The 71,335-nt window shown below is 44.6% G+C and overlaps 4 protein-coding genes, 1 non-coding gene and 1 pseudogene across 6 annotated transcripts; 3 read left to right on the plus strand and 3 right to left on the minus strand.

Moving 5' to 3' along the window:
• Positions 1 to 19,362: 19,362 nt before the first annotated feature.
• LOC109776784 (uncharacterized) lies at positions 19,363 to 22,888 on the plus strand. Its single transcript, XM_020335447.4, has 4 exons — positions 19,363 to 20,003; positions 20,590 to 20,748; positions 21,166 to 22,374; positions 22,461 to 22,888. Exons 1-4 carry the CDS (start codon positions 19,918 to 19,920, stop codon positions 22,534 to 22,536), a joined length of 1,530 nt encoding a protein of 509 aa, XP_020191036.1. The 5' UTR covers positions 19,363 to 19,917; the 3' UTR covers positions 22,537 to 22,888.
• Positions 22,889 to 23,502: 614 nt separating this feature from the next.
• LOC109776781 (type IV inositol polyphosphate 5-phosphatase 3-like) lies at positions 23,503 to 24,895 on the minus strand (annotated as a pseudogene).
• A 559-nt stretch (positions 24,896 to 25,454) lies between these two features.
• On the plus strand, positions 25,455 to 25,525 carry TRNAG-GCC (transfer RNA glycine (anticodon GCC)). Its single transcript has one exon. It is a non-coding gene; the product is annotated as a tRNA-Gly (tRNA).
• A 750-nt stretch (positions 25,526 to 26,275) lies between these two features.
• LOC109776783 (probable choline kinase 2) lies at positions 26,276 to 31,616 on the minus strand. Its single transcript, XM_020335446.4, has 8 exons — positions 31,376 to 31,616; positions 28,005 to 28,411; positions 27,787 to 27,908; positions 27,505 to 27,700; positions 27,078 to 27,195; positions 26,917 to 26,964; positions 26,674 to 26,774; positions 26,276 to 26,572 (listed from the first exon to the last, which is right to left on the minus strand). Exons 1-8 carry the CDS (start codon positions 31,518 to 31,520, stop codon positions 26,459 to 26,461), a joined length of 1,251 nt encoding a protein of 416 aa, XP_020191035.1. The 5' UTR covers positions 31,521 to 31,616; the 3' UTR covers positions 26,276 to 26,458.
• A 513-nt stretch (positions 31,617 to 32,129) lies between these two features.
• LOC109776782 (uncharacterized) lies at positions 32,130 to 52,686 on the minus strand. Of its 2 annotated transcripts, none has more exons than XM_040403528.3 (27): positions 52,304 to 52,686; positions 51,474 to 51,668; positions 49,432 to 51,369; positions 48,689 to 48,764; positions 47,902 to 48,024; positions 46,562 to 46,632; positions 46,357 to 46,463; positions 45,572 to 46,054; positions 45,322 to 45,507; positions 44,873 to 45,166; positions 43,816 to 44,463; positions 42,707 to 43,103; positions 42,466 to 42,608; positions 41,626 to 41,796; positions 40,948 to 41,145; positions 39,898 to 40,458; positions 39,759 to 39,818; positions 39,347 to 39,666; positions 38,806 to 39,238; positions 38,262 to 38,723; positions 38,041 to 38,157; positions 37,822 to 37,943; positions 36,996 to 37,746; positions 35,596 to 35,850; positions 35,332 to 35,514; positions 33,804 to 34,142; positions 32,130 to 33,235 (listed from the first exon to the last, which is right to left on the minus strand). In XM_040403528.3, exons 2-27 carry the CDS (start codon positions 51,619 to 51,621, stop codon positions 32,483 to 32,485), a joined length of 9,339 nt encoding a protein of 3,112 aa, XP_040259462.1. In that variant the 5' UTR covers positions 51,622 to 51,668; positions 52,304 to 52,686; the 3' UTR covers positions 32,130 to 32,482. The 2 variants fall into 2 exon arrangements, with proteins under 2 accessions (XP_040259462.1, XP_040259463.1); XM_040403529.3 differs by having other exon boundaries at positions 52,556 to 52,666.
• A 5,249-nt stretch (positions 52,687 to 57,935) lies between these two features.
• Positions 57,936 to 58,760, plus strand: LOC109776780 (3'-5' exonuclease-like). The gene has a single exon (XM_020335442.3). The coding sequence runs from the start codon at positions 57,936 to 57,938 to the stop codon at positions 58,536 to 58,538; it is 603 nt and encodes a 200-aa protein (XP_020191031.1). The 3' UTR covers positions 58,539 to 58,760.
• Positions 58,761 to 71,335: the final 12,575 nt, after the last annotated feature.

Here is a 71,335-nt window from a genome sequence, read left to right on the forward strand (position 1 = left end):
AAGACTTACATCAGAACTAGCTACATATGCATCAGTATCAACAAAGGGGTGGTGGAGTTTGACTGCAGCAAGCCAGCTTTGACTGTGGCTACCCTGAACTACGACTGCAAGTAACTCTTTTGAGGTGGCGCACACGAGTCCACATATTCACCAATCAATACACCACTATGGATCCGCTCCCGTCTCCCTACGAGAACGCCATCCATAGCACTCACGATTATCTTGCGCATTTTAGAGTATCCACTTTCACTTGTCTATGAACTGTATAGGCAACCCAGAAGTCCTTTACCGCAGACGCAGCTATTTGAATAGATCTTTTATAACCCTGCAGGGGTGTACTTCTTCACACATGTTTCCACCACTTAGCGTCTGCACACGACATGTGCTCGGCAGACTTCAAGCGAAAGCCGACGTGGGTGTAGACCACGACCTGCCTAACCACACAAGTCCCTAGTCCAGGTTTATCGCCTATTCAGGTTCCATCCGTAGGGAGTCCGGCCGAGGTTTCCACTACGGCCCCGAACGATGTGTGCAGGGTTCCCGAGGCACCAAACGGGCGTCCCAGTACACCGTGCCACGTGCCTATCACATCACAGCCCACCGCTCGGGTCAGCGCTGCGCACGGCCTCCAGCATACTACAAACACCAGAAACTACTTGCAACTCCTGGACAAAGGACAAGGGGGGGTTAATAAGTCGAGCGGGGTCATATTTCATGGCCCAACGTGTGGTAGTAGCTGTTCATGGATCACAAACACAGAACTCAGTTCCTGAGGACGGTTTCAATGAGACAACCCACCATGTACTCCTACATGGCCTCTCACTGCTACCTTTACCAAATCGTGTTCACACACTTAGCTCTCAACAATAGGACATGTTCACCATATTCCAATTCATCCCCGATGAATCAGACCTGACTCAACTCTAAGCAGTAGCAGGCATGACAACAAGCATGAATGAGCACATCAGGGCTCAAACAACTCCTACTCATGCTAGTGGGTTTCATCTATTTACTGTGGCAAAGACAGGTCATGCAGAGGAAAGGGGTTCAACTACCGCAGCATGTAACAGTTGAATCGTTGTTGTCCTAATGCAGTAAAAGAGAGCAGAAGCGATAGAGTGGGATTGTATCAAAATGAACAAGGGGGTTTTGCTTGCCTGGCACTTCTGAAAATGATATAGCTCTTCATCGGTGTCATCGAACTCATTGTCGGAACATACGTCTACTGAGGGGGAACAACCACTAGCAAACAAGAGGGAACACAATCAATGCAATGCAACAATATGATGCATGAATGTGACATGGCAATATGCTGTGATTTGAGCTAATGTAGCTAGCAATGATTTAAATGGAGTTGGTTTGAACACTAAATTCAAATTCAAACTCCATATGTGATAATTCAAATATCATTTATTTGATTTGTCCAATTCAGCAGCTATAAGTTGTTCTAACATGCATGAAAATGGTATAGATGGATAGATTGGATTTTTCTGATCATTTTTCATATATAACTTATTTCATTTGGGGTTACGGTTTAATTTCTATGATTATTAGTAGTTTCAAACATTTTCTGAAATATGTAAATCATTTCTGATTTATTTAAAACTCCAGAAAACACTTACTACGTCAGCGGGTCAACTGGGCGGCCAGGGTCAAACCTGACACGTGGGACCTATCAGTCAATGACTCAGGGGTTAATTAAGGTTGAAACTAATCTTAACCAAAACTAATAATGGCCTGGGGCCCACTGGTCAGTGACCCAGGGGTGATTAGTTGGCTCATTAGCAGCTAATGGTGGTGCCACGTCAGCTGCGCCGGCGGTTAGACGACGGCGACGAACCAAAGCGGCGGTGGCTCACCGGAGTTGCGCTTGGGGCTGCCGCTTGCTGCGATGAGGGCATCAGAAAGGAGCCCTTGCTCGCCCGCATCCAGGGAAGCACGCGACTGGGCGTGGGGTGGCCTGGTTCACCGGCGGCGAGCTCATCCGCGATGGCCGGAGCACGGGGATGAGGCAGGCGAGGCTGCAAGCCATACGGACGCCAGATGAAGTGCTCCACAGGCTCCTGGGAACTCCAGGAGTTTGACTACGCACCCAGATGCGACTGGAACAAGCCCTGGCCGCGTCAGTGACATCGCCGACGGCAAGGATCTTACGGGTGCGACGGGGAGGTAAGCTAGGGGTTGAGCGCGAGGAGGGGAACGGGAGGGAAACGAAGAGAGGCTCACGGCGAGGAGGATGGTGCAGACTGCGGGGCCGGGACGCGTTGGTTGCCGCGAATCGACGGTGAGTTAGCCAGCAGGCGGAGGTTGAGGATGAGCTCCGGGACGATGCTACAGGGCTCCCGCGGTCAAATGGGTTGGTGCAGACGACGCAGAAGGCGATGGAGGTTCCTCTGGACGCGTTGGCAAGGCGAGGGGGAGGCAGTGGCTACGGCAACAGCGAGCGGCGGCGACGGCTATGCTCGGACGGCGCTCGGCTGCGAGAGAGAGAGTGGGGGCTAGAGGAGGGGACGAGGACGAGTGACGGGCGAGAGGGACCGGGGTGGCGTGTGGCGGCTTCTGGAGCCTCTCCTGCGTCGGCAGAAGCAGGAGGTGTCCTCGCGCATGGACGCGCGCGTCGAGCATGCACCCCTCATCCTCCTGGCGGGAGGTTGGGGATGACTGGCTGCTGCGGGTGGGTTGGGCCGCCAGGTGGCTGGACTGCCAGCTGAGCTGCATAGGAGGTAAGCCCAGGTAGGTTTCGTCTCTCTCTCTCTCTTTCTAATTCTTTCTATTTCTAATTATTTTGCTCTGTTTTGAATTAGTAAAAATACTAACCCATTTTGTAAAATCCTGAAAATAATTGTGGGCACTATTTGAATTATTTCCAAGAGCCCTCAATTATTTTCAGAATTATTTGGGCAATTAAAATATGTATAGAAATTAAATGCCCAAATGCAAATACATTATGGATTAATTCAAAAATCCAGAAAAATGTGCACCATTTTTGGCAGAGGTTCTGGACCAATTCAAAAATGATGAGCTTTTCAGAAGGGCATTTTGGGTTCATCGAAAAGATTTAATTTTGACCCTAGTTGAATTTCATTTGCTGCTAGGGTTTAACAGTCCCCATTTCAAATTCAAAGAAATGTAGACATGATGCATGGATGCAGTGCCACTATTTACTGACATTATTTTAGGGTTGTGACACACATGGCAGCCACTTCCTACAGAAAATACCTCCAAGCGACACCCGTCCTAAGACATGTCAAGCAAGCAAGCACGAACCTGGCAAAACAGCCCGGCAGGGCCTACCTGGCGAGCTGTGATGCGACGTTGAGCGGCGCATTTAATGCGCTCTGTTAGCATGCAGAGTTAGGTATGATAGCACTATTTGCTATCTAATCAGTGCATAATGACTAATTTTCCACTGTGGTGACCCCTTGATCTATAAAAGAGGCCCAAGGCAACTGGAGAAGGAGTTGGTTGGTTGGTTCGTTGGCTGATTCGGACCCTCACACACTCATACGCGCGTAGCCGCTCTCGCCCCAAGGCAACCCTGCCAGGAAAGCGTGCTGCGCTCACCACCATTTCCACCATCAATCCACCAAAGCAGGAGTAGGGTTTTACGCCTCACGCGGCCCGAACTTGGGTAAAACTGCCCGTGTGATCTCTGCCGTGTTGTTCCACGCTTCTATGCTCTTTGTACAACATGCTATCCCCCCGCCGAACCCGGAAGGGGCCCTTGATCCCATAGGTGGTCGTGGTTCCCCACGACACAAACTTTTTGGTAACTTGTTGCCAAAGGGGGAGAAAGTGTATAGATCATAGGCTTTGAGAGTGAGAGTCTTTTGCTTTTGTTGGTTTTATTTGTTTGGTACTTGCTACTTTGGTTGGTTGCTGCCATTTATGCTACTACTTATGTGTTATGCTCGTGAGATACTTTATGTGATCATGTGTTTGATCATACTACGCTTAATGTGTGCTTCCATGATTATCTCTATGATTGTTTGTGTGTGATCAATCACTTGTATCCTTGGTGATGAGTGCAATCTTATTCTTATCATTTTGTGCGCTCCACCAAGATGTATGTGACATGGAAGAGTGACCCATGATCCTAATCAATTGTGAATTTGCATTCAAACGCAAATTTTAAATAATGCACAAATTTAGGGGGAGCTCTTGGTTATCACGTACTTCTCAAAGCGACGATGTATTTCATTCATATTATCATTTGTCGAAGCTTTGATCTATATGTTGTCATCAATTACCAAAAAGGGGGATTGAAAGTGCAACTAATCCCCAGGTGGTTTTGGTAATTCATAACAACATATAGCTCACTGAACTAATATCCATTCAAGTTTAATATTTCAGAAAGTTCAATGAATGGCATGGCATGGACTAGAGATGTGCACCCCTCAAAATGCCAAGGACACACATTGGCAAGCTCAAGACTCTTCATTTCATTTTTAGTGGTCCAAGATCACATTGAGTCCATAGGAAAGCCAATACTTTTAAAAGGGAATGAGGTGTTGCTTAATGGCTTGCTTGCTCAGAGTACTTAGTGATATTGCTCCAAAGCCCTCGACCACTTTCTCATTCCAAATATGTCGAAAACCCAAAGTCAAACTCGGCCCCACCGAATCATCCTATCCAGAGCCACCGAGTTCATATGACATAGCCACTGCCAGAAACCCTAACAGTTCGGTCACACCGATACGGATCTTGATCTCACCGAGATGGCCTTGAAAACTCTATGTCGCCTGTTGTAATTGTTTTGGTCTCACCGAAATTATGATCGGTCACACCGAGTTGGCTTGAAATCTTCTCTGTTGCTTATTGCTTCACTTCGGTCTCACTGAGTTGATGCAATCGGCGCCACTGAGTTGATGTTTTCCCTAAGCCCTAGCACATTGGTCCCACCGAGATTTCTGACGTTCACATTTTGAACTAAATCGGTCTCACCGAGTTCTTCTATTCGGTCTCACCGAGTTCTTCTATTCGGTCTGACCGGGTTGGGTCAAATGTGTGTAATGGTTGGATTTTGTATGGAGGCTATATATACCCCTCCACCCACTTCTCCATATGGGAGAGAGCCATCAGAACGTGCCTACACTTCCAGCATACATTTTTTGAGACAGAACCACCTACTCATGTGTTGAGATCAAGATATACCAATCCTACCACAAGAATCTTGATTTCTAGCCTTCCCCAAGTTGCTTTCCACTCAAATCATATTTCCACCATATCCAAATCTGTGAGAGAGAGTTGAGTGTTGGGGGGACTATCATTTGAAGCACAAGAGCAAGGAGTTAATCATCAACACACCATCTATTACCTTTTGGAGAGTGGTGTCTCCTAGATTGGTTAGGTGTCGCTTGGGAGCCTCCGTCAAGATTGTGGAGTTAAACCAAGAAGTTTGTAAGGCCAAGGAGATCGCCTACTTCGTGAAGATCTACCCGAGTGAGGCAAGTCCTTCGTGGGCGATGGCCATGGTGGGATATACAAGGTTGCTTCTTCATGGTCCCTTCGTGGGTGGAGCCCTCCGTGGACTCGCGCAACCATTACCCTTCGTGGGTTGAAGTCTCCATCAACGTGGACGTACGATAGCACCACCTATCGGAACCACGCCAAAAATCTCCATGTCATCATTGCGTTTGCACTCTCCAAACCCTTCCCTTTACCTTCATATGCAATGTTTTACTTTCCGCTGCTACACTCTTAGAATTACATGTGTAGGTTGATTGCTTAACTTGTTCTAATTGCTAAAAATCTGCCCACAACTAAAATTGGGAAAAGGCTAGACTTTTATTTGGTCAAGTAGTCTAATCACCCCCCCTCTAGACCTACTTTCGATCCTACAAGTGGTATCAGAGCTTTGGTCTCCATTTTCCTTGATTTCCGTAGCTTTGGTGATCATAGCCTTGGTTTCACAACCTAGGAGAGTATGGCGTCTAGCGAGGGAAATGACCACCGTAGAGGTCCTTACTTTCATGGTACTAATTTTGCTAGTTGGAAGCATAAGATGAAAATGCATATTCTTGGTCATAACTCTGCCGTTTGGGCTATTGTGCGCATTGGCTTGCAAGGTGATTTCTTCGAGGATGGAAAAGAACCAGATCATGAAGCGTCCCCGGAAGAAATGAAGATGTTGCAATACAATGCTCAAGCTTGCGATATTCTCTTCAATGGATTGTGCCCCAAAGAATTCAGCAAAATCAGCCGCCTTGAGAATGCAAAGGAAATTTGGGATACTTTGGTTGATATGCACGAAGGTACCGAGTCCGTTAAGGAATCCAAATTGGATGTGCTTCAAAGTCAACTTGACAAGTTCAAAATGAAGGATGGTGAAGGAGTCGCCGAGATGTACTCTTGGCTTGCTCTCATCACAAATGAGATTGTCGGCTTAGGAAGCGAAGAGATGACTGACAAATTCATCATCAAGAAGATCCTAAGAGCCTTGGATGGAAAATATGACACTGTGTGCACATTGATCCAAATGATGCCCAATTGCAAAGATCTCAAGCCCATGGAAGTCATTGGTAGAATTGTTGCTCATGAGATGTCACTCAAGGATAAGGAAGAGCTCCACAACAAGTCAAGTGGTGCTTACAAAGCTTCAAGTGATGCTCCTACAACACCAAGTGAGAAGAAAGTCTCTAATGACGAATTGAGCTTAATGGTAAAGAACTTCAACAAGTTCTACAAGAATAGAAGCAAAGAGAGAAGCTCCAAGTCAAGATCCTACAATGACAAAAGATCTTCTAGTCGTGATCGTAATTGCTACAATTGTGGAAGACCCGGACACTACTCCAATGAGTGTACGGCTCCCTAAAATAAAAGAGAAGACTCACCAAAAAGGAGGAGTAGAAGAGATGAATCACCTCCAAAAGAGAGAAGGAGCAGAGATGATCATTATGAACGAAGACCCTCTCGTAGAAGCAAGGATTCGGAAAGGAAGGACAAGTCATCAATGAGCTACACAAGACAAAGAAATCAAGCTTGCGTTGGTGAATGGGTATCCGGTTCTGACTCCGACAAGTACTCTGAGATAAGTTATCACTCCGACTCCGAATATACTCAAGATGAAGGTGTTGCTGATCTTGCACTTGTGTCATCCAACTCCTACGACATATTTGACTCACCAAATGAAGGAATTGGAAGATGCTTCATGGCTAAAGGCCCTAAGGTATAACACCCCGAGTATGTTGATTTCAATAGTGATGAAGATGATCTGCTAGGTGATGATGATTTACTTGTTGACAAGTCTAGTGATGAAAACTATGATGAATTTGCTAATAATCATGCTAATCAAGATGAAACGAATGACAATGATAAGAAGGAGATTGAGCGTCTAACTAAAGAACTAAACACTCTTAAGCTAGCTCATAAAACAACTCTAGAGGATCATAGAGAGCTCCTAAGGACTCATGAGAAGCTATGCTTTGAGAAGCTAAATTTAGAGCAAGAACATGAGTTCCTAAAAGCTATTGTCGGCGTTCTGGGAATGGGGGTCACCTGCCTGCAGCCCACGGCGTGGCTCCACTAGCGGCCCCGTATGGCCCATCTTCACCAGCAAACACTCAAGACCCTCGCGAGGGGCCAAGCCTCGCGAGGTGGACGACCCAAGACCTCCTCAGGGGCAGCCTGTTGGGGAACGTAGTAATTTCAAAATTTTCCTACGCACACGCAAGATCATGGTGATGCATAGCAACGAGAGGGGAGAGTGTTGTCCACGTACCCTCGTAGACCGACAGCGGAAGCGTTATCACAACGCGGTTGATGTAGTCGTACGTCTTCACGATCCGACCGATCAAGTACCGAATGTACGGCACCTCCGAGTTCTACACACGTTCAGCTCGATGACGTCCCTCGAACTCCGATCCAGCCGAGTGTTGAGGGAGAGTTTCGTCAGCACGACGGCGTGGTGACGATGATGATGTTCCACCGACGCAGGGCTTCGCCTAAGCTCCGCAACGGTATTATCGAGGTGTAATATGGTGGAGGGGGGCACCGCACACGGCTAAGAGATCTCAAGGATCAATTGTTGTGTCTCTGGGGTGCCCCCCTACCCCCGTATATAAAGGAGCAAGGGGGAGGCAGCCGGCCAAGGGGAGAGGCGCGCCATAGGGGGGAGTCCTACTCCCACCGGGAGTAGGACTCCTCCTTTCCTTGTGGGAGTAGGAGAAGGGAAGGGGGAAGGAGAAAGAAGGAAGGGTGCGCCCCCCCTTCCCTAGTCCAATTCGGACCAGACCATGGGGAGGGGTGCGGCCACCTTTTGAGGCCTTTCTCTCCTTTCCCGTATGGCCCATTAAGGCCCAATACGAATTCCCGTAACTCTCCGGTACTCCGAAAAATACCCGAATCACTCGGAACCTTTCCGAAGTCCGAATATAGTCGTCCAATATATCGATTTTTACGTCTCGACCATTTTGAGACTCCTCGTCATATCCCCGATCTCATCCGGGACTCCGAACTCCTTCGGTACATCAACATACATAAACTCATAATAAAATTGTCATCGTAACGTTAAGCGTGTGGACCCTACGGGTTCGAGAACTATGTAGACATGACCGAGACACGTCTCCGGTCAATAACCAATAGCGGGACCTGGATGCCCATATTGGCTCCCACATATTCTACGAAGATCTTTATCGGTCAGACCGCATAACAACATACGTTGTTTCCTTTGTCATCGGTATGTTACTTGCCCGAGATTTGATCGTCGGTATCTCGATACCTAGTTCAATCTCGTTACCGGCAAGTCTCTTTACTCGTTCCGTAATACATCATGCCGCAACTAACTCATTAGTCACAATGCTTGCAAGGCTTATAGTGATGTGCATTACCGAGTGGGCCCAGAGATACCTCTCCGACAATCGGAGTGACAAATCCTAATCTCGAAATACGCCAACCCAACAAGTACCTTTGGAGACACCTGTAGAGCACCTTTATAATCACCCATTTACGTTGTGACGTTTGGTAGCACACAAAGTGTTCCTCCGGTAAACGGGAGTTGCATAATCTCATAGTCATAGGAACATGTATAAGTCATGAAGAAAGCAATAGCAACATACTAAACGATCGAGTGCTAAGCTAACGGAATGGGTCAAGTCAATCACGTCATTCTCCTAATGAGGTGATCTCGTTAATCAAATGACAACTCATGTCTATGGCTAGGAAACATAACCATCTTTGATTAACGAGCTAGTCAAGTAGAGGCATACTAGTGACACTCTGTTTGTCTATGTATTCACACATGTATTATGTTTCCGGTTAATACAATTCTAGCATGAATAATAAACATTTATCATGATACAAGGAAATAAATAATACTTTATTATTGCCTCTAGGGCATATTTCCTTCACAGCCTCACCAGACTGGCTCGCGAGGGGCGGAGAGATCAAGGCAAGGCGAACCTCGCGAGGTTCCCATGATGTAAGCCATGACGACCAAAACCAGGCGGGCGCCAGCGCGCATAGTGTCCTCGTTTCCTCTTTGATGTTAAGGAGGCAAGCGCAGGCGAGGAGTACTGAGGCATCAGGCAAAGGTTTCCATATCGGTGCAACAAGACCAAGACTAGCAGGACGGCAGGACGGCAGGACGGAGGTCACCATGGAGCCCAAGACGGCGTCACCACTAGAGCCTTTGGCAGGCAAAGACCACCTTTAGTCAAGATAGCTTGTACTAGCTGCCCCCCTTCGAATTGGCCGTTGTGGCATCCCTTCCCGCTCAATATTTGGGAAAAGGACCAGGGCCTCTATAAATAGGACTAGCCACCACCATAGGAGGCAACTCATCTCGGACTGGATTCATTCCATCCTCACACTCGCCAAGCACAAGAACACCTCTCCTCGGGAGGTTGTTCCTCCCTTGTACTGTTCATCCTTAGCCCAAGAGGCAATCCACCACCACACTGGAGTAGGGTATTACACCACAACGGTGGCCCAAACCAGTATAAATCTTGTGTCCCTTGTGTTGCGAGTTCGTTGAGCTAGGCTTTGAGATCGCGGTGAGGGTGAGGGCGTGATTAGGTATCCCTACACCAAAATCCGGCGAGAGGGTTGTTCATCTCTCACTTCCTCCGCGGGCTAGGGTTCGCTCTCCACCCCTTCGTTCGCGGCCTCATGTTCTATTATGGGCTAGATTTTCATGATCTAGATCCGGACTCCTTTCTCCACATCTCGGCGTTCATCGTCATTTGTGAAGCCTTTCTCCGCATCCCCCCACACTTCGGCCTATGGCTCAAGACTTTTAATGTGAAGCCAAAGTTAGCCAACGGGGAGCAGGCGGAGTGCGGCGGTGCGATGGTGAGCAAGCTTGCCAATACTATCTGGCCAAAAGGCACCTTCACAGAAACCTCCAACTTATGGCAACAGGAGTGGTTCTATATCACCAAACCCCGCAGTACCAAATGGGCAGCCGCACCTGTGTTCTGATCTGGCCCTCCACTGCGGCTTGCATCGTGGATAAATAGGGGGCTAGACTGGGGATCAACTGATGAAGTGCAGATGCTGCAAAGTCGTATCCGGAGTATCCTCGAAAGGGACATCAGCCTTATTAACGTGATCCAGGTGATGCTAGTCCGCCGGATCCTCCCGTGCCAGCGACGGCCTCTCCGTATGTGGGAGTTCAATCCGGAAGGACTGCGGACCCTTCAGCAATTCTTCAACACAATGCATAGAGGTATGTGGAAACTATTCTTCCCAACTCGAAAGTAGTGGCCGAACACATCCGAGGACATCGGTCTCGACTGCAACCATCCGGATACCTCGGTAAGTACCCAATTTCTGAACGCAACTTGGTTGATTATCCCATAGCAATGTACTGAGAGATCTATCCTTGACCAGGGCTGGATAAAGAAGGCAGAGCGAATTAGGTGTTCAGCTCCACTTCCCGAAGACTCGGCTAATCCTGTGTTGACGAGGATGCTGGTCCCGGTGCCATATTAAGTGCCAGCGCAAGAGGACAAGAAGAAAAGCAAAGAGGCCGAAAGCGGCCTCCACTCTAAAGGTATGCCGAACACTATGTCCGGGGAGACTGAAGCTCCCTCCTCGGAAGACGAAGGGGAAGGAGAAGGTGACATCCCTTCCCCCCATGGGAGGAAAAGGACTGCCTCCGAAGACTTGGAGGTGGAAGCACCCAAGAGAGGGAAGATATCCCTACCATATGGTTCGGGTTCCGAAGCCGATGTCGTCGCAAGGCACCTCTCTAGGGACAAGCGCCTTGCCGAATCGTAAGTGAACAAGGATGCTCTAGACATATCCCGTTCTTTTTGGGTTGCAAGGGTAACATATAAACTATATGCTTGCAGTTCGGCCCACATTCCACCCCAACAGTCCTCCTCATCAGGGGACTTGTCTCCGGGGATGATGGAAAGCGAGACACCTTCTCATGCTTCCTCGCCCCTTAGGGCAAACGACTTCGAGGTGTCATCCCGGAGAATCTCCCCTGACCATCAAGCGGCGTGGGGGACAATGAGGACAACGCCCGAGGGTGGTACTTCGATCATCAAGGGTCCAGGGGGCGCAGCCCCTACGGGGGCCAGCAATGAGGGCCCCGAACTATCCGGCTTACAGCCGAAGATGACTCTAGGGTCGAGTAGGCGTACCCCTTTGAAGGGAGTGCATACTCCCGCAGCAGCCTCCAGGAATCCGGAGGTGCCGGATACTCTGATGGGCACATTACAAAGTGTGTCCATCTCAGAGGAACATCGTACCTTAATGGGTACGGTAGTTGAAAGGGTTTTGTCCATGAGAAGCGGATTGAATGAAGCTTTCATGGGCCTGTTGAGAGGCTTCAAGGTATGCAATGTAATAGCTTAACTATTTTTTACATGCAAAATGCGCCTGTGTATAGATAGTAGCCCCTGAGGCTCTGGTCGGCTTCCACAGGGAGGCGATCAAAGGATTAAAAACATATGCTCGGGAAGTAACCTAATTAATTTGAAAACAGGTTGTATGTCCATGGCGACCGCCCAAGCCACGGAAGTTGCAGATCTAAAGCAGAAACTTGAGTTAGCGGATGAGGACATCACTCTTATTAACAGGCGGCTCGACGAGGCACAAGGTATGTGTTGGGGCAGCTTGTTTATGCATGTATACTAGTATGAGCACGAGGCTGAAAATTATATACTGTGACATGCATAACTGTAGATGGTGCTGCCGTGATTGAGACCCTTCGGGCTGAGCTTGCCCGGGCCAAGGAGCAGGCCAGAGTGAGCGACACGGCTGCCAAGAAGGCAGCTGCGGATTTAAAGGTCGAACAGGCCGCTCAGTGCCAGTGCCAGGAGAGAATATCTACCATAGAGCGGGAGCTGAAGGATGCCACTGGCAGATGCAAAATCACTCGAGGAGGATAACAAAGCCAAGGCAGCCGAACTCAACAAGGCCTTACTAGAGGCGAAAGAAGCACGATCCGAATCTAGAGTGGCTCGGGAGGAGATCCGACAAGCTGGGGAGATAGCGGCTGGTAAGCCCTTTCTTTTACAAACTAAGTTCGGCGACCCAAAGTATGCTCTGCTTAACCAAATGTGGATATCTCCAGACACGTTCTTGGATCTGCCGAAGAGTGTTTCCGACGCGGCGCAGTTCTTCCAAGCACAGGAAGGACGTGCTGCGGAGAGGCTTTTCTGGTCGCAATTCAATGTGGCACGGCGTCTGGCGCTGCTGAACGAACAGATGGCCCAGTGGGCTGAGCTCCACAAGATGTCTGGAGCTGCCATGAAGGACGTCATGGTCCGGCTATGGCCAGCTGAACCCGTTCCGAGCAGCTATTTTGGTTTGGTGCAGCGGCTTGTCAATGCAGTGTCGCGTATTGATGCCATCAAGTGGTCGGTGTGCATAGAAGGTGCCCGGATGGCCTTCGCCCGCGTCAAGATGTACTGGGCAAAGATGAAGGCCACCGATGTTGCAACCAAGGGCCCGCCCGGAGGCAAGGACCATCGCACGCCGGAGCATTATTTGGAGGACGTCCTAGAGGACGCCCGCTTGATAGAGGGTCAGTGCTCGAAGGATATTATATTTGAATAAATGTACCGGAATTGTGAAAACAATATTATGATACATTAAAGCTGTGTTGTAGTTTATACCTTTGCCATTATTTCCTCCTGTGCGGCCGTTTCATATAACCTGAAAGTTTGCCAGTCGTCGGCTTCGGCCCCCTCGCATATAATATGGGGGTGTTCGGAATAGCACCTGATCACTCTTGACCCAACGTCTTGGTCCGGAACGGAGGTGTCAGTGCGGCGAACTAGGCAATCAGACTATAGGGCTCTAACACCTTCACTTAGCCATAGGAGTTTTACGGTGGGTCTACGATGTAGCCCCTGGTATGTACGCAGTTATCCAAATACGGTTGCGTTGCATAGGTGACCAGAAAAACGGTCCTTCGTGTAATACAGAAGAAATCGCAAAAGATTCTAATAAGTCATCGAGTGGTTGACCAGCTCTCGCCGCATCATGACAGTTAGTTTTCGGCTTTCTCTACTAAGGTGTTTGACCAGGTGAACCGGAAACACAATCGCAGCGGTTCTCCCTTTACTACCCTAGCCGATAAAACAAAACGTAAGGTAGCAAGCACAGGAACCGGCAACCCAACTATTGACCAAAGAGATGATTCGGTGCTAATGCATATAATGCCAAACTCGTGACGCCGAAGTATGCTATAGAGCTGTTCGGACTTTTCGGCAACCCATATGTTGCCGTGTCGAGCCCCTGGCGATTTGTGCCGAGGTGTGTGCGTGAAACAACCGAAGAAGCAAGGTATGTTTTTTATGCGGAAAAGCAAGTACTGAAGACGGATTACGTTCACTAAAATTTGATTGATACGTCGAACGCAATCTTACAGATTATAACACCACCACCCAGGCCATTTTACTTGCCAGGGGTCGAAGGCTGAGGAAAAAAGGCTCTATACAGGTTTCAAATAGAGTGTTTGGTCTACAAAAAATCTTTTGGACCTCCTGATGCACGTCTGCGCTGCCTGTGCCTCTGTGAAAAGGATTCCTTAGAAGGAGCAATCCTCGGTTATTTGTACGAAAAACCGGGCTCATAAAGAGTCTTTTTAGGTCCATAGGACGGATAGGTTTTGATTCACCTGTGGCAAGAAGATAAAAGAGTAGTTATAAAAGAGAAAGGCTGTAGTCCGGACGAACCGTTTTGTAGGCATGTCCGTATTGTGCCTCCGCCGATGACCAAGGTATTTTGAGTGCATAATTATGCATGCGCGATACAAACTCCGCGGGTATAAGAGGCGAACGACGGAGGCGGAACTGTTAATCTAGTTCTAAAATTGACCGACCCTGTGTAGTAGAGGCTGACGGCTTAATGACCGATGAGATATGCGGCTTGATGGGGTCGCTTTGTACTTCGGCTGCGATTGTCGTAGTGTGCTCCTCAGTACGGAGGGAGCGTTCCGTGTTTCCGTTGATCGTTATGGCGCCGCGTGGACCGGGCATCTTCAGCTTTAGGTAGGTGTAGTTTGGGACCGCATTGAAATGAGCAAAAGTGGTACGCCCGAGCAGTGCGTGGTAGCCACTGCGGAACGGGACAATATCGAAGATCAAGTCTTCGCGTCGGAAGTTTTCCGGTGAACCGAAGACGACTTCCAGTGAGATTGAGCCTGTGTCGTGAGCTTCTACGCCGGGTATTACTCCCTTGAAGGTAGTTGTGGTGGGCTTGATCCTTGAAGGGTCAATGCCAATTTTGCGGAAAGTGTCTTGATAGAGTATATTGAGGCTACTGCCGTCGTCCATGAGGACTCGCGTGAGATGGAATCCGCTGATAATTGGATCGAGGACCAGAGTTGCCGAACCTCCGTGGCGGATACTGGTTGGGTGGTCCTTGTGATCAAAAGTGATCGAGAGGCCGCCCATGGGTTAAATTTTGGGGCGACCGACTTTGTGGCGTGGTCGTCTCGTAGTTCGTGCTTGCGCTCCCTTTCAGAGGTATGCGTCACGTGTATCATGTTTACTGTTTTTACTTCGGGGGGACTTGCTTCTACCCCCCGGTGCTCGGTAGGCGAGCCTCCTCGTCTTCACTATCACTGGGCGGCCCCTTCCCTTTGTGTTCGGCATTGAGCTTGCCGGTTTGTTTGAAAACCCAACAATTTCTGTTGGTATGATTGGCGGGTTTGTTAGGGCTGCCATGGATCTGATAGGGCCGATCCAGTATCTTGTCTAAACCGGATGGACCATCTCTGTTTGCCTTAAATGGCTTCTTTCGTTGACCGGATTTGGAGCCACTAAATCCGGCGTTGACCGTCGTGTCTTGGGTTCCTGCATTATTGTTGCGACGCTTGTCTTTATTGCGTCCCTGGCTTCGGAGGTTCCAGGATCGCTAGCACTATTGCTTCTACGAGCAAGCCAACTATCTTCTCCCGCGCAAAAGCGGGTCATTAGTGTGGTGAGAGCTGCCATGGACTTTGGCTTTTCTTGGCCGAGGTGGCGGGCGAGCCACTCGTCGCGGACGCTATGTTTAAAGGCCGCGAGTGCTTCGGCCTCCGGACAGTCGACAATTTGGTTCTTTTTAATTAAGAACCTAGTCCAGAGTTTCCTGGCTAATTCTTCGGGCTGCTGGATGATGTGACTGAGGTCATCGGCGTCCGGAGGCCGAACATATGTACCTTGGAAATTGTCACGAAAGGCGTCTTCCAAGTCTTCCCAGCTGCCAATGGAGTTCTCTGGGAGGCTGTTTAGCCAGTGCCGAGCTGGTCCCTTTAATTTTAGTGGGAGGTATTTAATGGCGTGGAGATCATCACCGTGGGCCATGTGGATATGGAGAAGAAAATCCTCAATCCATACCGCGGGGTCAGTTGTTCCATCATATGATTCAATATTCATAGGTTTAAACCCTTCTGGGAATTCCTGCTCCATTACCTCCTCGGTGAAGCATAGGGGGTGTGCGGCGCCTCTGTAACGGGCGACCTCGCGACGGAGTTCGGTGGACGTCCCTATGCGGTGTTCACCCCGAATAAGATTATATTGGTCACGCCGGCGTTATAACCGTCTTCTCGTGTTGGGACATGACCTCTTGACCCGTAGATTGATCTGGCTAGGCCTGCCCTAGTGTCCAGGTCCTGCCGTAGGTCGTAGGTGTAATTCTGGGCCCCTGTCTTCCTGCCTTTACGGCGGGGTAGTATGGGCTGGTGTTCGGCTTGGGTAGCGATTCTGTCTCGGCCAAGCGGTGGCCGGTCTAGTTTATCAGCTGCGTTATGCGCTGATATTATGGGCTCCCGCGCTTCAACGTTGAATTGGGGTAACAACTTGCGCTTTGGGTAGCTTTTGGTTGGTCGTGCAAGGCCATATTCCTCGGCTGCCAGGACATTAGTCCATCTGTCGTTGAGCGTATCCCGTTCGGCTTGAAGCCGTTGCTGCTTCCTTTTCAGGCTCCTTGCGGTTGCGATGAGTTGTTGCTTAAAGCGTTCTTGCTCAAGGGGCTCCTCTGGAATGATGAAGTCTTCGTCATCGAGGCTTATGTCGTCTTTGGAGGGTGGCATGTAATTGCTGTCCTCCGAGTCCTTGTTCCCGACTAGCTCATCAGGGTTACCCAGCCCCTCCTCCCTATCATCCTGTTCGGATGTTGGTTCGACGGGGGCATCTGGGTCTTCGGCGTTCTCCGGAGTGTTATTGTCTCCATTGCCGGTATTGCTTTCTTTGCCGCGGCGTGATTTTGAATGCTGTCACTGATGCCGCTTCTTTGGTGGTTTATCAGTGTTATTGTCCTTGATTGGATCCTTACTACCTTCACCGATATCCTCTTTTGGCGTATCTACCATGTATACGTCGTATGTGGAGGTGGCCGCCCAGCGTGTGGTATGCGGCGGGTTTTGGCTTTGTTCGTCTCCGGCATCGATGTCCATATCGTAGATGTCTTCGGAGTTGCGGTCAAGCATGTCGGTAAGGTCCTCAACAGTGGCTATGAAGTGGGTGGTGGGTGGGACGTAAAATTCCCCGCTCTCAGCCCCTAGTCCGGGCTGGGCGTAATTCAGACGTTGCTCCTTCGTAATGACGAGGGATCGCATTAGGTCCAGAGCCTCGCTTAAAGGCGAGGTTCGGCTAGGGAAAAGAGAGTCCGTGGAGTACGACGGGAAGAAAACTCCTTGGTCGGGCTCACATAATGCGGACTCCAAGGGTTCGGGGCCAGTGTTCGGAGAAGAGTCCGGCTTCATGATGATTGCCGTTGACCTCTAGCTCTCCCATACTAGGCTCAATAGCCACAGAGAGTCCGGCGGGCTCGAGAATCTCGTCTTCGGACCTGGTGATGCGCTCCGGATCTAAGGCCAGAGCAGAGGTTGGGGTCGCGAACCCTTGGAAGATCAAGTCTCCTCGGATATCAACGACATAATCCAGATTTCCAAAACTAATCTGGTGACATGGGGCGTAGTTGTCGATCTGCTCTAGACGGCCAAGCGAGTTGGCCCGCAGTGCGAAGCCGCTGAACACAAAGATCTGGCTGGGGAGAAAGACCTCCCTGAGGGCAGCATTGTTGTAGATGATGGATGGAGCCATCGAACCTTCTGGCGACGACACAACGGATCTCTCATTGAAAGCACCAATGTCGGTGTCAAAACTGGCGGATCTCGGGTAGGGGGTCATGAACTGTGCGTCTGAGGTTGATGGTAACAGGAGGCGGGGGACACGATGGTTACCCAGGTTTGGGCCCTCTTAATGGAGGTAATACCTACTTCCTGCTTGATTGATCTTGATGAATATGAGGATTACAAGAGTTGATCTACCACGAGATCGTAATGGCTAAACCCTAGATGTCTAGCATGTATGATTATGATCACCTCTACGGACTAAACCCTCCGGTTTATCTAGACACCGGAGGGGACTAAGGTTGTACAGAGTCGGTTTGCAGAGGAAGGAACCTTCATATCCAAACGCCAAGCTTGCCATCCACGCAAAGGAGAGTCCCATCCGGACACGGGAGGAAGTCTTCTGTCTTGTATCTTCATGGCCCATTAGTCCGGCCCACGTCACATAGCCCGGACGCCCGAGGACCCCTTAATCCAGGACTCCCTCAGCGGTGTCTAGGGTTTCTACAACGGGTAGAATTAGATGGCGGCTTTTACCTCATAGTGTGAATGAAACAGACAACTAGGATCGAAAGGAGCAGCCCATCGAATGGTCAAAAATGCAAATGCCCGGAGGAGCATCCCACTCCCGCACGAATCAAGAATTGAGATGGCTTGCATTTATGTATCTCTTGATCTAACTACTACTCACTCATTTATTCTCTACAGGAATGGCAGAATTTTCATTGTTGATCTACAGTCCAGATTACATAATCTATTCGTACCTACTAATTTAGAAAATGTAAAGCTAGCACAACTATTATAGTTTAGTTTAAAGTTTGATTGCCTTCTTATGGAACCATCTGATTATTAGTTAACCATTGGCTAGCACTGATTAATTCTTTACCATTTGTTTTTCCGCCCAATCTATTCCCATAAACTGCTCTGCAAGTCCTGTTCTCATAAACTGGGGTCTTTGTGTCTCTCTCAATTTATATCCGATATCTACATCAAATGTTTGATTTACCACCGGTTTTCATGCTTAGATTATTTTTTTAGAGGAGAATTACCTTTTGACCTAGATGTCCAAGTGACTGCGATGAATGGGAGGATGATTCCATCAAATTATATTCTTTGTCTTGCAGATGAGTAGTTATTCATGCAGGTGGCATGTTTGGGGGCACTGTCGCAAAGCATGCCGTATGTGGATGGCCTATAATTCTTTCTTATTTTACTTTCCGTAAGCCAATTTTTTTGGCATCACCAATAATCATATATTTCTATTCTTCGTCAAGCAGTAATAACGTGTAATGGAAGTTATATACCCCTGTCTGTGGTGGTGGTCATGTGTTGTATAATTATGTTGTAAATCATTATGAAAAACTGATTATATGAGAATAATGGAGGTAGATCCTTAAACTAGAACCGGTAGAAATTATACATCTCCATGTAGTGGTGTTGGTTGACAAATGTTAATGCAAGTCCTCTATTATTTTTTTCCAGCTGTAATGCAGGAAAATATGCTACAATAGTAGTTTTTTATACAAAATTAATGTGAGGTTTTGCAGTCATTATGATCTCTTTTGAGTTAGCTTGCGTTTTATGCCCAGGCAAGCACACTCTGTTTCCTTATGTTCAAATCATGTTTGCATGTTGCACCGTGTGCTTTGCCTATTCACGGAGAGCAGAGGCCCTCTGTGGCGGTGACCTTGATGGGCCGGCCCGCGGCCCGCGGCCCGCGGCCCAGATGGCCAGGCTGGCGCGAGCACGAGGATCACCGTCCCTTGGCTAGTGGATCCGACGGTCGACGAGATGGCTGGCTCTGGCTGCGCGTCCTCTTCACGGGTCTCTTCCAAAAACCCTATTGAGTCAGCGCACACACAAGCGCCGCCGACACTAGTGAACCCCGCCGCCGCCGAAATCGCGCGTTCCGCTTCGCCGCCGCCACCAACCGCCGTCGCCAGCGAAATCCCACTCCGTCTCCTTCCGACGCAATGTCTGGATCTGGGGAGCGTCGATCAGACAGCTCCGGCAACAGCAAGTCGTCCGGAAACTCGGGGAAAGGCTCTGGAAGCAAGTCCACTGCCACGAGCAAGGAGACCCTGTTCAGGCTGGGCGCCAAGCCATATCTTCTTCCGTATATGAAGAAACGGGCTGAAGCTGCTGAAGCTGCTGCTGCTGCTGAAGCTGCTGCCACGTCAATCCCCTCTCGGCCGCATGTGCCGGCTGCTGGGGAATTCCCCGAGCTCAAAGATACTCTGGGGCTTTCCAGTGGCTCTGCTAAGAAGAAGCAGCAGTAGCATCAGAGGACTGCGGCTGCGCCTCCAGATCTTATCAAGCCTCCAGAGGTTGATGAGGTTGATGTGCTTGCCTGGCTTGCTGCCTCTGGTGCGCCCCAAGATTCGAATCCGCCTCCCCGGATGAATGATATGGCCCGTGATGCCTATGCCGCCCTTTCTGCGGAGAAGGACCCGCTCAAGCAGAAGTGCTTGAAACTACTTCTGACGTAAGTTATAAGCATCTGGGTCTCTTTGCATTGCATACTGTGCACAATATATGATTACTGCAGTCCGGTGACCCTCGTAGACACAATATATATTGCGACGCTAAGGTTCATAGCATGCACCTTACACTAGAAGCGTTGTTTTTGTGTGCAGCCCCCTGATGTCTCGGATGGTGGTGTTGGATTGTATAATCTGTCAGGAAATTTGATACCCTTTGTGTTTCTAGTTTGAAATTATATGGTTACTGCTGTCCTCACTAATCCTTGTGTGAACACAATTTATATCATGCTAATGTTCATAGCACACACCTACACCATAGGTGTTGGATTGGACCTAGATAGAGTAACACCTTACACTTGTTTTGTTTCACTTTCACTACCAGATTAGTTACACGGGTTCAATGTGGTAGTACACATGGTAGCCCAATTACTATGGCTACTAGTAAGTTATTCAGCACAGAAGAGTAACCACTTGCTGTTCTGTATGCTTTTATCACTGGTATACACTATTCATGGTTTCTTCAGTTTGTTTTTTGCTGCAAACTGATGTGACCGTCCAGCTCACTATCTGTTGCATTTTTTTATGCAGCCATGACATCAGAGGAACCCGAAGTTTCTACCAATACAAGGCATTTGAGCTTGTCCCGAGCCGTTCTTCAGTTTTTAAAATTGACTTTGAACATGTGCTCCAAGAGGGTTATCTCGACGTTGCCATAAAGATTTGGGAGGACAACGAAGCTGGTAACGGGTAAATAACGCTGCATCTTATCATTTACTGCTGCTGTTTTTAAAAGGCCCAGTTGGTCTTTGATGGTTATATTTATATAGTTGTTTCTGTTGTAGTCTATTTGGATTGTTTGTATGTTGTGTTTTAGGATACCAAAGTTATTCTAATTTGCGTATGATCTTTTATTAACGCAGCTTTGGTTACCTAAGGAAAACTGTTGTGGATTTCCTGAAGACGCAGTGTTTATTTGAGAGAGAAGTCATAGATGTTGTAGACTTGCGTCTTATCATTTACTGCTGCTGTTTTTAAAAGGCCCAGTTGGTCTTGGAGATTATATTTGTATAGTTGTTTCTGTTGTAGTCTATTTGGATTGTTTGTATGTCTCGTTTTAGGATACCAAAGTTATTCTAATTTGCATATGGTCTTTTATTAACGCAGTTTTGGTTACCTAAGGAAAACTGTTGTGGATTTCCTGAAGACGCAGTGTTTGTTTGAGAAAGAAGTCATAGATGTTGTAGACATTGGCTATGATCATTTCCCATTGGTCATGCAACCATTCTCAAAGTACAAGCCTGAAGAACTGATGAAAGAAGACAACAGTCTGTTTGGTCAATCGAATAATCTTGTCAATGCAAGATTTCGTGGGAGGCAGATCATCATAAGCGCCCACGAGCATGCTCGCGAGAATCATGCCGCTGGAAGAACCTGGGGTGGTCATTTTGATGCCAGTAAAATTTACATAATAGAGTTCAGCTGCCATAAAATTTGGTGTCGGATCCTAGCAACAACTACTGAGTTCACTCCAGCAAATCAAGTGCTAGATGTGAAGCAGATCCATAAATCAATGGCTGGGCAATATGAAATCAATGGGAGCTCTCCACCGCATTTTGAATGCCTTCAAGTTGACATCGATGGCCTGAATGCCAACAGTGCTGTAAACACCTCAATTATGGAGTACTTTCCATACCATGTCGCTTTCATGCCAGACGGCGCGAACAAGCATTTCACGGAGGAGCTGCACAATATCACCGAGGGCGTTTGGATGGATGTCGACGACTTGAAAGTGTATAACCACATCTTTGAGTCGGAACTAACTGATGTATCTGATTGGAGAGATGATTACAGCTCCTTAGCTGATCCAGTCCTAAGAGGAGTCTATAATTATGAACATACAGCTCTTGAGATGTCGCAGGGTCAGAGAATACAGCAGAATTTAGCTCAGCCACAGCAGGCCCAGGTTGAGCTGGTTATGCCACAGCAGGTCCAAGAGACAGTGCGGCAGCAGTTCCATGTGGGCTTGGTTCAGCCACAGCAAGCTGAGTATGAGTTGGGTATGTCACAGCAGGTCGAGCCAGTGAATCAGCGGCAGCAGGCCCAGGTGGGCTTGGTCCAGCAGACAGTGACCACCGTGGAGGGCACATCAGAAGCGAGCACGTCAGCTGGAAAATCAAAAAGATTCAAGCGCACGTTGAAAGGGAAGCTGACCTGCAAACGACACCTGCTTGTGCATGTGCGCAGCTACATGGTTGGTAAAAGGCCACTGGTGGGTTTATTTCAAGCTGAAACCTATGCGGCAAAGCGTAATCCTGTGCTTGGAGAAATTTTCAGCCTTCTATTCAAGGGGAAAACCATGCATTTGGGTGGCCAGTAAGAAAACTTCTTAGAATTTGTATTTTGCATCAGTCAGCAACTATTTGCACATTTGCTAACTATTATACTTTTATGTGGAACAGCCTTGCCCCTCTCTTGGTGTTGTACCGTGCCTTGAGGGATACTGATGAGGAACGTCAAGTCTGTCAAGTGAGATGATGAGGATGGCTGAAGGGTGTAAATGGAAGCAGTGCTGCAATAGGAGGGATGCCAAGGTTGAATGAGATGTGGAGCCTGTGGGCTGGTGAACAGAGGACTCAGTAGCTAATGTAGAGGTGTAGACTTAGGGCTGGTGTTAACGTGTCCTTCTATTTTGTTAGACTTGTGGCTTGTATAGCCTGTTGTGTTTTATGAGTTCCATTCTGCCTAGAACTTCTGACATAGGATTCGCCTGTCCTGAATGATGTCTTTCGACTGAATCATGCCTTTGAGGTCCTGTATGTGGGTCTGCTTGTCCTGTATGTGGATCTGCTTCTCCTGAATGAGGCCTTGTCCTCACTTTGTGATTGTCTTTGAGGCTTGAACCTGGTCCTGTGTTGTTACAAATGTTCCTAGAGAAGATTTATACATCATGCCTTTGTGCTTTAGTTTTTGATAGGTCACGCTAACCACCAGACACTGGAGCGGCTGTAGAGTGCAAAAATTTATCGACTCTGCTTTCTTACTGGACGCTGAAATACAATCTGGACTGCTCACATCTCAAACATGATCTCCCAGTTCGGATCACCCAATCAGCTAAGATCAACATAACACTAACAGTCTTGCCCTGAAGTTTATGCACGCCACAAGTAGTCGAGTACATTTTCAGCTCATTCAGCTCAGTGAGGGCACACATCACAGTTGCTGACAGTGCTCAGAGCCTCTATGGACACACCATATATACACTGAATTAGGCAACATTCCATGGCATCTCAGGATCAAGACGGAGTCCAGCCAACGATCACTCTTGAAGCAATGGAGGTCAGCATTTCTCCTGCGTAGCAACTAGCATCAGTGAAACGTCGCCTGTTGCTGATGCATATTATTATGTATGTAAGAAAGATGCCAAGACTTCCCTAGCTATATTTTGTCACCGTAGTATGTGATCCTTGGCCTATGTATGCACCAGGTGCAGTTGATTATTGTTAACACTATTTATGTTACATTAGAGAATTCTAGGTGAAGTTGTTTCATTTTTGTCACAACCTGTAGTTGGATCTCGGTTCTAAAATTTATTAACATCAGAAGCACCACGGGTATAGACCTGGGTTTGATTCCCGGCTGGTGCAAGTTTTTTATTGTTCACTGCGGAAGAACATGTTCGTCAGTCAGATCACGGGGTGATGCATTGATGGATGCAATTTCGTAGTAGTATGATGTGAGCGTGCATGATCAGTTGATCACTGACTCGAGGTCGTAGATGTCTCTGGGCAGCTCGAGACCGCCGGGGCCAGCGAAGCGCGTCCGACGGTGGATCTCCTGCACGTCGGCGTTCCGCTTGAGGAGGTTGCCGGGCCGCTCGCCGGCGGACAGGTGAGTGCACACGAAGCAGAACATGGTCTGGTAGATGGACATGCTCGCCGACACCGACCCCTTGTTGCCGATGTAGCCCATGGCGCCCACGCCCACCGGCCCACGGCGGACACCTTGATGTTCTGGACGCGCCTCCGCAGACCGCGCCGCACCCAGATCGTCAGGAAGATGCCCACCATCTGCTTGCTCACAATCCTCACAAACGGCGACCTGAAACCGCCCTTCTTCTTGCCTCCACGCGCGGCATCGCCGTCGAGGTCAAGGTCGAGGTCCAGGTCGGTGACCATGGCCGAGCAGTCGTCGGCGGCGATCCTGGACTTCATAAACGACCTGTGCGCGCTGAACGATCTCGGCGACTTGAACGACGCCGATGACAAGGACGCGGTGGCCATCAGGTCCAGCGGCTGCTCCGGCCAGGCGAGCCCGATCCTGTCCGTCTTGCTCATCGTCTTCAGGAGCGCCCTCTGCTGCGCGCTTGGCTGCTCGTCCACCAGGTCCTCCATGGCCCCGAGCATCCTGGGGGTGGCGACGACGTACCCCTCGGGGTGCACCGGGAAGCTGAAGGGCGCGTCGTCGTCGGTTTCGGTGTCGGTGCCGCCGGGGAACAACTCGTCGGAGCCGTCGCGGGTCGTAGTGGCCGGGTGGCTGCGGTACCTGTACTTGGGCCTCGAGCAGAGCAGGACGGCTGCGTCCGCGTGAGCGTGTCGCGGATGAGCGCCTCCCACGCCAGTGCCGGCCGGACGTCCTCGGCGCCGAACACGTTGCCGGTGTTGAGCGGCACCACCTCCTGGAACCGGAGCACGTACATGTCGGCCTGCTCGCCGCCGGTGGTGCCGAGCCACTCGGCAATGTCCAAGCCTTCCGGCGGCTCCTTGCAGGCGGCGTTGTAAGTGCCAATGCAGATCCTGCAGGAATCCATCAGCTCAGCGCCATGCCACCGCGAGAAACGGAAAATGCGCCGCGATCGTGCCGAACAATTCGATCGTACCTGAGCTCCTTGCCTCCTTGGTGTTGATGTACTGCGCGCGCATCGTCTCCGAGTTCCTCCGCCGCAGCTTGTACGGCGCGGCGTCCAGGCTCTCCTCTGCAGATCGTTCAAGAAAAACAGGGTGGTGCTTCATGAGGAATTACTCTGAATTTTGCCTCCGATTAGTACTACTAGCAGTTCAGAATGCAAATTTTGGCAGTGGTAACACGTAGCAGGTGTTCGATGGTCAGAAACAACGTCGATCAGGGTGAAAATGCGCAAAATCAACCAGGTCAAACGGAACTAGCTTGTCGTGCTCATGCGAGTGTACTGTGACACGATCAACACGGCGGTCGTGCCATGTGGTTGCACCACATCGCACCCTCTCGTGAATCTTGTTTGCGCAGGCTGCCGCTGTTGCCCCTAGAGGACTATGAGAAACAACCACACATACCTCTCATTTGTACGGCCGCTCAATCGTGGAGTACAGTACAATTTACTCAGAAGAAGAAAACACAGTCGCATTTTTGTAAACCATCTGTGAATTTTTTGGGAGGTTACGCATGTGACATTGCTCAACAAATTGTTTACATCATAAGCACCAGTGGTCTAGTGGTAGAATAGTACCCTGCCACGGTACAGACCCGGGTTCGATTCCCGGCTGGTGCATTTTCTATTACTTCCTTTTATGCTCGTTAAATCGCTGTCTTCTACGCACTTGAGCATTTCTAGCTGCTGAGGCCACAACGTGCTTCAACAGCTTCCATCTTAACATGGGAGGAAAAGAAGTTACTACTGTATAAACTCCTTCTTTCCATGTACTGCGTTCTACTGGATAGCCGGCGCAGCAAAGCCAACGGTGAAGCACCGACTGAGCAGTACTCCCTCCGTCCAAAAAATACTTGTTATCAAAATAAATAAAAAGAAATATATCTAGAACTAAAATACGTCTAAATACATCTCTTTTTATCCATTTTGATGACAAAAATTTCTTAAAATGAATAAAAAAGAATATATCTAAAACTAAAATGCGTGTAGATACATCTTCTTTTATCCATTTTGATGACAAATATTTCTGAACGGAGGAGTATCTTGCAGCGATCACGGCCGGCAAGTGCGACACGTCAGGCAGAGAGAAAAAGGAACAGGGCAGCGGTGAAGAGGCATCAACTCTTTTCCGCCTGCAGCAGCATCCACTCACCATCGATGAGAGGATGCAGCACGGCAAACACATACGCATCCGGTGACAAGGGCAGATGCAGCAGCATCTAAGCCACCGTCCACTGCAAAAAGAACCCACCTCCCGGTGACCATCCTTTGGACAGTCATGGTTTCAGGGTTCACAACACAATATCTTCATGAGCAACCCAAGAGATTCTTGGAGGCATGAACGATGTAACAGGTGACACGGAAAGAAGCTTGTGTAAAACCGTAGAATCGACTATTCTGCGCAGGTTTAATTACACGACACGGTCAACTACTAGCCTAAACGATTTGCAACCAAATTGGCTGATGAACAAGATTCACAGTCACAGGACTCCACAGAGCTACTCGAGAGGCGATGGGTGCTATAATAAGAAAAAGAATGAGCCATGCGCGTGATCAGCTGGTTGGGTTGCAGGCTTGCAGTATTCTAGGCTTCGTGTCCCAGTACTGGTCGAACCGATGCCTCGCGTACTCCTTGTACTCAAAGTCGATGTTCTTGTTCACATGCGCCTGCGGAGATAGAGGAAGAACCGAAAAAGCAGTCAGCCTTGATAGATTGATTATTAACACTGAGTAGATACATTTCAATTGCCTTCTGTTGTGGAGCTTACCGAGACTATTCCCCAGAGACCCCAGAAGAGATGGCTTGTGAGACTGTACTTTGCAATCAAGCCAAGCAATGTTTCGACTTCTACATCGGATGTGTTTTCTCCTGACAAACAAAGGAAGCATTTAGGAACAGCACACTTGAGTGATGCACTAAAGTAGTTTTAGCGTGCAATCATGCATTCTGAAGTATTCATCACATTTCCAGCACAGCAGAGTGTGGTGTTCCCAAAGAACTCTCCAATTACCTGAAGAACTAAGGTAAGCCTCAAGAAATCTCCGCTGTTCATCCACGTCTGAAATTAAGCAGGGGTATCAAACAAGTAATCAACATGTGATTTAAAAAGTGTGAGACACATAGCCATCCATTATTATATAATTTGGTACATTTGGTTATAGAAAAACTAACCAGGATATTTTGTAAAGTCCATCACGTGCGGTGTATCACTATGATAATCAGCAGCCATCTCACAGAAGTGATTCGCAATGTCGAACGCAACAGGGTTAAAACTGGCGTATTCATAGTCCTGAAGGATAGGGAGATTAACAAAAGTGCAATCAGCTACAGAAAATAAACAGGCAGACCAAACTGTCAATGTTCCTGGAATCACTAAGCAGCACAAAAAAAAAAACGAGGCGACCACCAATAATAGAATTTTTATATTTGGTGCTCTTCTAAATATGCAACAAGGTGCTAGTTTATGCTTAAATAAGGATTGACAAATATTTATTGGTAAGCAGTATTGACTATAACCATAATTGAGAATTTAAGTAAGCATTCACAAATATATGTTGGTATCCATATAAACAAGGTCAGGTCGGTAACAACTACTTACGATTAAGGTCACTTGTCTGGTCTCTTCGTATATCATAATGTTGCCATACTGCAAATCATTATGGCAAAATACTACTCTCTGATCGACCCCGGACAATACATTCTCCAGCTCCGCAATCTCATCGCCGAGCGTCTCCAACCGCAATTCCCTGGCCTCCTCAGTCGAGCACCTGCTGCGAGCTTCCTCAAGCCAACGCCTGATTCATACAATGCCCTGCAGTTAGCTTCTGGTCGCACATCTGCCGCCATAGCATAAGAAGGAATCGCAATTCACCAAGCCTACCTCAGCCTCTGCCAGAGTGAGATGTCCTTGGGTCCAGGCATGTCGAGCTCGTGAAACTCCCGCAGCTTCCTGGCAATCAGGCCGGAAATCTCCGGGTCCCGCAGATCCGGCGCCGAGAGCGTCTGGGCAGACAACAATGCCAGCCACATCAGAAGGAGAAATGGCATTACAGTAGGAGCAAGGAACAGCAAAGGAATTGCGTTGCGTACACTACATACCCTGGCGTTGATGAACTCCTCGACGCGGCCCTGGGGGAAGCGGCCGAGGAGGCGGGGGCCCTGGCCGTGGCGGGACATGCACTCGAAGGTGCGGACCTCGTCGGCGCGGTCGAAGAAGACCTCGACGCCCTGGCCGTAGATGCGCACGAGCACCTTGCGCGGGTCGCCCTCGCCGCCGGGCCAGGTGATGCGGAAGACCTCGTTGGTGAGGGCGCCCTTGAGCTGGGACACGACGAGCGCGGCGGGGTCGACGTCGGCGCCCCAGAGCTCGCCGGCGAGGCGGTGCAGGATGCGGCGCGCCTCCGCCGGGATGCGGTCGATGCTGGAGCTCCGCCGCAGCTCGGGCCCGGCGTCGGCGGCGGCGGCCATTGGCGGTGGCGTCGGCGGCGCGTGGCGGAGCGGGCGATCTGCGGGGGGCGGAGGGGGGCGTGAGTCGCTTCCCGTTGAGTTCGCGAGGGCTGTTTGATGGGGAGGGGATTGGGGTGGTGGGGTGGGGTTTTGGGCGCTGGAATGGCCGCGGGATCGGATCGGATCGGAATCGGGATTGTTGCTGGGGGAAAGCAGTGGCAGCTGGCAGGAGAAGCTTCCAGGGAGAGTTAATTAATTGCACGAGGAGCCACGTCGGCTGCTACGTTGCGCGTATGGTGGACGCGTGGGAGGGAGGGAGATGCGAGTTTCATTTTGAGCTTTTTTCTATATAAATATAAAGTGCATCCACGTTGGTTGTAACATTTTTTATAGTGCAGGTTGTAACATTTTCTATTGCTGCAGCTAATGGTAACTAAGATAACTATATTCATTTACCAAGTGGCCAGCTTGGTAAGCCTATCAACAAAAAATTGCAATCAAAGATAACTATATTCATTTCCCTACAAAATAAAGTTACTTAACTATATTCATTTATGTCCCAGCCTTTCTCTCTCCTCTTTCCTTTCAAGAGTCACTACAAGGCTCCAAACACCTCTCCCCCTTCCTTCGACAATGTCTGCACTGGGAGATGCAGATAGTGTTGTTGCGGTATATACTATGAATAAACTATAATAGGACGATATAGGCGGGGCTATAAGAGATATCACATCAAAAATTTGTTTAGTTGGAGGGGAGAGGGAAAAAAAGCGGTTTGTAGATTTACAGTGAGCTGTATGGGTTCTAACATCCTTTGTGAGAGAAGCTGGACCACACATTAATGACATGACATGTATAACTAACCATTTTATTAGATTGGCTACAGGGACATGGCAACTTCATATAGCCAGTTATTCTATACTATTAACCTTGTTCCAAGATATTGACGATGCATTCAAGAAGAAAAACGACGTCCATGGGCGTCATTACCACCAATTGAAGGCAAGGTTTCACTCGACTATGCATCACTAACCACCTGCTTGCGATGACAAGGACAGGTTAGACCATGACCACCACCACTGCCCCACCACGCCGAAGAAATGCCAACCCCTTGCACCATCAATCACCACTACCACCAACAGAGTTGAACATTGGGACCTAGATACATTGCATACTGAGCCGCCCTGTAGCCCCACATGCCACTAGAACTAGCTGAAACGAATGATTTCGAGCACTATGTCGGGATAAGATCCACGAGTAAGCCTGTGCATGAAAACCGAAGACCAAACCATAAAGCTAGACACTGAACCCGCAAAGACCTAACTAAAATTGGTCATCAAAACTGGAAGACCGAATTAAAATCGGTCCGTCAGTCTTCTTCTTTAGATGACCGAATAACCCGGACAGACTGAGTTAGCACAATGTCACAATTAGAACAATCCCCGCTCTTATCGGGGTGTTTATGGCATAGTTACGGTGCATACACCTACTACATACACATGTTGTCTGAATTTGAATTTTGGTTGCATACACTTGTTACAAATACCTGTTGTCTAGCTGTGCTTGCATACACCTATACCGTGACGTACATGAATCTGAGTCGTAGCATGAAATTTGGTTTGTTCGGTCCGAACCAAACACCATCCTATAAAGACCGAAGACCGAATAGTGAAGATCTGAGAAGACCGATTGTAGAAGACTGAATTCTTGGAAGACCGAACCGAACAAACCGAAAACACGAACGCCCAAGCTTACCCATGAGCACCCACTGTCCCTCATGCGTCGGGCCGACCGTAGCTCATCGTGCTTGACCTCCCCACTACAAGAACGAGGAACGCCACCACCAAACCCGCCATCCCGGCTTCCGCCGTCTCTTCCCGAGCGGGCTGCCAACCGCGGTCGTCGCTCCGCGCCATGAGAGACAACCCTCCCCGCCGTCGCCGTCCGCAAAAACAGGTTTCTCCAAATCTCCTGTCGGCTACAGCGAGAAGACCAAGTATGCAGTAGGGAAGGACGGGGACGGCGGCTAGGGTTTGCCTGTGTAGGCCCCTTGGATTGGTCAAAATAGTCTACAAGCACCGCACAGAACCATGATAAGCTTCTATCAAGTTGCTAAACTCTATGAAAAAGCTACAGAGGTGGCGTTCCCTAGGAGTGATTTTTCTAGAGAACACTCTCTGGTACGTCCAATTCCGTGTGTGAATCTGAAAGCATTGACATGTGGCAATTCCTGTTCGCTCCCATGCACCCTCCTGAGGAATGACGCAAACATTCGCGCCCATACACCATCCACAGGGAACGACTCCATGTGTAGCATAGCACCCCTATGATGTAGAATGGCAACTACTTAGAAGCATGTATGGCGATTTTTATGTGTAGCATGGAAATTCAGCCTGTTGCAGCATGCAAATTCCCGAAGGTTTTGGCATTTTTTCCCTTTTTCTTTAGCCTGACAGTTATTTCTGCTGCATCATGGCAAATTCTTAAATCACATGGCAATTTAGTCTACTGCAGCATGGCAAATTCCTGATAATTATTTTGGCTAGCATGACAAAAAAATCAACATGGCAAATCTTTTTGTAATAGGATGGCAAATACATTTGTTATACCATGATAATTCCTAAGTGTTCGCTGGGAGTGGTTTTTAGGGAACACTCCTTGATAGCGCCGTTTGCTGAAACAGGCCTCCTGCAGAAATGTTCGTTCGCTCAGGTGACCTCCCCCTGAGGGAAGGTCGTCGCGTTATTGGTGTCCAAAATCTAAGCTCTAGAGACAAGGTAGCATAATATGGAGTAAAAACGAGAGTTCCTACTTCCCATTTTCTCTTTGTTTAGAAAGATAGTTCATGTTTAAAATTATATTTTAAAAACTGGCTCAAAAAAATTAAAGATTAAGAAAGCAATCATATCCACCCTGCCATCGTCTCTCTCACGCTGATTTTACATCGCTCAGCACAGGAACTAGCAATCAAAGAACCAGCAAGGACCTGTTCGATGAGAGTTGAGCAGATGAGGAGGGATGAGTACCATTACATCGGTTGTTGAAGGAGACGGCGGCGGTGCCGGGACGTGCCTGGCGGATCACCGGCAGACGAGAAGGCCACAGCACCGACCATCGTGGCCGCAGGGCTTGAGACATTGCCGCAGCGGGCCTCTGGCCGACGGCGACCATCCATCCAACCAGTGAACGAGATAGCAGCTGAAAGAAATGGCGAAGATGCTGCCCGTGAAGTGTTTGGTTGGAGACAGACAAATTTCTTGTCGGTACCGGATAGTGGGTCATTTCTTACTGGTCGCGTCAGTACCTAAGCACATGCGGTCCGGTCGCTCCAGGAGCAAGACACGCCTCGATCAGCACCAAGCAAATATTTACTCGATGGGCTGGGATCATCACAAGCATCCCGTAATCTCACGGTTGCAGGACAGCGCCTCAAAAATATACTCCATCTGTTTCTTTTTAGCCTCCATATAAAATTTGTCTCAAGTCAAATTTAGTAAAGCTTGACCAACTTTATAGAGAGAAAAAAATCAACATTCACAATACAAATCAATATCTCTAGATGCATTATGAAATTAATTTTCATACTATATAACTACAGTATTTTAGATGTTGATATTTTTTGATATAAATTTGGTCAAACTTTGCGTAGCTCGACTTCAAGCAAACCTTATACATTTAGTAAAAAGGAAACGGAAGGAGTACAAAACTTCACCTGGCAACAAACGAACAAGCTTAGAGAAACCCTGCATGGAGACTGGAAAAGGCGCAAACCACAGATCAAAATCCAGAAAATTGCATAGTTTGGATTGATACAAATATACAATGTAGCATACATTACAAACATCGTCTGTCCATGGATGGAAGAAACGGCGTCACCAGCCATGCCAGGAAAATCGTCTCTGCCCAATAGGCTGCAAAATTGACTTCCAGTTGGCGGTGTGTCCAACCTATAGGCTCAAATGCTTTATATACAAACCGGAAGCCCCAGTGGCCCCATCAACGTCACAGAATTCAGAGGAAGAGGGAAAATGGTTGCCGGGCGACTGGGCCAAAGAAAGCATGAAACATTTGCCGTTGTGCTATACACTCCTGTAAGATTTATCCACCTTTTGGAGACAAAGAGAAGAGATGATTTACATGAGAGGGAGGTATGCACCCCCATGGCCCTTCCTCAGTATCAGTGGCCCGGCGTTCTCAGGGACCTTGTCCAGAACCGCATTGCAGCCCTCAAGGACATCGCTGAACCCAGTCGCCAGAGTTGCCAACTGCAGCCTCAGCCTCATATCCCTCGTTCGACGCAGCAGGCTCCTGAATGATCTGCCGAGATGCTTTCCCCATTCAGCAGGCAAGCCTCCAGGCGAAAGCCAGACTGAGAAGTGCGACTGGTCGCCCCTGGCTGCAACCTCTGCCCGGTAAAATCTCGCAAGCTCCACGAGCATTGGTGGATGCAGGGGCAGAACTAGTACAAATTCAGCCACAAATAGCTCGATGAGGTCGGGCTTCAGCATCTGGTTCCAGAAGACTGGTGCCCATTCCATTGGCTGATTTATGCTATATGCTTCAGCAACAATGAGGGCCTCCTGGAACCTAGATTGATCCACGAAAATTCGGCGCGCATTGGTTTCTGTAAGACCAATCCATACAAGATCAGGTATTCGGATCTGAAGAGATAGGAGAGAAGCACGAGCGCAAGCACGATGTGTCCTTTGGCCAGCGTCAATTGTTGAAAGAATCTCAGCCGTCTGTACAAGGTTATGCATAGCCTTAAGGAGCTCATCATTCCGTCGTTCCTTATCATGCCGATCTAACCAGCTTTCCATGTACTGCTCTGCACGCGACTCAAGGAGGGAAGCCGCCTCATGTTTCATGTCAAAGTGCTTGTATACCTGCATCAGACACATATGTTGAAGGGGGCATAGCGAAACAGCAGAAAGACCTATCTCGTAATGATGACAGCCAAGTTGTAAGGAAACACCGCAAGTATGATGGAAACCAAAATCACGAATTCTTGTATATTTTTTGTTCTTCATGTAGTTGCACAGATGGTTCTGGCCCCCAAACAAGCTACTACTGCTCAGTACATTTCTGTTCCATACTAATTAAAAACTGGCATGGCATGCTGCTAATCAACAGATTTCATTTCCGCCTCGTACTAATGGAAACTGCCATGATAGGCTGCTAATCAACAGATTTTATGCTTCAGCAAAGCAATAGATCTAGATCCTGAAAAAGGGTTTGCTCAACGTTTGTATATATTGGGTTAACTTTCTTATGTTGGATTTTCCATCTATTCTTTACAAAATAATTAACACAAAACACAATGATACCCTGAAGTGTTTATGTGGTTAACGAAGTTTTTTTACGGAATGTGCTAAACATGTCTTTGGACCTAAATCTACTCCCATTCTACATTTACAGATTTGAGAGAGAGAGAGAGAGAGAGAGGACATATACCAGAGACAGAGCTTCATCATCATTTGGGTTGAAATGTTTCAGTGATGTAATAACAGCCAACCTAAACCCTCGAACTGATGCAGGTGCCACTGTGGCTGTGTCAGTGGAAGAATACTTTTGAAGTAGCAACTCCAATTGGCCATTTTCTATAAGGATGGAAAGGATGAAGCTCAAGGAGTGAAAATTGCTCACTCCAGTTATCAAGCGAGCTAAGCAAGAAAAATCCCCCTCTGAAACATATGAATCCACTCTATTGGCTGCAAATGTGACGAGAACATCCACACCATCAAGACAAGAAGATGACATGTAGAAGTGATGTGACAGTATAAGGAGTTCAACCTGCAACAACATTTGGCATGGACTTAGAGACGGTAAAGAAATCAGCAAATTCTCAAACCAAACCTGAACATTAAAAATACTGAAATAAATATAATGCACAGCTCATATAAAAAGTATAGCTTGACACTGCAAATGTCATTTGAATAAGGTTCTTCACTTCAACATATTAGCTCAATCACGAGAGAATGGGTACAGAAGAGCTTAGAAAACCACCGGTTACCGGCCCAGAAACCAGAACTGGACGGTTGCAGTTTTTCTGACACCCGGTCCCACACTTCAAAGCCCTAGCTCAGCACTTAAACCGCATCATCTCTTACGTTTAACTACAAATGTTCAAAAAATGGCACGAAAGTAGAACACCATTAGATGGCAGAAACCCACATTCCAGTTTCATCTCCACATCACTCCACAACACAAACACCACCATCCAGCAGACACACCTCCTTCACTTGTCTCTGTGCCCCATCCCCGCCAAAGTTGCAGGCACCAGCAGCACTCACCAGCCTGTCTGGCTGCATTATCAGTACCTCAATGCCCTCCAACACATCTGCCTGGTGTTGGCAGCTCAACACCCCACTGCCAAACTACCTCCCATATACAACTCATTGTCACACACACATACAGTTAGTATTGTTCGCCAGCCCCACCAGACTATCCTAACACCCAAGATGCTGGAGGACAGGTTAACCATGAAAAACCTCGGTGTGCACCCCCCAGTGTAGCTGACATACCATCTCCACACATCACTCTGTTACATCACCTCTCTAGGCCAGTTACCGCCAGTCCAGGGGATGGAAGGAATACTTGCAAAGTTTGAATCTTCTATATCTAAATAGCTAGCCCCCACTAATCTATTTCTCTCAACATGCAAGCATGCCACCTCAGCATGCAACATGCATAGGAAAAGACCCACTTTAACATGCAACTATGCATAGGAAAAACCACACGTCAACATGCATGATAATTTTCAATCAATTATGCTATTTACATTTAATAAGAACTTTACAAATACACAATAAATCATATGTATTCTTAGTTTTAGTTTTCAAATTATTACTCTAAATATTCATGTTCCATACAACCAAATCTTATTGAACTATATTGCAAAACATTCCCACAACAACGTGCGGGGTATCATCTAGTAAACTAAAAAAACTGAAACCAGATAAAAGAACCAGAGCACACAAACCTCACAAGCATGCGGTACTTCATGCCCAGTCATTACCAAACGCATTAAAGCGTGGCCAATTTCTGGTTCTGATGGGCATAGTTTTGCCCACTTCAAGAAGTCACTTGATCTCCACAATAGTGGTGCAGGGCCTTCTTCTTTTTGGGAGTCCAGATAACCTCCACGATGTGCAGCTAAAAGCCCCTACAATTATTGGACGTATCAGTCAAGATATGTAACATAATACGTGTTTTCCTCACCAAAAACAAAGTGCACTGAGCAGACCTTCAGAAAGGAATCAGCAAGAATTCTTGCAATGCTAGATGCAGGCATGATGTGTGTCTCCACCAGAAATTTAGCTTCATCAAAAGAATCCTGAGCTTTCAGTGAAAGCAACTGCAGAAGTTCAATTGGCTGTTTCTCAAATGCTTCAGAAAATGGGAGTCCCAGTATTTTTGCAGTTTGCACAACTGCTATTATTCTCCTAATAAGAGCCCGTCCGCGCCCCTCGCCACATTTCACGGCTAATTTCTCCATAGCCTGAGATGAAATAACATTCTGATTGGTGGGTTGTACACTACTAGTCAACATATACCAACAAAATTTATCATACAAAAATAGCGAATCTGACATTACAACTATGGACCAAAGCAATGGCTAATATTGACCAGATCCTAGGCCTAAGCTCCTAGCACTAAAAGTCACATTTTTAATTCCATGCCTGGATTAGAGACTTTGTATTCACAAGGATTGTTCAGGCCGACATGTACAAAGTCATGAAGAAACTTAAAAGCAGAATTTTCTTTCTTCAGGACGATATGTAACATTAACGAGAACAGTCTATTTCCAAAACGCAATGAGAACTTTTTCGATGTACCAAGCAACTATGTTGTAAATTCATACCAATATTTAATCTGGACGACAGTTTGCGATATTTATTGACTAGAGAATCAGCACAAGGCTGCCAGCTTGCAACTATGTTGTTTGAGAATTATTTGTATACTCTCGACATAAAGATCATTCGTTCCCAGCAAACCGCAGGCAAATATTTCTAACTCAACTACAACCATAGTGTAATCTTTACTACAAGAAAAATTGGTTGGAAAGTTGGATGAAAGCTATAGCTTTTTGACCTTATATGTAACTTTTGTGGCAAATTAAACAGTGCAAGCCCAATAAACTAGAGAAAACATATGGTGTTTCTTTCATGCGCATGGCCAGTGTTTTCAGAACATGTAAAACGCTTGTGTCATGTCAGGAGTTCATTCAATGAAAATTATGCCAAAAATAAATTGAAGCTCTCCACCCTAGTCTTTATTTGTCCATAGTCAGATCAGTGTTTTAAGAATATAAGTAACATACATGTATCATGTCAAGAGTATTCATTCTATCTATGTTAATATTATCATGCAACATGCAAAAAATAAATTGAAGCTCCGCCCCAGAACCTGTACACTGGATAGAACACCTGAGCAAATGTAAACATGCATTACATCTATTTTCGTGTTTGACGATATTGCTGTTCTTTGTGCCTTTTTCCAGAAGAGGAAAAATTGCAAGCAGACATATTAAACTGTAATTTAACTTATTATGTTTAACTAATATAAATAATAATTGTTGACATATGGTGGTCATTGTTGTTAACAGAAACTTCTGGCAAAATGAACGCAACAGTATAACCAAACCTGTGATGGATCAATCATATTGCTGCCACTTGCAATCTGGAGAGATTGAAGTATTGAAAGGGCTTCTGTGTCAAAGGATAATAAATTGATCTCTCCATCACCGCCGTTATTTGCAACTCTTAACGCAACATCAACAAGGACAAGTTCTTCAGGAACATATGATGGAGATAACTTTTGTTGGAGTTGCTTAGCTGCAGTTATTTGCCCAAATTCTAATAAGGAGAGCACAGCCTTCTCCATATCTGCAGGCCTGACATGTTGCTCCCAACCAGACAGAGACGCTTCCATCTTTGCAAATTCCTCTTCAGATAGTAAATTTCTTGCTTGTTCTCCAATCTTAGAACGAAAGAAAACTTTAGAATTATCATCAGAATCATTGGTGCTACTTTCAACATTATCAGTGACACCTCGTCTAAGTGGTAGATTTGTTTTGCCCCTTCGCTTTGCTCTTGCATTATTTGTTGTTGTTGCTTCACTGTTATATTCAAAGAGTTGCAAATGTTGATGGTGTGATAAGTTATTGTCCCTCATACCATTTCTTTCTGCAGCTTTCATGCTTGGCAAACTCATACTACTGTCTATTTTTGTGATGACATCAGCAGTCTGTTCTATAATGCTGGTACTGTTTCCAATAGCTGGACTCTGAGAAACAACAGAAGATTCGCCATCAGCCTTAGAGTGAGTCTCTGACTCGACTGCCAGGAGCCAAACCCTAGTCTCAATTTCCCGGAGAAGATGAAGAGGATATACCCTGCAAAAAATGCATATGTCGGTAAGAAGAAGATACGAATGAGCATACATCAATATAGGTTACAAGGGATCTTACGGAGAGGATTTAGTAATAGTTCCAGTAAGCCATTGTAAAGATAGCAGAAGTATTTCATGAAGCTCTCGTGCTGGTATCTCTTTCCCTAATGCCTCAGCATGCTTAAGGAAAAATAATCCAGCCTGCACACATAATTGAATAGGCATTACCATCACACGGAATTTACAGGGATAAGAGATCACATATGCATTTCACTGATTCAATCATCAAATACGGTACCTGTAAAGGTGGCAAAGAATATCTCATGAAAAGCGACTGACAGTGGCCCCACAAAGCTGCACGTTCTTGTGGAATATCCCAGAGAAACTCCTTCCATTCGGCAACCATGGCTTCTGCCTGAGACAATGGACAGGTGGATATCAGCATAAATCATAAGATATTAGTGAGTAGAAATTAAATTATGAGGCATAGAGAAACTTAAGGATAAAAAGTTACAAAACCTGTGATTCCGTCACATGATCAAAAGTAGATTCCCAAGCTATGCCACTCGACTCCAGTTGCCTTGCCCAAGTACGAGCGTCCTCCCATCGTCCATCCTTCTCTAATGCTGCCAGGAGAGAAGCATCATCCATGGAATCATTCCACTTGTAGATATCACCATCTTTGCATAAGGACGGTTCAGCCAGATTGATTTTCCAATAACTGCGGCCGAAGTAAGCTGACGAAGAACCACCATCTGCAAAATCAACCGCTGCAAGGAGCTGTAGCAAACACCTCTTCTCATAAAGTGATGGACAGGTTGAGAGTACTGCATCTGCGGCTTTTACAGCTGTAGCAACTACCCATCCTGTTATTGATGATGCTTCTTTGAATGAGTTTGATTGAGAGGCTTCATCTTTTATCCTTGCTGAAAATGATGTCAAATGTGCAGAAGCCTCGGACAAGCGCATTTGACAAAATGCCTTCAAGGTAACACAGACAAAATGCTCATGTTAGTTGGTATACAACTAGCAAAATATATAAATGGCCTGTTTTTATACTAACCTGAAGAGAACGAATGAAGGGGAGAAGGGAGCAAGATGGCAGAAACAAGTCAAAGGATCGAAGTAATGGTAGAAACAGCTGTTGTTCACACAGCACTGCTACTATACTTGATAAAGATGCAAGCCTCTCATCAATATCAACTGGAATTTCAGTCTCTTCAGAGGTGGGCTTTCTTCTTTCCTGCTGAGCATCAATATCGGAAGGATTGGAAGTTGCAGTACCATTTGGCCCACTTGCGATGTCCAGCGAAAAACCTGATTTGAAGCTATCTGGAGAGGCCTCCAAGAACCGTCTCCGCTTTGGATTCTTCCTGTTGTAACGATATTCAACATTCCTACTCACGCTTGGCAATTTATTTGTGACCTCAACAGCAGATCCAACATTCTTAGCTACTTTAGAGGAAATACCATCCACCTTGATTAAGGACAACTCCCTGAAGACAAGAAATAGATGCCAACACAACAAAATTACACAACAAGAAGAGCAATGAATCTTGCAAAATGTCGCATGCATCAAACCCCTACAATGCTCAATGTATTACCTTGCAGCTGTAATCTCAAGCCAAAAGCTTAAGCATGAGAGAAGAGTTACATCTGGAAAGCATGACGCAATCAACGCCAATAAAGACCACTGCATTTGTTTCGCTTTATTCAGAAGTGCCTCCCCAGGGTTCTTTTGCTTTTCACAAACAGCAAGTATGCAGAAAAGTTCCATGGGGTTGTCGCCATCAACAGACAAGAAAGATGGGTCCCTACTACCTGAGGGTATATTGCTAGACGATTTCCTTCTATTTGATAACGTGTTTTTCAGAACTGTTAGTATATGAGTCCTCAATCTTGAGTCCTTTATCTCTTTGGAAGCCTGAACGCAATACCAGGGAGAAGAGATGAGAATAGTGTTTTGTCAACAAGAATTATCAATAAAACCCCTACTATTTATGGTAAGAGAAATACCACTCCGATAACAACTTCAATTGGAAAACCAGCTCTCTGTGCTTCTGTTAGAAAACCAACCTGCCAAAAGCATGATCATCAGTGGGAGGACTTAAAATAAATAACATACCCACAAGACAAATAAAAAATGTGTCAGTACCCAATCATTGTCATTGGCCAGTAAAGCCAGATATTTTGTACTTAAAGGGAGATGGTGCGCCAGACAGAATTCTGTAACCAAATTCCAATGTTGGCTGGCTTCATTTTGCTGCGACCGGTAAAGAGATGCATCACCAATGCCACTCAAAAGCCAAAATCCACAGGTTCTACCTTCGTCTAATAATGGCAAACTTGCTCGTTCCAGGTGCTCCAGTATAGCAATAAGAGGCTGTGATGGTTGTTCCCTTTTGGGACCCCTAGAGGTTTGCTTCTGCTCTAAAATCTGAAGATGATCAGACTGGACATAATCTTCAGCTAATGCTCGAGCAAGAGCAGGAGCTATATCAGCCCCATGGGAGAGCACATGTAACCCAGAGCTCCTTGGTGAAGATAGCTCACTTTGTTTATTTTGCTGAGCCGAGTTATAGTAGGAAGAGATGCGCTGAAGAGCAGCAATATCTAGACGGAGCATGTTAGTACACATGCCACATAGTTCCAACAGGAATGTGCAGGAAGCAACCAGTGTGGAGTCCTCGAAGTTTGTGATAGCTAGTGGAGCCACCTGGAGAAATGATAACATATTGCAGCACACCCAAGAAAAAAGCATTAGAATTTTAAATAGAAACTCAAAAAATTATTTCCAAATTAACAAATAGTATATGGAACTTCTTCCCGAAGCTTATGTTGATTATATGTTCTGCCATTTAGGCATTCAGCATTCTTGTAAATGGTATCAAAAGATAAAACTGGGGTAAAAATAAACTTTGGCATATCATATCCAGGAAAAGATTTGGATTATCGCCACCTCTAAGTGACCAATGGCTACTATCTGTATAAAGTAGCTCTTGATTATATGCCCATCTCTACCTCCACTAGAAGCCCAAACTCTCCAATATTTATTCATCTTAGTGATCAGAATAACAAAAACTGAATGATGATGATAACTAGTCTATTCGAAGAGTAAGTTTTTCAATCAGGGCGTAAAGTTTTGATGGATACTGGTATAACTAGTTGTTCGAGAGAAAAAAACAAGTCAGAAACATGAACATACCAATAGAAGAACTGATCGTTCAGTTTGACTTAAAGGGGCTAGGATCAGTTGTACATCTGCTTGAACATCAGACTGTGTGGAGATCACTTGGCGCGCATTGGCCGATTTTAATTGCGAAGCTCTTTTACCAAGAAGATGCCTGAAAGCTGCTAGTGCTCGACCACGGTGCAAATGATGCTCCACCCTCAAGTCTTTCTCCTGAAGGGAGTGAACTAATAATGAAATTACTGCTTTGGAAATAAACGCTATAATACGGTGAGAGAACACAACCAAGACTGGGGGCGATGACCCTAAGTTCAGAATATTACATGCAGTGTGAATTTAAGAAATAGTACTCCCTCCGTCCCAAAATAAGTGTCTTAACCTTAGTATAACTTTGTACTGAAGTTAGTACAAAGTTGAGACACTTATTTTGGGATGGAGGGAGTATATGCTAGTGGTGGGCTTATGCTATATGGATAAGCATCCTCCGCACTAGCCCTTGCCAGGATCAAGTATGTATATCTCCTATTCTTGACCAGTGTCCAAGTATGAGCACTAGCATACATTCAACATAACAAAACAAAATTCTGTTGCTCTAAATAGAGAAGTAACATGGCGCAAAAGTTATGCAAGAAAGAAAGCAAAGAATCTGTTCTCAATAATGTACTAAGTACATTAGTACAAGCTAGAGTGTACCTCAAGGGAAGAGTATAGTTCTTCTTCAACACTTTTTTGAATGGATGCTTCTAAGGACAACGCATTGGTTTCACTATATCCAGTGGTATTGTATATGTAATCAGTGACACCATGAGTAAATAACTCTTCAGATGACGGTGCACTCGATAGCAGTTGCATCCCAAAAGGGCCCTGATCACAGATTGTGGTCAATTAAATAAAATAGAATTATCCTGCTACCAATGCTGCTGGAAGATCAAGATTTACATGTACACAAAATATATATACGAGGGAAGTAAGTTTGGCATCTCAAAGGCCCTTACTGCTTTTAAGTTAGCCTTGCATGTCTCAAATCTTATAGTGCTTTCCTTACATGGTAACCGATAATCACACACTCTATTAAACTAAGATTTTTCTAATACATAATTACAGTACACTGGTATAGAAGTGATCTTTTTTAAAAGAGACGATGTTATAGAAGAGACTGAAAGGGGGCTAAGACACATTTGCCAAACAGCTTATGTTGTTGACTTTGGTCCACTGCCCTTGGGCAATTAGGCGTAAATTGGAACACAAAAACAGTGCTGTGTTGGTAACATTCTTGAAAGAGTGATTACTGTTTTAAATACTTCCATAGAGAAAAACTAAGATACTGAGAGAAAACACAACTGATCCACCAGAAGTGCTTTGGAACATCCGAAAAGATTTGTTCCAGAAGGAAAGGAACAATTCGCATGTACTTACATCATAAGAACATAAAGTCAACTAATGTCATATGGGGTAGAACTAATGCTTAATGATACCAATGCTGGAATTCAGAAATGTTAGCTGCAAGATGCTATCCAGAAAGCAGAAATAAACCTGTTCAAATAGTTGGATTAATCTTCTAATAGACTTTGGAAACCAACACGGGAGCATTTGCAACAATGAAGTGTCTCCTCCAGCAGAGGAAAAAATGCTATAGCGCCAGCACAAGTAATCTGACATTGCGGATTTTCCAGAAACTGAAAAAGAAAATGAATTTATTCTGTTTTATTAAGAAAGGACATAGTGAGTAGTTGGCTTCAAAACTAATAAGGGAAAAAAGTTGTATTTTGATTACCATTAGTTGGAGAATAATTTAGACAGCCATACCCATCTTGCCCAAAACAGGTGGAACGAAGTGTCTTCCATAGGGTTGGAAATTGCTGGAGACAATGACCTAGGTTCTCTAACGTGCACTGAGAAGACAATCCACGATTTCTGTTCACACTACCAGTGCATATGGACTTTTGAATTGGTGGTGAAGCATACATTAAGGTAGCTAGTGCAGACATTTCCCCAATCCGTTCAGCCATATCATCAACAGTATATAATATCTCATCTATCTCAATTGCAGTTAGATTGCCATGATTAACCATTTTCAGTGACAGATTCCAACGGGCGTTAGAAAAGGATGCCTCGTACTCATAACCTTTGACTCTGGAGAAGAGTAACCATTGTGCCCACTTGCAATCACCCTGAGAAATTTCATGACATAATAACCAAGTCAGAATAATTTTTTGTTAAACTGGGAAAAGGTTGAGCAGCTTAATCTTATATCTATAACATAAGGCAGTATTATAAGTACTTTGTCTACCACTACTGGACTAGTGACCATAAATTATAACATCATGTTCATAGTATCAGCAAACAGACAAAGCCAGGTCGGCCAATAATAGTTTGTATTACCACCATACTAGCTGGTCTAGAAGATACTGGGTATGGAAGTGTTAATATGCAGGGTAGCAAGTATGACAAAAAATTAATTGGTCCTCTATTAGACAGAGCAAATTTGCAGAGAGAAGGCGCAACTGGTCACTTGCCAGGAAACCAGAAAAAAACAGGTGAGAAGCATGCATATGCAGATTCTCACTGAAATGGAATGTTTGGCAACTTGAACTTCAGATATTTTCCAAAGAATAATGTAAAACCAATTAGCATGCAGGAATCATGGAAAATTTGAACAGGAGCAAACTCGCCATACTTAAAAACTTGACTCCACATAAACACTAATCATGTAACAGCAAAATTATCAAGTGCGTATCCTAACAAAAGAAATAAGTTTATTTGAAACAACCAGCTGATTCCACTGCTAGGGGTCACAAAATTAGCAAGTTTGGTAGGTTTAAATCAGAGCTGAGCACAAAGAACTCCAAATATCATAAACTAAAGGGATGCAGTATGACTTACTGCGGCTTCTTTGAGCAAAGGAATAGAGTCCTCCCCGAGAATCAAATTGCAGTTGTCCAGATAGAGATCGAGTAGGTATGGAGAGTCATATTGCACACAAAAACGGATGACTAGTTTATGCAATGCTCTTTCACAAGCCTGGTGACGTTCATCATCTGGCATCTCTGAAGCAATTAATGGCATAGAAGCTTCTTTCTTGGGGCCTATCTTGGCTGTATTAGTAAGTATGCCAGCTCGAGCAAGTAAAGGTATAATTTCGGTAGTACTTTGCCAGTACTCTTTCATAAAGATGTGTTTCTTTGCCAGTTGTTCCTGCATTAGCATTCTCATCCATGATGTTGATTCATGATTAGACAAGGATCTGAATATTTTGACATGTGGTACTTCCATACAAACAGGCTCTAGCTCCTCTGAGTCACATATATACATTTTATAATCAGGGACACTGACGTCAGACACAATGCTGTAACCAGCTCGTGAATTGTCCACATTAATGCTAAGTATCCCTTCTAGAAGTACACTGTCAGGAATCATGTCCAAGAGTTTGCAGACTTCCCCCACATCATCATGAGCAACAAAATATTCAAACTGAGATTCCCATGGGAGGTCCGATTGAGCAGAGATATGACAAGGCTGGTCCAGTATTATCTAAAGAACATACAATAATAAGAATCTTAGGACCATAGTTAAGAAAATAAGTAATACAAACCATAATCCAGAGTTTAGTGCGCTTTATAATCTATTCAACTGGCCAAAAATATTGCCATGGCTAATCAAATGGCACATCATAAACATTTTCAATGCAAACAAAAGAACAATGCAAGGAAAAAAAAAGGCAGAATCAGTAGTGTGACAAACTCTTCCATGCTCACTTCATTTTATAGAGAGAAAAAAATGCAAAAAACACTTGATTTTATAACTAATAGTAACTAGTAAGAGCTAACAGAACAAGAAATTCCTTTGCACTTTTGTAGATGATGAGCTACAGCACATGGTTATTATCGGAAAGAAGGTGTAATCCCCCAGTTAACAAGTGAAAGGACAAGTCATGACTTACGCGGTCCACAGTTCTTTGATCCCAAGCATCAGACCACACAGCAGCACACACCCAATATCCATCAGAAAGGTTGCTTTGAGAGAACTCCTTTAAATCAGCGTAATCGTTAACGTTCACCCAAGAACCAAGCACAGCTCCATCAACATCACCACATTCAATAGCAGGGTGGTTACGAATATGGAGAGCAAGCACTGGTTTATCTTCCCCTGGAAGTGTAACAATATTTACAGCATCATGAATAACGTTCTCCCTGCCAAGATATGTGTCCCAGAAGCTGCTGCTTGGGTAAAAACGCTTTTCCACAAAAGAAAAAAAGGTTGATCAGTGCAGAAACAAACAGCGCGCAAACATTTATTTTCTTTCTATGTGTTAAAAATGTATTACAGAAACAAAATATATTGTAAGAACAGAATTTTTTCAATTAGCTAAAACAGGATGCAGAAGCAAACCTCAATCAGTGCTAAGGTCTCCAACATCTTCCACTCATTTGATCGCAAGTACCCACGCTGTTTCATCTCCTCGGCTATTTGTAGCCTAAGTGACCTTCTGACAGTACCTTGCATAAGTTGTCTAAGGTCCGACTCTATGTCATCTCCTAGTCTTTCTAGTGTAGCTACAGCCAGTCCACTTTCACCCTGTAAAATTATGTGTTAGACTTCAGGAAGTGATGGGGAGACACATTTTTAAGCTATGGGTTACCTTCATTAACAGATCATAAACAATGGATCTTCCTATTTCATGAACTTCGGAGAAAACGTCATCAAAATCATCACCAGAACATGATTCCCTCTGGCGCAACAGTTGAAGCTGAAGAACTGCCAACGGTAGTCGACCAGATTGTAGTGCTTCACCGACTATAGTTTTCAAGTCAAACTTATTCATTTCCCAACGGTTCATCATATCCTTGATATTTCCTTGAGTAACCGGTCTTCCAACTTGAGTGGTTCTTTGATCAGTGTCAATGTCATTAGTAGTAAGGGAGGATTCAACTGGCGTTAATGCTAACAGCCTGTTACTACCAGGAACAAACTCAAATGCAGTAGATGCTGATCCTTGTCTGTCAGGAGCATCTAAACCAGCTGACAGTCCTGGTGAAACACCATCCACTACAACAACTGGGGATGGAGAATCATTTTGTAGTACTTCTTTGCCTATTTTCAGTGAGTTTTTATCATCTCCTTGCTACAAAGAATAACATACCAAATAAGGGTCCATTAGTCTATATCAGTAGGGTCACCCCTGCTGTTTCTGCAAAAAAATTGAAGACAAATTTAAGGACAGACCCAGTGCTAGAAGCTCCCACACCAGGTGGGGTCTGGGGAAGGATTATACGAGGCAAGCCTTACCCCTGCACAGTGCAATGCAGAGAGGCCGCGTTGAACCCAGTACCTCTTGGCACAAGTGGGGAGTACTTCGCCACTGCGCCAGGCCTGTCCTTCCATTTGAAGATAGACTAATTGTAAAAAACAGCTATAATTATTTACCATCCGGACTGAATTCTGGTTCTTTGCAGTGATTCGGCCCTGGATACTTCTAATTACTCCCAAAAGGAAAGCCATTTCATGAAGCTTTACTGAATTGGCTGGCATGTCTGGGGAAAAGATAAATGAAAAGGAATAATCTCACAGATAACAAAGTGTGTGGGCACGTGCGTGGACATGTGTGGGTGCGCGGGAGAAGAGATGTAACCTTTCTTTTGCTTAAGTAGCCCATAAGCCTTGATTGTTCTCGTTGCAAAGCGGACTGCTAAAACCATTAACCTGTTTTCACACTGTAAGCTTACAAATTACATGAAGCTAAAAGCTACAAGTATGTAACATATTGCAAGCTTGGTCATGGTCAACTGAAAGTATAACTAAAAGAAAGAATATAAGCTGCGCCTCCTTGTGGACATGTTCTAATATGTTCCACGGCAATTTGAAGACATGTCAACATCACATTACATTCAGTTAAATGCCACAACATAGATTTCAGTCCATTTGCACTAGATCATCAAATTATTTTTCTTGTATAAGCTTTGCAGGATGACAGAAAATATCAAAGCATTTTATGTTACATCTAAATTACTAAACAAAAACTTAAGTGTATACCATTCCAACTTCCACCCCATTTTCTGTACACGCGTTATTCTTGACCATACAATAAGATTGTATCTAATTAAACAGTATATATCTGAAGCATTTCCTGCCTTCCATGATATTCCACATGTAAACATTCTTTGACGAGACACAATACAATATACCCCCTCCATTCCAAAATATAGTGCGCCCGCGCTTCCCGAGGTCCAACTTTGACCATAAATTTAATCAACGAGACCGACTGCGGCGGGAGAAAAAATTGTATAATTGAAAACTTCTTTCGAATACGAATTCACTGATATAACTTTTGCTCCCGCCGCAATCGGTCTTGGTAGTTAAATTTACGGTCAAAGTTGAAGCACGAGGATAGAGGAAGCACTACATTGTGGAATGGAGGGAGTACATTTGAGTTACTTTAATTATTTTTATGAAAAAAATAAGGAGAAACATTTTTGTTTCGGTGCAACTAATTTATTCAGTTAAAAAAATGATGAATGTCTGAAAGTTCTGCTAATACTCTGCTTCTGCTCATGAATTTACCTAGTAATATGCAGCTCATGTCATTCCCTTGCAGAAGCAGGTGAAGATAATGAAAGATTGAAATGAATCATTCTTCTCGTAGGATTTAAAATGAACTCAATCCAATACAAATTGGTGCAATGAAGCTTAAGGTTTTGTGTTTGTCTAAATTAGAGAATATATTTATATCATTACTAGGGCACAGGGCAATGAATCCTTAATTTCTTGGGTACCCACCCAGTACTTACTGAGGTCAATATCTAACTGAGTTTTTGTATGTATATTACAACATAAACAGATAGCGAAAAGCATGTTTCCAAGAAAGATTGTTTTTACAGAAGAATCCTAATTTACGAATATGGCTTATAATTCATGATAAATACTCCATCAGAGAAGAAATATACTAATCTTAAAAGAAGAGAAGAAATATACTTGGATGACACTGCAGCCTCATGATCACTTCTTGTGCTACATAATAGCCGATAAACAGATGCCAATAGCAGTTGCAAAACACCTTCTTCTGCAAGATCAACCTCCGCGAGCATATTCAACGATCTAGAAATGATTAATATTAGAAAATTGTGCATACTGATCAGTAGAACTGAGAAGAATTCACACACACACACACACACACACACACACACACACACACACACACACAAGGTAGGTGAGGAATTAACTGAAAACTACATTCAACAAAATGAGACAAGATTCGTAGACAAAAAACATGCTTACAGCGTAAAGTCAGAAGTAAGTATACACATATAAATGCATTGAAACTTGGGAGTTACATGCAACCATCTATTTCCACCTTCGAACTTCGGAATAAACCTAAGAAATTCTTATAAACGGAACTCTTTCATCTAGATATTCAAATTCATTCCTAAAAGATCAAATATTTTATCAGCCTCCAAATAGATCATAAAGGTAGGTAAATATAGATAATTAGTCTTGCCATTCTTGTACGATTCATTTAACTATGGAGATAGTTTCCACTGTATACTGAAATTCTACTTTAAACCAATACTTGGACTCCAAGCAATAGTACTGATCCATCGGAATCGTCAAGAAACATGACCATGAACTACGTTGTGAATGTTCCAACACAAATCTAAGAAAACGAGGACTTGGAAGTAACTAAGTAAGAGCTATGAAGTTTAAGCTAAACTAATAACAATTGAAAATTAATTTTAGCCCAGAAAATAATTGAGGATCTTACTGCTCCAGATCATTGATATTTGTGTAATGCAATGACAATTGCACCCAGCGCAACCTAGAGATTTTCATGTCCCATCCTGCCAATGCAATAAATAGTATTAGATCATATGACGCTTTTCTCTAAAGATATAATAGCTGCACAGAACATCCAAACCATCAGCATCCAGGAGGTCTATCATTCTCAGCAGCCGGACTATCAAATATTTATGCATATATAATTGGGGAAATACACATCCATTGAAAAGGTTAAGAAGATTATTGCTTGTTGGATAGTTGCCATAGAAAGATATATGAGCAAAATGCATTACCATTTCTGTTAATAAATATACATCATGTTCAGGTACTGGTCATGCTATTGAAGCTGATCATTGTGACTAACACCAGCACGGTGCACGATTCCAGCAAATGCTGATTGACCAGTCACCTAGATCGGTATTGATTAACATTAACCAGATGAAAAAACTGTATAATGTGCGTGCATGGCAGTAACAATCTTGCATATAATGTTTACTGCACAAACATTTTTTAGCTTAAAAGTGGAAGCAAATTTGAGCTATTCTTTCAATCGTGATAAAATGATTGATCATGCCCGCAAAATACGTTTGAGTGGCAGGACACAGCATAGGACAGGCCACTCCGTAACTGAAATACTGAACTGGGTTGTTAGAGCTAACCGTAGTGAGACTAGCAGAACGACAAACAGGACGAAAAAATAAAGACAAGGCCAACTGAATGACAACGCACCATTCTCCCAGCAGAGCCTGTCTGCTAATGAAGGTCCTTCATACAACAATGCTTTATCCAAAACCTCTATTTGCCAGGCCTCCAATCTTGTTCGGAGTCTATTTACTGACAACAAATTCAGAGCATTGCATGCACTACCACCAGAAAAACCTGGTTGCCAAAATTGAGTGGCATCGATACGAGATGAAAAAGACGATACAGACACTGATGGAAGGACCACAGAAAGGTTATCCTGCGAAACCAAATACAAATATCCCTGAAAGGAGCAAACAGCAGATTCACCAGCAAAAGAAAAATCCTTCTGATATGGGAGGCTCCTGTCCAGAAAACCAGCATCAATATCTCTCTCGTCAAGTGAACATGAAGCCATAAGCAACTTCGTGTGAATAATTTTAACATGCTTATTTCCCTCTGCATTGCAACTTCTAAAGATCCTTGTCAGTCCAAATGGTGAGAGGCTTATTACATTCTCCTGTGATCTGCATGGAGGAAGGACTACTCTTCGCACATGAGCAGAATCCGCCATTGTGGAAGGATAAGTTACCACATCTTTCATTTGTGATGTAGTACTGAAACCACTTGGCCAGCTATCCACTTGATTTTCATTACATTTACAGTATTTTCTTCTTTTCCTAGCTCTGACGACACCAGCATTGTCTCTATCTGAAAAATCATATACCATTTTGTCTGGATTAAGTGACCCTTGTCTAATTGGCTGATGACTGCAAAATGTTTGACTCCCGATCTCATGACCAGCAGTTTCCCAGGCAGCAAAATTATTGCCATAATGATTTATAGAAGGCTGGTCAAACTTTTCATGTGCATTGGCTTTGAAATTTAAGATATCGTCAGCATAGAACACATAGACTACCCCAGCCTCATCTACAGCAGCAACAAGTGGAGAATGTGGTGCCAAAACTAACCTCTTGAACATTCTGCCAACGACATTCCCAACACAGGTGCTTTCTCCTACATTTGTTACAGTGGCCGAAGGCATCTCCAGATCTATTCTGCACCGATCAAGAACACTAAACGAGCTGATAGGGTGACCAGTTTTCGCATTCCAAATGGCAACAAAACCCACTGCATTAAGGGAGGCAAGAAATATATCTGACAGTTGGAAATCGACCCACTGTGGATTAGGCTCCACATCATCATATGCAGTCTGAAGGTCTACCACAAAGTTCCACTGTATACCCCAATGGTTTAGCTCAAGGATAGCCACCAAAATATTTTTGGCGTTGTGTTGATGGACCTCGCAATTTACTGATTCATTAGGAGTTAAGACTAAACCAGTCAAATAACCGGAAGAGCTAGGCAAAACTTTTAAACATTCCCACTGGCAGCTGCATGATGCTTCAGCTACAGGTACATGACTTGGAAGATCCTCAGGAGATCCACTGTCAGTTTCCATCCTAGTCTTCATAGCACAACTGCTTAACCAGAATTTCAGAAAGGACAAAGTAATATCATATATGCTAAATGATACCACCACTGCAGAATGAGGCAATGAAGACTTCAGAGGAAATCTGGCTTGGTATTTTCCATTGCAAACAGATGCACTGATTGTAGTCAGAAAAGAGCGAAAGCGGTTCCTTGCACCCGACTCGCCATCCTCCGGCAGTGAGCACTTGGTAGGAAACCATTCTTTCCACTCCCCATGCAGCTCTTCAGTATCACAATTGACTGTTACTGCACTTTTGTCAGAATGACAAAACGCATGAACTGTGATAGAATCATCACTAGATAAAACAAGAAATTCACTGAAAGCCGGAACCTCAAGTTGACTAGAAGCATCACAGCAGTGTCCCCATGCTAAAGACTTCACTCTGGGAATAGAAGAAAAACACTCAAACACTGGCAAGCTACTATCTGAGAGAGCCATAGGTGATTCAACTTGTGATGGTTGGACATTGACAGTTGACAGAACAAGATCGCCTGGGTTGTAAAATCATAATCAGTAGAAAAAACAATAAGAGGAAGGAGATGATGATGATGAGCAAAGGAATATTAGAGCATAAAGGAAAGCAACAAAGCTTCACCATGTTCCGAGAGCAGTCCAAACAGGCGCCTTGTAGGAGAAATGGACGCTTCCCGGAATTTCGATAGTTCAAGACAGGGATGCAAGCTTTTCCATTTATATAACTGCAGTACAGTAGGCCCACCCTCCATCTCATAAGATATGGGCATTGTTATTCTGCACCGGTTCACCTGCTAATGGTGGCAGCAAGCAACATCTCTTGCAAAAATAGAAAGAGAGTTAGCCAACATAATACAGAATAGGAAAGCTTCAAGCAAAACATTATAGCTCGCTCTTGCATATATACCAACACTACTCGCTAAATATATAGCAGTTCGCTATTTCAAATAGTCACTAACCTAAACAATCCAATCTGAAAATGATTGCTCTTTGGAAAATAATACTCTGAAAATGACTGAGCGACCAAAAATTTAACAGGACAATTTGGGCCGAATTTTTTTTGTTTTCCTTTAAAAATATCATAACCGAAGCAGAGAATTGCAATAAAACAGGAGCAACGATGGGACAAAAAAAATGCCTGCAATGTGCTAAAATGAAATAGAAAATCAGCTCGAGGTCTGGGGGCAACTAACAGATGTAGCATCCAAAATGACAATTCATATGATCAGGCAAGGGCAAAGTAGGCTCGAGATCAGACTAAAACCAAACCATGGAAGGGGATCAAGTCCCTCGACTTGATTAGTTCATTGACTAACGAAGTTTCAGCAGAGGTAAAATTCGCTACTGTTACCGCGGATCTAGATGATGCCCCGAGCGTGCACCAGCACACCCCAAAATCGTGAAGGTCGGTGGGATTTCAACTAATCGCGTGGATGAGAACAGCCAGCATACCTCAAACCCCAATGGCCGGACTGGGAAGGGGCGGAGGCAGCAGGGACGCGCTGCCCCGGCGAGGAACAGCGGGGACGGCGGCTGCGGCGGCGCGCGTGCCAGGCGGGAGGCGGGGGCAGGGGCCGTGGGGGATGGGATTGAGGCGTCGGCGGTGACGCTGGGGTAGGGCGCGCTGGTAGACCACGGGGGAGACTCCGCGGGGGCGGGGGCGGGGTCGCGTCTGAGGGAGACGCGGCGGGCGAGGGAGCTCACCGCGTGACCCGGCGAGCGGCTCCCCGGCGACGCGGCGGTGGTCGTGGCCGCCAATTTCTCGCTGTCTGTCAGCGTCTGTGTCTCTCCGTGCGGGCAGTTGCCCCTCCCCCTCGCTCAGCTTCTTTGGCTTCGTGTTCGTTCGTGCGACGGGACACGGGACATCGGATGCCAACGCGCGTCGGCACGTGCCGTCACGTGAGGCCGAGCTGTTTGCTGATGTTCTGTGGGCCGTTGTCGCCTTTTTCTTTTGAAGATTTGGGCCGTTGTCGCCTGTGTCGTTGTCTATTGCCTGATTGGGCTACGATATGCTGGCCTGGTTATTTCTCGTTCATTTTTTCACTCTTACTTTTTAAATTTCTATTTTTCTTTTTTCCCACTGGATTTAACTTTTCATATTTTTTATCTCCCTATACTTATTTTATTTCTAACTCATTATTATGCTTGATTTCTTTTTACCTATTTATTTTACTTTGTTTTTTATTTTCAGTAGATACATGAATGTTTTTGTAAGAGATACGTGGAAACTACCTTTAGAACACACGAACTTATTTTCAGTACATAAAACATCTCTTTAAGATATGTGATCATTTCTTTGCTATGGACAAACATTTTATTTCGATATTCATGAATATTTCTTTATAACCATTCATGGACGTTTTGTATTGACATGTGAAACCATTTTATTTTGAAATATGTGAACATTTTTTCTATTCGATATGCATGACCATTTGTTTTTATGCACATGTACTTTTTTACAACAGGAAATAAAAAAAATCACATACGAAAACCTTTAAAAAATACATGGGACATTCTTTTGATATACTTGCACATTTTTTGGTACATGAACTTTTTTATTAAATTAAAAATTTCCAAAATTAGTTAAATAAATATACTTTCTGATTTATATAAACCAATAGTGTCTTTAATGGACCGCACCATAATACATTCCAAGTCATGATGGGCCACGAACTGGTTGTGCGTTTTCGCCCCTGTTGCTTGCAATAAGAGGCATATAGGTGCGACCGCCCATACGTACGATGACAATACAAGAACCTCCACAAAGAAAACATTGCATAGCTCCCATGATTATTGCATGGAGCTCTTCCTGTGGACAAATCGGTCAATGTCCCTCACCTCCTATGCGTCGTGGGGCGCGGTGGGGCGATCACCACCGCACTCGTAGCTCTATGCTAGGGCTTCGTATCCTCGTCCTTGTCGGAGAAGCGAAATATATGATGACACCTGGAATAATGGTGATTTGGTTTGTTAGGTTGGTAGCTCATGAATCTGGTCTATTAGTTCATGTGAGCTTGTTTGGGTATTTGGTTCTTCAATTTCCTACATTGATGTTCTTGATGGCGTTCTTTCACTTTTCATGGTGTTGTGACGATGAAGACGTAGACCTTCATTTTGTGAAAGCGGCAAGGCCTGAGATGAGGCATGCTTTTTGTTCTCAAGTTCCTACTCGTTATGGTAGGCGACAAAAGTGGGTTTGTAAGCCATTTTCATGTTATCTAGTAGGTATGGAAGCGACGAGCTTATCAACCATTTGCACCTGCTTTTTGGAAATCCAACGTCAAAGAAGATATCCATGTATTGTGCTTGTACTATGCCCCTCTTAATAATAAATTAGGCATGTCCCTAAAAAATGCAAATCAAGAACCAAAAAAGTGATGTTCTAGAAAGCTGCAATATTCCCTGAAATGGAGAAGTTGGGTCTCAGTTGTAGATCCACCTTATTATATTGGAAACAAAGGATGAAGATCGACAAAATTGGTTATTTTCCAGTTCAACAAAAAATGACCTTTCACCCAACTTTAATCAAATATAATCCTTTTGCTCAACAACAACCTTTGCGATGTTGAACTTGGCTACAATATCATAGGAAACACCTAAGCATTTCACCAGCAAAACGAAGATTACATGGGCACTGCCAAAGTCGCTAGCTTTGAGCTATTCAAACTTAACAAGACACTCCCTGGCGTTGACCACTTTTAATTTGGTCACATCCCCACATGTCTCATGGGTCAACGACATACTCTTTGGCACTAAGCTCTAATCATGTGCCAACGGACATTGGTTATACCTTTCATGCAAAGAGGTGACGGTAGTCCATGTGGTGGAGGAAACGGTTATGCTTCTCATGAAAAGAGGCGAGGGTAGTTCATGGATGAAAAAGGAAAATCAAAATAAGAAGAGAGAGAACATCCGACCCAGCTACTCCTACTCCTTCAGAATATAAGATGTATTTTTACAAAATGCAAAATTTTATCATTTTACCAAGTGTATAGAATAAAATATCAATGCCTAAAATACCAATTAAATAAAAGATTAAAACACATTTCATTTCACTATGGAGCTAAAGATATGAATACGATATTGTAGGTATTGGAAATAATTTTCTAATAACTTGATCAAACATAGAAATATTTTGGCATTTGGAAAAAAATTAATACACATACATTCTGAAACACATGGAATATCTTTCTTAAAACATTTGACATAACCACTTAATGAGCCCAGATTGTCTTCCTTTAACCAACCAAGGGTTGTGGCTAAATAGGGTATAAGCCCAATCAATTATTCTGTTTGAATGATTTAAAAAAGATTGCTCAATTGTGGTTCTCAACAAATACATTTGAGATGTAATTCAGGTTTGCCTGATGAAGATTTTTTTCTTTTTTTTTCTTTTTGAGTGACTCACACGGATGGCTGCCAAATAAATGCAACCACATGTAGATATCTCATAAGCGCTATATTCTCACGGAGAGCCCAGAACAATGGTCGAACAATCGTACATCGAAAGAAGGTCGATCGATGTAGGGGGATCCATCGATTCTACACAAGTACTACTATGCAGGGTTGGGAAAATCCTCGGCACATAGCCAAGTATATCACATGAAAAAGATGTACTGGGATAACAAGTATATTTTGCAGTAAAAGGCGAGAGTACCACCATAGAATATAGATCGAGGTAACACTACAAATAGGTATTTCTACAAAAATAAAATTCACTTATTTTATCATTGTAAAAAATGGTAAAAAAAATGCAATAATTGTAAAAATAAATTCTTAGAATGGACAAAATCACAACAAATTCATTCATGTTATCACGGTAAATAAAAATGTTTGATAGAATCATTGTTTTACAGTAGAAGTTGAAATTTATCTTTATAAAGGTAAATTCAATCACAACAAAATTGGATTAATGCTAGTTGAGCTATTAAAGCTCAATGCCATGCTCTGTAAATAGTTAATTTGTTTTCAACAACAATCTATCATCGTAAAAAAAACAATTTGTGCAGCAAAAAAAAGAGTGGAACAAACATAAAAATTGCGGCAAGATAAATGAACTATTACTATGAATTTATCACTGTAAAAGATAAATCCAGTGACAACAAAACCAGAGTATTGCTAGTTTAGCTATTAGAACTTAATGTCATACTTTGTGGCGTTGACCCTTTTAATTTGACACTACGGGGGTGTTTGGTTCAGAAGTCCTAGGACTTTTTCTAGTCCCAGGGACTAATCAAAAAAGACTCTCTAGTAGAGTCTTTTTCTAGTCCCTGTAGAAAAAGTCCCTCCCGTTTGGTTCCTAGGGACTTTTTAGGGACTTTTTCTAGTCTCTGGGACTAAAAAGTCCCTGAACCAAACACCCCCTAAATTTCCGCATGTCTCAGGGGCCAACGCCATACTCTTTGGCATTAAGCTCTAACCAGGTGTTAGTGGACACTGGTTATGTCTCTCGTGCAAAGAGGCGGCGATGGTCCATGTGCTGGAGGAGATGGGTCATACCATCATCGTTCGTGGATGAAAAAAAATATAAAAAAGAGAAAACAAATCGACCTACCTACTCCCACCATTTCAGAATATAAGATATATATTTTTAAAGTCAAACTTTCCTATGTTTTACCAAATCTATAGAATAAACTATCAACATCTAAAATACCAAAACAATAAAATATAGAAATATATTTCATTTTGTGATGGAGCTAAAGATACAAATATGGTATTTTAGGTATTGGAAATCTTTTTCTAATAAGTTGATCAAACATAGAAAGTTTGGGATTTTGAACAAATTAGTGCACCTTGTTATTATTTTGAAATGGACAGACTATCTTTCTTTAGAATGTTTGACATAACTACCTCATGAGCTTGGCTGTCTTCCTTTAACCGACCAAGAGTTGTGGCTAAATAGGCTACAAGCCCAATCAACTATTTTGTTTCAAATGATTTAAAAATGTTATTTTCACTCAATTTTAGTTCTCTGCAAACGTATTTATGACGTACTTGCGATTTGTTTAATGGAGAAAAACTAATACATTTTTCTTCTTGAGAGAGGTGCACCAGCGGATGCAAATAAACACAACCGTGTGGGGCATCACATAAGCACAAGTATATAGTTGACGTATATTGGCAATAGCACTTGGCCCTCACCAATTTATACTAAGATATTTTGAATACATGGTACATTATATTTTCCATTATAACAAAAATGATTTGCGCAAAACAAATTAAAATGGTGGTAGTCGTCATCAAAACTAAAATATGTTTGAATGAAAACATACTATTGCAACAACAACAAAATGCTCGCAAGAAAAAAATACATCACACGGAAAAAATGTATCGCAAAGAACAAGTATTTTTTTGCAGCAAAAGTCATGGGTACCAGTGTACCACCACAGGGTAGCAACAAATAGGTATTGCCACAAAAATAAAAATCATTGCAGCACATCATATTACCACGAAACCAGGATTTGTGGCAATAAACAACGACTTGTTGCAACAAAAATGAGAGCGACAACAAACATACAAACCGTGGTTGTAAAAGATAAACTCTATCACTAAAAAAAGATAAATTCATCACAACAAAATCGGAGTATATCGTTTTCTTTCCATTGCAAAGGACTGTTGCAATGGGTAGAAATCCTAGGGTGCACTGCGTGATTTTGGTCAAATTTGCCAGCCAAACCACACGAGTAACGAAATTGCTTTGCGTACGACTGATTACATCCGATTTGCATACAGTATGGTGATCCTACCTCTGTTCTTAAAGGAGTGACTTGATCCTAGGGTGACTGACTAATGTCGTACATCATCGGATGAAAAGTTATCGTACGTGTAGCACTGCAGCACGAGTAAAGGCAGCACGATTCCCCCAAAAGATGAATTCCTTCACTTGGAAAGCTAACAGGCGACTCCTCGGATTATGTGTCGACGATCCAAATTCCAAAATGGAGCCTTAAATTTACTAGACGCAGGTGGTTGAAGCAGCACTACAGTTGTACTACTATATAAAGATAAAGCGAGACCTAGCCATGAACAGCGATCACTACGACGCAAGCTCTCTGCACTGGTAGCTCACGGCAGAGCGGCGAAGATGGCCACCACGCGCCACACCGTCCCCTTCGGCTCCGCCCTGATCAACACGACGGTCACCAGCGACACCAACGCCGCCGACGAGTGGGTCCGTCGCGTGCGCGCCGCCAATGACCCTGCCGGCCGCGGCCTCATCGTCGGCCTCGACTGCGAGTGGAAGCCCAACTACAGCTCGTGGACGACCTCGAAGGTCGCCATTCTCCAGCTCTGCGTCGGCACCAGCTGCCTCGTCCTGCAGATGTTCTACGCCAACCGCGTGCCGGCGGCCATCCGGAGCCTCCTCGGCGACCCCGCGGTGCGGTGCGTCGGCATCGGCGTCGGCGAGGACGCCGCGAAGCTGGCCGACGACTACGGCCTCGTGTGCGCCGCGCCGGTGGACCTGGAGGGCCGCTGCAACGAGTACCTCGGCATCGGCGGCCTGGGCAGGAGGAGGCTGGGGCTCAAGGGCTACGCCAGGGAGGTGCTGGGCATGACCATGGAGAAGCCGCGGCACGTCACCATGAGCAACTGGGAGAGGCGCCAGCTTGAGGTCGCGCAGGTCCAGTACGCCTGCATCGACGCCTACGTCTCCTACAAGCTGGGCGAGCGTCTCCTGGACAACTGACGTACGGCTGGATACTATTGCAGCTTGTCACTCGGAGCTACTATTAATTATGTGGTGCTTAATCGTATTCGGTAACCTACCTTAATCGTATTCTGCAACTTCTGTTTTGGACTTTGCCAGTGTGGTGCTGCAAACTTGGAGTAAGCATGTTCTATTGTGTTGGTCGTTTACTTGTATTCTCGACAGTTCATGCAATGTGGCCGGGCGGATTGAGATGTTTAATTGTAGTACTTCTGAGATCAGAGCACTTTGCTTCTGAGTTTCTGTTTGTTTTTCACTCACCAACATGCATCAAAATGCATGTCGTCTGGTATTAGAAGAACGCCAAGAAGACACGAAATCATATACAAAACCAACGGAAACAAATGAAAATACAAAACGCTAAGAGACCCAAAACCAAAACAAGCAAAAGCGAAAGAAGAGAGGATATAAACCGCTAAAAGAACAAAAACTAGTGATCAGGGGGCCAATAGTATTTTAAATTTCTCCATTGCATGGACTGATGCTGCAAAACTATTCAGTGTCAGCATAATATTAGGCCTGAACATCGAACTCATTTTTCTAGTTGGCAAGTTCTCTGGTTGGTTATGAACAAAAATTGTTTGAAACACTTCTTCAATTTTCATGCATTTTGTTATGAATTTAATCTTTTGATTGCGCTTGAGAAATAACTTCGTCCAATTAGATTTAAGGATTTTTGTGATTACAAAAGTAAGGATAAGACCTTATGCCTATGAGCAACTAGCTAGACTAAAAACACATTTTTCTCTAAGCTGACTAAGGCCCTGTTTGTTTGGGTTTTTGCTTTTGCTTTTACAGCTTTTCCACTTTGGCAAAAAAGCCACAAAAGGCTTTTGCTTTGGCTTTTGGTTTATGAATCAATATTGTTATATGATGGTATAAGCCAAGAGCCGAAGCAAAAAGCACCTATTTAGGAACTTTTTGGCTTTTTTGTCAAAATGAAAAAGTTGCAAAAGCATAAGCAAAAGCCCAAACAAACATGGCCTTCACTCCAAACAATGTTGCTCCCTAGCTACCTCCTTAAAGAGCTAGTGAGACCACTGTACAATAGGTCGACACAGTACAAAGACGTGTATGTGGAACCCAACTATTTAAGGGGTTATAGCAAGTGTTGCTTTGTAAAACCGTTTGAAATACTTTCTCGTAGGCTACTGATAAGAGTTGACAAAGAACCTTTCACTATCGCAAGTGGTTATTACTGAAGGCTGGCTGTGAAAACTTCATAATCGTCTTGAGCCGAGAGTTGTTTGCTCTAATCGAGCTAAAGCAAGTGGTTTTTCTATCCAAACACCAATGATTTCCCCCTCATGCTTATATTTTGGCCAAGTCTTGGGTCACAACCAAGTCTTCCCTTCTCCTTCACATTAGTAATAACCAAGTCTTGGAGCTATTTCTTTCCTAACCCTAGTTGTAGCTTGACCTGACGTCCTTGTCTCTATCAACGTCGCAAAAGGTGACATTGGCTCCTTTACTGTTGTTTCACATGAAGGCTAGTCAGAGTCCGCTCACATGAGATGGTTCATTGTGCGGGTCGAGGGAGGATCCGGAGAAGGCATGTGGTGACTCGTTGGGAGGGATTCCGAGAAGGTTCGTGGAGGCGCTTTGCGGAGGATTCTCCATCAATGGTTTTGGTTATCTGATTAACTTATATGAGATGGGTTTCTAAACTTAGGATTAACACCACCACCGAGTGTGCTTGATTGTTAAATAAGACTTACTTTGTGGTTGCTGATATTCAATTGTTTGGATTTATTTTACAATTTTTTGCTGAGAAATGTTCATGAAAATGGAAAATGTGTTGATTACCAAACAATAAAAAATAGGAAAAATTCGATTAAGCAAACGATGTCACAATCCACACACACTGACATTGCCACAACTAACCTTACTTATACTACAATTGACATATGAATATGATGTGTCATGAACAAAATGACCACAATTGGTGGTAGACTTGGGGGAAAGAACTGTCTCATTGTATGAACATATGAAAATAAAAATATGGCAAGTCAAAGCTCTAATAATACCAAACACATGTTTATGAAAATGTGTGACACAACTAAGACTAGATGTAGCAATTTTGGATTATCAACTAAACGTTTGAAAGTGTACTCACACCAATATAACTTGAATTTTCATATCGGTATTTTCACACCAAAAGCATGCGATATCATAGATTTTGACTTATGGCAGATATACCGACTTGATTGGTAGTTGTACTACTTACATGCTCGAATTTGAAAAACATGTATACAATGGGATTCTTTGTTCCAGTTGAACTTGGGATGTCCCCCAAAAAATATGATATGGACTTAGTGAACTTTTTAGGTGAAACAGTAGGGTAAAACCCCACTGACACAAACAAAGTATATGCAACTAGGCTTGAGATAAGCCTGGAATCAAAAGAGCAAAGAACATAAAAAGAAGAAAGAACACAAAAAAATAATACAAACTCTCATTAATCCATGTTATAGAAGTGTTGGCATACTTCCTTTGATTATACCCCAACAAAGAAATTCCCGCAGATAAATTCTTTTCAAGCTGAGAAATGTAGGACCTTCAATCATGGACATCCTATTTTGTGGATACCCAAATGGACCAAGAAGCAATGATGAATTCCATAAAGAAAGGCACATCTATCTTATTTTTCATGGTAGTGAAAGCCTCCATGAATGACAAATTAGGTTCCCTTTGTCGCCACACAAAATAACAACACTTTGAGCAAAAAGAACAATGTAGGCAAGGGCGGATCTAGCAATATGGCTAGCTCTGGCGTCCTCCACACCTAAAATTTGTTGCAGCTACATGTAATAGATACCATATATTTGAAGATTTGTGCTGAGTTGCCATTACTGTAGATGGGTGAAGGTTCGTTCAGATTTATAAAGGAGTAAGAAGAAGACTTGATGGGGAAGTGAACCATTCAGCCACTCATTTATGTGCAGTGGGCCTGGGCCTGGCTAGTAACAAAATTCCTCACCAGAGGATCTATTTTTTGCGGAACTTTTCTTCTTTTGCGGAACAGAGAATCTATATTAACCAAGCATCCCAACCAAGCAAAAGGGATAAGGTTTCTCAATTCTGAGTTCGGGTGCTTAATGATTGAATGCACGACTATTCCTTTTCCAATTCCGTTTGATTGTTGTGTATGCGTCTTCTCCCCATAGTGAGTTTTAACCCTAAAAAGTGAGGTATTTTTAGTGTTCTCTTAATTTTTCTTTGACACGTTTGCATCTGGATGGTACGTCATGATACTATTTAATGTCATACTCCCTCCGATCCAAAATAAGTGTCGCAGTTAGTTCAAAACTATGACACTTATTTGTTGGAAATATGCCCTAGAGGCAATAATAAATAGGTTATTATTATATTTCCTTGTTCATGATAATCGTTTATTATCCATGCTAGAATTGTATTGATAGGAAACTCAAATACATGTGTGGATACATAGACAACACCATGTCCCTAGTAAGCCTCTAGTTGACTAGCTCGTTGATCAATAGATGGTTACGGTTTCCTAACCATGGACATTGGATGTCGTTGATAACGGGATCACATCATTAGGAGAATGATGTGATGGACAAGACCCAATCCTAAGCCTACCACAAGATCGTGTAGTTCGTTTGCTCAGAGCTTTTCTAATGTCAAGTATCAGTTCCTTAGACCATGAGATTGTGCAACTCCCGGATACCGTAGGAATGCTTTGGGTGTACCAAACGTCACAACGTAACTGGGTGACTATAAAGGTGCACTACAGGTATCTCCGAAAGTGTCTGTTGGGTTGGCACGAATCGAGACTGGGATTTGTCACTCCGTGTAAACGGAGAGGTATCTCTGGGCCCACTCGGTAGGACATCATCATAATGTGCACAATGTGACCAAGGAGTTGATCACGGGATGATGTGAGTTACGGAACGAGTAAAGAGACTTGCCGGTAACGAGATTGAACAAGGTATCGGGATACCGACGAATCTCGGGCAAGTAGCATACCGATAGACAAAGGGAATTGCATACGGGATTGATTGAATCCCCGACATCGTGGTTCATCCGATGAGATCATCGTGGAACATGTGGGAGCCAACATGGGTATCCAGATCCCGCTGTTGGTTATTGACCGGAGAACGTCTCGGTCATGTCTGCATGGTTCCCGAACCCGTAGGGTCTACACGCTTAAGGTTCGATGACGCTAGGGTTATAGGGAAAGCATGTACGTGGTTACCGAATGTTGTTCGGAGTCCTGGATGAGATCCCGGACGTCACGAGGAGTTCCGGAATGGTCCGGAGGTAAAGATTTATATATGGAAAGTTGTTGTTCGGGTTCCGGGAAAAGTTTGGGTTTTTTTTCGGTATTGTACCGGGAAGCTTCCAGAAGGTTCCGGAGGATTCCGGAGGTCCGGAAAATGTTCCACCACGTCCAATACAGCAGCATGGGCTGTAAGGGGGCGCCCTAGCCTTAATGGGCCAGGGGCACCAGCCCCCCCAAGGCCCATGCGCATGGGAGAGGGGAAACCCTAAGGGGGAGGGCCTCCACTTGACTTGGGAGGCACTCCTCCCCCCTTTGGCCGCCGCCCCCAACCCTAGATGAGATCTAAGGGGGCCGGCCCCCCTCTCCCCCACCTATAAATAGTGGAGGGGTGGGAGGGCAGCCACCACCCAAGTTCTGGCGCAGCCCTTCCCCTCTCCCAAGTCCTCCTCCTCTCCCGCAGTGCTTGGCGAAGCCCTGCGGGATTGCCACGCTCCTCCACCACCACCACGCCGTCGTGCTGCTGCTGGACGGAGTCTTCCCCAACCTCTCCCTCTCTCCTTGCTGGATCAAGGCGTGGGAGACGTCACCGGGCTGCACGTGTGTTGAACGCGGAGGCACCGTTCTTCGGTGCTTAGATCGGAATCAACCGCGATCTGAATCGCTACGAGTACGACTCCCTCATCCGCGTTCTTGCAACGCTTCCGCATCGCGATCTACAAGGGTATGTAGATGCACTCTCCTTCCCCTCGTTGCTAGATTACTCCATAGATTGATCTTGGTGATGCGTAGAAAATTTTGAATTTCTGCTACGTTCCCCAACAGTGGCATCATGAGCTAGGTCTATGCGTAGTTTCTATGCACGAGTAGAACACAAAGTAGTTGTGGGCGTCGATGTTGTCAATTCTTCTTGCCGCTACTAGTCTTATCTTGTTTCGGCGGCATTGTGGGATGAAGCGGCCCGGACCGACCTTACACGTACGCTTACGTGAGACAGGTTCCACCGACTGACATGCACTAGTTGCATAAGGTGGCTAGCGGGTGTCTGTCTCTCCCACTTTAGTCGGAACGGAGTCGATGAAAAGGGTCCTTATGAAGGGTAAATAGAAATTGGCATATCACGTTGTGGTTTTACGTAGGTAAGAAACGTTCTTGCTAGAAACCTATACAAGCCACGTAAAAAACTTGCAACAACAATTAGAGGACGTCTAACTTGTTTTTGCAGCATGTGCTATGTGATGTGATATGGCCAGAAGATATGATGCATGATATATGTGATGTATGAGATTGATCATATTCTTGTAATAGGGATCACGACTTGCATGTCGATGAGTATGACAACCGGCAGGAGCCATAGGAGTTGTCTTTATTTTTTGTATGACCTGCGTGTCATTGAATAACGCCATGTAAATTACTTTACTTTGTTGCTAAACGCGTTAGCCATAGAAGTAGAAGTAATCGTTGGCGTGACAACTTCAAGAAGACACAATGATGGAGATCATGGTGTCATGCCGGTGACAAAGATGATCATGGTGCCCCGAAGATGGAGATCAAAGGAGCAAAATGATGTTGGCCATATCATGTCACTATTTGATTGCATGTGATGTTTATCATGTTATGCATCCTATTTGCTTAGAACGACGGTAGTAAGTAAGATGATCCCTCACTAAAATTTCAAGAGACGTGTTTCCCCTAACTGTGCACCGTTGCGAAGGTTTGTTGTTTCGAAGCACCACGTGATGATCGGGTGTGATAGATTCTAACGTTCGAATACAACGGGTGTTGACGAGCCTAGCATGTACAGACATGGCCTCGGAACACATGCAAAACACTTAGGTTGACTTGACGAGCCTAGCATGTACAGACATGGCCTCGGAACACAAGAGACCGAAAGGTCGAACATGAGTCGTATAGCAGATACGATCAACATGGAGATGTTCACCGATGATGACTAGTCCGTCTCACGTGATGATCGGACACGGCCTAGTTTGACTCGGATCATGTATCACTTAGATGACTAGAGGGATGTCTATCTGAGTGGGAGTTCAATAATCAGATGAACTTCATTATCATGAACATAGTCAAAAGGTCTTTGCAAATTATGTCATATCTTGCGCTTTAGTTCTACTGGTTAAGATACGTTCCTAGAGAAAATTTAGTTGAAAGTTGGTAGTAGCAATTATGCGGACTGGGTCCGTAAACTGAGGATTGTCCTCATTGCTGCACAGAAGGCTTATGTCCTTAATGCACCACTCGGTGTGCTGAACCTCAGCGTCGTCTGTAGATGTTACGAAACATCTGACATACACGTTTTGATGACTACGTGATAGTTCAGTGCGTAATGCTAACGGTTTAGAATTGTGGCACAAGAGACGTTTTTGAAACGTCGCAGAACATATGAGATGTTCCGAAGACTGAAATTGGGATTTCAGACTAGTGCCCACGTCAAGAGGTATGAGACCTCTGACAAGTTTCTTAAGCCTGCAAACTAAGGGAGAAAAGCTCAATCGTTGAGCATGTGCTCAGATTGTCTGAGTACCACAATCGCTTGAATCGAGTGGGAGTTAATCTTCCAGATGAGATAGTGATGATTCTCCATAATCACTGCCACCAAGCTAGTAGAGCTTCGTGATGAACTATAACATATCAGGGATAGTTATGATGATCCTTGAGTTATTCGCGATGTTTGACACCGCGAAAGTAGAAATCAAGAAGGAGCATCAATTGTTGATGGTTAGTAAAACCACTAGTTTAAGAAGGGCAAGGGCAAAAAGGGATACTTCATGAAACAGCAAATCGTTTGCTGCTCTAGTGAAGAATCCTAAGGTTGAACCCAAACCCGAGACTAAGTGCTTCTGTAATGAGAGGAACGGTCACTGAAGCAGTACTACCCAAGATATTTGGTAGATGAGAAGGCAGGCAAGGTCGACAGAAGTATATTGGATATACGTTATATGAATGTGTATTTCACTAGTACTTCGAACAGCACCAGGGTATTAGATACCGGTTCGGTTGCTAAATGTTAGTAACTCAAAATAAAAGCTGCGGAATAAATGGAGACTGGCTAAAGGTGAGATGACGATGTGTGTTGGAAGTGTTTCCAAGGTTGATGTGATCAAGCATCGCATGCTCCCTCTACCATCGAGATTTGGTGTTTGCGTTGAGCATGATTGGATTATGTTTATCGCAATACGGTTATTCATTTAAGGAGAATAATGGTTACTCTGTTTATTTGAATAATACCTTCAATGGTCTTGCACCTAAAATGAATCTCGATCGTAGTGATACACATGTTCATGCCAAAAGTAATGATAGTACCACATACTTGTGGCACTACTATTTGAGTCATATTGGGATAAAACGCATGAAGAAGCTCCATGTAGATGGATCTTTGGACTCACTCATTTTTGAAAAGATTGAGACATGCAAACCATGTCTATTGGTATATATGCATGAAGAAACTCCATGCAGATGGATCGTTTGGACTCACTTGATTTTGAATCACTTGAGACATGCAAATCATACCACATGGGCAAGATGACTGAAAGGCCTCGTTTTCAGTAAGATGGAACAAGAGAGCAACTTATTGGAAGTAATACATTTTGATGTATGCAGTCCAATGAGTGCTGAGGCATGCAGTGGATATCGTTATGTTCTTACTTCATAGATGATTTGAGTAGATGCTGAGTGTATTTACTTGATGAAACACAAGTCTGAATTATTGAAAGGTTCAAGTAATTTCAGAGTGAAGTTGAAGATCGTCGTGACAAGAGGATAAAATGTCTGTGATATGATCATAGAGATGAGTATCTGAGTTACGAGTTTGTCACACAATTAAGACACTATGGAAAGTGTTTCATAAGTAATGCCGCCTGGAACACCATAGTGTGATGGTGTGTCCGAACATCATAACTGCACCCTATTGGATATGGTGCATACCATGATGTCTCTTATCGAATTACCACTATCGTTTATGGGTTAGGCATTAGAGACAACCGCATTCACTTTAAATAGGGCACCACGCAATTCCGTTGAGACGACACCGTTTAGAGAAACCTGAGTTGTCGTTTCTTAAAAGTTTGGGGCTGCGATGCTTATGTGAAAAAGTTTCAGGCTGATAAGCTCGAACCCAAAGCGGATAAATGCATCTTCATAGAAAACCCAAAACAGTTGGGTATACCTCCTATTTCAGATCTGGAAGCAAAAGTAATTGCTTCTAGAAACGGGTCCTTTCTCGAGGAAAAATTTCTCTCGAAAGAATTGAGTGGGAGGATGGTGGAGACTTGATAAGGTTATTGAACCGTCACCTCAACTAGTGTGTAGCAGGGCACAGGAAGTTGTTCCTGTGGCACCTATACCAATTGAAGTGGAAGCTTATGATAGTGATCATGAAACTTCGGATCAAGTCACTACCAAACCTCGTAGGACGATGAGGATGCGTAATACTTCAGAGTAGTACGTGATCCTGTCTTGGAAGTCATGTTGTTGGACAACGATGAACCTATGAGCTATGGAGAAGCGATGGTGGGCCCATATTCCGACAAATGGTTAGAAGCCATGAAATCCGAGATAAATGGATCTTTAAGAAGAGGACGAACATGGACGGTAAGGTTACCGTCTATGAAGCTCGACTTGTGGCAAAGAGTATTTTCACAAGTTCAAGGAGTTAACTACGATGAGATTTTCTCATCCGTAGCGATGCTTAAGTCCGTCGGAATCATGTTAGCATTAGCTGCATTTATGAAATCTGGTAGATGGATGTCAAAACAAGTTTCCTTACTAGTTTTCGTAAGGAAAGGTTGTATGTGATACAATCAGAAAGGTTTTGTCGATCCTAAGGATGCTAAAAGGTATGCTAGCTCCAGCGATCCTTCCATGGACTAGAGCAAGCATCTCGGAGTCAGAATATAAGCTTTGATGGAGCGATCAAAGTTTTTGGGTTTATACAAAGTTTGTTAGAAACTTGTATTTACAATAAAGTGAGTGGGAGCGCTACAACATTTCTGATAAGTATATGTGAATGACATATTGTTGATCCGAAATGATGTAAAAATTTCTGGAAAGCATAAAGGGTTGTTTGAAAGGAGTTTTTCAAAGGAAGACCTGGATAAAGCTGCTTACATATTGGGCATCAAGATCTATAGAGATAGATCAAGACGCCCGATGATACTTTCAAAGAACGCACACCTTGACATGTTTTTGAAAGAGTTCAAAATAGATCAGCAAAGAAGGAGTTCTTGGCTGTGTTACAAGGTGTGAGTATTGAGTAAGACTCAAGACCTGACCACAGCAGAAGAGAGAGAAAGGACGAAGGTCGTCCCCTATGCTTCAGACGTAGGCTCTACAGTATGCTATGCTGTGTACCGCACATGTAGTGTGCCTTGCCATGAGTTGGTCAAGGGGTACAATAGTGATCCGGGAATGGATCACATGACAGCGGTCGAACTTATCCTTAGTACCTACTGGACTAAGGAATTTTCTCGATTATGGAGGTGAAAAGGAGTTCGTCGTAAAGGGTTACGTCGATACGAACTTTGACACTAATCCGGATGACTCTGAGTAGTAAACCGGATTCGTATAGTAGAGCAGATACTTGAAATGGCTCCAAGTAGCGTGTGGTAGCATCCACAAGATGACATAGATATTCGTAAAGCACACACGGATCTGAAAGGTTCAGACCCGTTGACTAATAACCTCTCTCACAAGCATAACATGATCAAACCAGAACTCATTGAGTGTTAATCACATAGAGATGTGAACTAGATTGTTGACTCTAGTAAACTCTTTGGATGTTGGTCACATGGTGATGTGACCTGTCAGTGTTAATCACATGGTGATGTGGACTAGATTATTGACTCTAGTGCAAGTGGGAGACTATTGGAAATATGCCCTAGAGGCAATAATAAATAGGTTATTATTATATTTCCTTGTTCATGATAATCGTTTATTATCCATGCTAGAATTGTATTGATAGGAAACTCAGATACATGTGTGGATACATAGACAACACCATGTCCCTAGTAAGCCTCTAGTTGACTAGCTCGTTGATCAATAGATGGTTACGGTTTCCTAACCATGGACATTGGATGTCGTTGATAACGGGATCACATCATTAGGAGAATGATGTGATGGACAAGACCCAATCCTAAGCCTACCACAAGATCGTGTAGTTCGTTTGCTCAGAGCTTTTCTAATGTCAAGTATCAGTTCCTTAGACCATGAGATTGTGCAACTCCCGGATACCGTAGGAATGCTTTGGGTGTACCAAACGTCACAACGTAACTGGGTGACTATAAAGGTGCACTACAGGTATCTCCGAAAGTGTCTGTTGGGTTGGCACGAATCGAGACTGGGATTTGTCACTCCGTGTAAACGGAGAGGTATCTCTGGGCCCACTCGGTAGGACATCATCATAATGTGCACAATGTGACCAAGGAGTTGATCACGGGATGATGTGAGTTACGGAACGAGTAAAGAGACTTGCCGGTAACGAGATTGAACAAGGTATCGGGATACCGACGATCGAATCTCGGGCAAGTAGCATACCGATAGACAAAGGGAATTGCATACGGGATTGATTGAATCCCCGACATCGTGGTTCATCCGATGAGATCATCGTGGAACATGTGGGAGCCAACATGGGTATCCAGATCCCGCTGTTGGTTATTGACCGGAGAACGTCTCGGTCATGTCTGCATGGTTCCCGAACCCGTAGGGTCTACACGCTTAAGGTTCGATGACGCTAGGGTTATAGGGAAAGCATGTACGTGGTTACCAAATGTTGTTCGGAGTCCCGGATGAGATCCCGGACGTCACGAGGAGTTCCGGAATGGTCCGGAGGTAAAGATTTATATATGGAAAGTTGTTGTTCGGGTTCCGGGAAAAGTTTGGGTTTTTTTTCGGTATTGTACCGGGAAGCTTCCAGAAGGTTCCGGAGGATTCCGGAGGTCCGGAAAATGTTCCACCACGTCCAATACAGCAGCATGGGCTGTAAGGGGGCGCCCTAGCCTTAATGGGCCAGGGGCACCAGCCCCCCCAAGGCCCATGCGCATGGGAGTGGGGAAACCCTAAGGGGGAGGGCCTCCACTTGACTTGGGAGGCACTCCTCCCCCCTTTGGCCGCCGCCCCCAACCCTAGATGAGATCTAAGGGGGCCGGCCCCCCTCTCCCCCCACCTATAAATAGTGGAGGGGTGGGAGGGCAGCCACCACCCAAGTTCTGGCGCAGCCCTTCCCCTCTCCCAAGTCCTCCTCCTCTCCCGCAGTGCTTGGCGAAGCCCTGCGGGATTGCCACGCTCCACCACCACCACGCCGTCGTGCTGCTGCTGGACGGAGTCTTCCCCAACCTCTCCCTCTCTCCTTGCTGGATCAAGGCGTGGGAGACGTCACCGGGCTGCACGTGTGTTGAACGCGGAGGCACCGTTCTTCGGTGCTTAGATCGGAATCAACCGCGATCTGAATCGCTACGAGTACGACTCCCTCATCCGCGTTCTTGCAACGCTTCCGCATCGCGATCTACAAGGGTATGTAGATGCACTCTCCTTCCCCTCGTTGCTAGATTACTCCATAGATTGATCTTGGTGATGCGTAGAAAATTTTGAATTTCTGCTACGTTCCCCAACATTATTTTCAATCAGAGGGAGTATAATATAGTTAAATTTTATCTGTGTATGCAAACCCTGCCACACCTACAAATTAATCCTACCTCCGCCACAGAATGTAGGGGTGGCCGTGGAGTTTCAGCTCTCGAGCTAAAATGCACCCTCACGAACAATGAAATCAGGAAAAATAGTAAACAAAAATTCATAAAATTCTGATTTTTTTTACAACAAACGTTGTTGAATGTTCTGCACACATAAATTTTTCATGAAGAAAAAACTTCCTAGTGCTCTGGAAAAAATCAATGCTCCAAAAGACTATTTTTTAAAGCATATTGAGTGTTCATTTTGTTATTTACCCTAGACCTCCATGAATGTGATTTCATCATGGAAGTTTACACACGGGAAAAAAAATCAAGCAATTAATGTTTGTTGTAAAAAAAAACTCAGATTTTTCTGAATTTGTTTTCTATTTTTTTTACTGTTCATAGAGGAGCATTTGTGCTCGGGGTTAGAAGGGCACTTTCAAGTCTAGGGTTTCTTCTTGGGCATATTTCAGAGTATAAAAATTGTAATTTTGTAAGACAAAGTTCTTTCTAGACAATTTGTTTCCCGCGTACAGTCTATCATGCAAAAAGCACCCAGAAAAAAGTGCTTATATTCACAAGAGCTCTACCATATCCATTTGAAATGATGCACAGGGTGGGGGGGGGCTGATACTAACTAACACTTTATAAGCTTTACCTGTTTTCGAAATGTAACTACAGGTATCAAGGGAATTTCTATGTTCAGAAACAGATAGCCAAGAGATGAGTGTTTCTTACACCTATTTTTGTCGGTGCTTATACTGTATATTCCTGGATATTCTTTCTAGATCATCCCTTCAACTTGCCCGTTAATGACTACAAAGATATGAAAATTTCCTTATTTATTTTGC

This window comes from Aegilops tauschii, chromosome 3 (assembly GCF_002575655.3).
Source record: "Aegilops tauschii subsp. strangulata cultivar AL8/78 chromosome 3, Aet v6.0, whole genome shotgun sequence".
Lineage (NCBI taxonomy): Eukaryota > Viridiplantae > Streptophyta > Magnoliopsida > Poales > Poaceae > Aegilops > Aegilops tauschii.

Excerpts from the sequence above, each read along its gene's own strand:
- LOC109776784 (XM_020335447.4), top strand. The coding sequence starts at position 19,918 with ATGAATGATATGGCCCGTGATGCCTATGCCGCCCTTTCTGCGGAGAAG. Across the intron at positions 20,749-21,165 it reads GACAACGAAGCTGGTAACGG|TTTTGGTTACCTAAGGAAAA; the intron begins GTAAATAACGCT and ends TTATTAACGCAG. Across the intron at positions 22,375-22,460 it reads ACCATGCATTTGGGTGGCCA|CCTTGCCCCTCTCTTGGTGT; the intron begins GTAAGAAAACTT and ends TATGTGGAACAG.
- LOC109776783 (XM_020335446.4), bottom strand. The coding sequence starts at position 31,520 with ATGGTCGCCGTCGGCCAGAGGCCCGCTGCGGCAATGTCTCAAGCCCTG. Across the intron at positions 28,412-31,375 it reads CTTCAACAACCGATGTAATG|ATCGCCCGCTCCGCCACGCG; the intron begins GTACTCATCCCT and ends CGCCCCCCGCAG. Across the intron at positions 26,965-27,077 it reads GGACTTTACAAAATATCCTG|ACGTGGATGAACAGCGGAGA; the intron begins GTTAGTTTTTCT and ends GCTTAATTTCAG.
- LOC109776782 (XM_040403528.3), bottom strand. The coding sequence starts at position 51,621 with ATGCCCATATCTTATGAGATGGAGGGTGGGCCTACTGTACTGCAGTTA. Across the intron at positions 41,146-41,625 it reads AACTATACTCTTCCCTTGAG|GAGAAAGACTTGAGGGTGGA; the intron begins GTACACTCTAGC and ends CACTCCCTTCAG. Across the intron at positions 34,143-35,331 it reads AAGTACCGCATGCTTGTGAG|GTTGAACTCCTTATACTGTC; the intron begins GTTTGTGTGCTC and ends ATGTTGTTGCAG.
- LOC109776780 (XM_020335442.3), top strand. The coding sequence starts at position 57,936 with ATGGCCACCACGCGCCACACCGTCCCCTTCGGCTCCGCCCTGATCAAC.